Genomic DNA, 60,948 nt, shown 5'->3' with positions numbered 1-60,948 from the left:
ATGACGTATTATATTGGAGCAAATCTCAAATGTGGGTTAAATTACTATGGACGGTTGTCCATTCATTGTATATGGATGTCTGTCTGTATTAGATGAACGGACGTCAATCATTTTGGTTTTAAAATTTTTTGGACGGGTATTCATGTTCATAGTAAATAGACACCCGTCCATATAATATGGAGGGGAGTCCATTGATATTTTTGTGGACGCTCATCCATTCGTGATAAACGGTCATCCATAAAGTATAGACGGTTGTCCGTGATTGTTGGACGGCAGTCCATTCACGGGAGATGTGTTTTCTGTCTAACGTGTTCACGTCTGACTGGATGTCACGTCGTTCGGTAAAAAATTTCGATGCAAAAAATCAGTGTCCTTAGCGTTATTCTATAAATAGTGGTGTTAATTTAAAATTTTAAAAGTATACTCTCTAGATCTTGTTTCAAAGACACTTGGATAAAAGAATAAGCAGGTCCCCAGTGATTATATGTATAAATTCAGATTACAAACTATTTTAGAATGAGACAAATTGTTCTAAAGACAATAATTTGTCAATCCAAAGTATTATTATATTTCATATGTTGCTCTGTTTCTATGCCAAGCAATTAAACACTATTGGATTTTGATTCATTAAAAAAAAAAAAGTTTACCATGAAAGCAAAACATAACCATATAAATTACCGACGACATATCACAATCACTATGACACTATCACTATTAACAATCATGATGTTTTTTTTTTTTTTTTAATTAAATACATAAACGTTGGCTGGAACTAGAAGGTAAGCACGTGAAAAGCTAACAGGATTGAAACTTCTATGGAAGAATTAAATTCCTTCCACCAACCGATACATCAGCATGCACAAGCTCACTAAAAGTTTTTTTTCTATTTTTTTTCAAATTAATAATGATTCCGCAAAGGAATCTAGCTGCACTTGGTCATCTTCATCCTTCAATATCTGTAGATATTCTTCGTAAAGCTTCTCTAACGTGTTTTCACCGGTGAATACCTGAGATATTTGGTACTCAAAATCACTTCCGTTGACTATGTCGTCATCGTGATCGCCCACGAGAAATCCAGCTCCATGACCATTATCACTATCTTTGAAACTGCAACAAGGAACTTCTGTACTGAATTCTCCATGGCCATTTGAAACAGTACTGAATAAATTATTGAACTTAAAACTTTCATTTATTGGTAATACGAAAGAAGTAACTCTGATGGGCTTTGGGAGATGGACCTTGTGCTTTTGTGGCTCCACAGTTGGTTTGGTCTTATTTTTATAATTCTGGTTCTTTTTGTGGTTACTGTTCTTGCTATTTCTTCTCTTCCTTGCATCTTGAGTAACTGGGTCATCTGATAATTTCCTATGGGTGTTTGGGTCGGTTCCTTGGTTTCTAAGTCTTTTGCTGAGATGAGTGTTCCAATAATTCTTTATCTCGTTATCGGTTCGACCGGGAAGCCTTCCTGCAATGAGAGACCACCGATTTCCAAGTAGCGCATGCAATCTGATAATAAGATCTTCCTCATCAGGAGTTATGTTCCCTCTCTTGATGTCTGGTCTTAGATAGTTCATCCATCTTAATCTGCAACTCTTTCCACACCTAAGAAGCCCTGCACACCCGAGAAAGATCCATATATTAAATGGGTGTTTGTCTGAGCTTATGGAAATTAGCTTATAAGTAACAAGCACTTATAAACTAATTTTAGCTTATAAGCATTTGAAATTTTAAACAGTTACGTGTTTGGTTAAAGTACTTATAAGTGATTGATAAGTAGTTGAAGTGTTTGGTAAAATATGGCTTATAAGTACATTTTATTATAAAATGACTAAAAATGATACTATATTAAATAAGAGTGTACTATGAAATTTTAAAATTAAATAAGGATAATGTGATAATATACTTGGTCAAATTAGCTTATAAGCAGAGTGCTTATAAGCCAAAAAAAAAAAAAAGAGTACCTCCCTCTCAACTTATCTTTTTTGGCTTATAAGCTCAACTAATAAGCTCAAAAAAATTATAAATAAACAGTTCAGCTTAATTTTAGAACTTATAAACTAGTTTGACTAGCTTATAAGCTTAGACAAACACCCCTGATATAAGCCCCAACAGTGAAAAAATCAGCGAGAAAAAGGAATCTCCCACCCAAATGTGACTCAAATAATCAAGAAGGAATAGAAAATGAGTAGTAGTGATGAGATTACCAGCTTTTTTAGGCAAAGATCTCCAGTGGCCTTCACCATGTGCTTGGATGTATTTGGTAAGCAAAGTGTCTTCTCTTGGAGACCACGGACCTCTATGCAAGCCAACCTTAGAACAACAGGGAGCCCTTCCCATTTTTCTGATAGAATATCCCAGGAGAGAGAAAATGAAAGAATTGATTAGACGAGCAAAGAATAGGATCCAGTGACTGATGCTTCTATCAAGTACAAGAAATGACAATGGCGGCCGTCACCATATAATCGGACTTATAAGATTCTTTTCCTTGCAATATTTAGGGAGAGTTTCTAAATAACCGCCACGGTGACTTCATAATTAAGAAGGGCAAGTTTGCCTGCAAATCTCTAAAGGAAAGTGGGATATGATACGTATTCATAAAACATAAGCTATTTATATTATCAAATTGTATGGTTCTTCCCACCATTTTACTTTACTTTCATGAACTGCACACTTATCTCAACGACTCTTCTTGCTATCTGCCATTCCACTGCATGCAGATACCTTAATATATAGTGAACAATTAGTCTTTAATAAATTGAATAGTTTTAAATCTAAAAAATATGTCTAATAAAACAAACATATCTCTTTATTAATAAATTCCAAAATGATAGCCCACAACACACCACAAACAAGAATGGTAATGGTAGAGTTAATGAAAAGTAAATAATTTCTCCTACACTCAACCATGGTGCTTGGTGCATATAGTTCTGGAGTGGTAATTAATACGTGTCAGATCTGACATAATTCTACATCTCTATCAAGAGTCTACTCCTCCACAAGTACAAGTCTCTGAAGCCTATGATTATATTTAAGGTCTGTTTGAGAGTTTTATGGTAGCGGTTACGAGGGTAAACCATCGTAACGGTTTTGAGTTCGAGAGTAAACCATCGTAGTGGTTTCGAGGGGTTTTTAGTAGCGGTTTTTAAAACATCCAACCTATGCTTGGGAGTTTATTTTTATTTTAACAGTTTTTTTAAATAATAAATTTACATAAATACCCATAAAGTTAAAACACTCTCTCTTTTACTTAATTAACTTTGATAAATATAGATAATGCCTACATTATTTGTTTTACTCCAAGTCCTCCATGAAGCTCTTAATTTTGCTTAATCAACACTGCAAACACTCTCTCTTTTGCTTAATTAATTTTTTTCTTTACTTTTGACACGTATATTTGTAGCTGTGTTTCTAGTTGTTGTTGTGTCAGCTCTCAGCAACTGCAACTACAGACAAGAAACTCAATTTGATAAGCTATCAAAAATAAGTAAAAATATCAAAGTTGAAGTTATTAGAGACGCTCGCCAACAACGTGTCTCCATATTTGATCTCGTAGTTGGAGACATTGTGTCACTGAAGACTAGTGATCAGATTCCAACAGATGGCCTGTTTTTGGATGGATTTCCTTTGCGAGTAGACGAGTCGAGTATGATAGGGGAGAGGGATCATGTTGAAGTTGATTTTGAACATAATCCTTTCTTGTGAATTAGCGATTGCAAAGGGATTTGTGTGCAGCAGCAAGAGATTTGTGTGCAGCAGCAAGAGATTTATGTGTATCAAAAGGAGTGAAAAGAGGTTTTTTTAGATAAAATTTATAAACCAGTCAAAACACCTTGATTTGGGGTATTTTATAAACCCTTAAAAAATACACTACACTGATTTTGGAGGGTTTTTAAACCAGTCAAAACACAACCGGCCGTCAATATTACATTATACCTCTTTGGATATAGAGCCCTTTTCACTTAATGTGACTTGTGACTTATGAGTGCCTGGAACACAGCCACTGACATTATAATTTATAAACGTCTTATGTTCGTACACCTTCCTTCTACCTGTCTATTAAGGCAGAAGTCACTGAGGGAAAGGTGATAGTGAGGATGCCGAGCTTAGCATCAAGGCAAGGAACGGTGGTTTGGACTCGACAGTGAGTGTAGGATCTTAAATGTTATAACTTAGACGCTTCATAATAGCCTCTCTCTATATATAGCTCATTAATTCATTCACTTTAACTACTTACAGAGGGTAGTTTGTTATAACCCCGGACCATAAAATTAATCCAATACATAATTATATATATATATATAACATTTTCACTACTTAATTAATACATAGCATTCATATAAACACTACCCACCATTATAATTTACTCTAAGATTGAAACTCTCCTGCAAATTTGTAAAGTATGGTTTCCATTTGGTATAAAAAAGAAAAACAAAAGGCATCTATTGTTTGGGAAGTGACTGAAATATGTATACAGCTCACAATATTAATGTTCTTAATTATGCTCGTACATATGCCTTCCTTTTTCATCAATCCTTTCCGCAAATTAATTAATGTTGTGTGAATATGATCTCATTTATAAGAGTGAACTAATGGGCAAGCATTTATATGTTGCATCATTTGGTAAAAAACGTAATAGCTAGTAGATTGTCTACTCTCCTTTACTGTATTTGAATTTTCAGCCACTTTAACTTAATTTTTGAGTCTTGGACTTTCAAAGCCAACCTGTCCTTGAGAGAGAGATGGAGACCTACCACTGCAGCCTTTGTCGATATCTAATGCCCACCATAAAGGCCAAGGGGGAAGTATTCACTCACGTGTTCAAACTGTAGTAAAACTCATAATGACATATTTATAGATTGATCAATTATGAGTTATCACTTTAAGATTATAAGAAAAAATTTATAATATTAAATTATAAATAAAATATTATCCAAAATAATAATAACAAAGTCGCACTATTGTAACTCGTTAAACCCTTTATAACTCAATTATTAAATACAGCATTATTTTACGGAAATGTCTTTACATAAAATTTCTATATCTAATTCTTCAAAATCAAAAGAAGCTCATAGTCTACTAACCAACATCCCATCATGTCAATTAGTAGACCTAATCTTTGACCTTACCAATATCTCTGCACGGAAATCGAAATGAAAATAAATTAATGTATAAACTCATTTCAAATTTAAAAACCATACCCCCATTTTCTTTCCACATGCATAGTGATTGATCAAATGGAAGTTAATTAAATAACCAAGCAAGAATCCCAAAATTAAATAATTACTGATAGGTGAAGATTTAAAAACTTGGAAGACTTGATTCTATTACAGATATGGACATTTAGCGAGGGTCATTATTCATTAAGTCGTGCATAAGAAAACAAATGCCTTGACATTGACATTCCAACTAATTAAACTTTCAACGGCTTAGCCTCTTTGCAAAGTCCCTTTCGATTATCCCCACACAAAAGTAGAAGAATAAGAATAAAAATGGATGGCCAAAATTAATTAATTGTTTAGAATAAATTTTACATTATAATAAGTTATAATTTTTCTAATTTCTACATTAAAGAAAGTCGTCTCTATATAATAATAATTATATGTATATTACAAAAATAAAATAAAATTATATTACATTAAAGGTTTAAGATGAAATAAAATATTTATTTAAAGTTGTTTGGGACAATGATTTATACTTTATAGTTGTTATCACATATTTTAACTTGTGAGTAGGTAATAATTCGATAGCATGGATACATTCTTGTTAAAACCAAAATATTTTTAGCTTCTCAAACATGTTTAAAGTCTTATGGCATGAAACTTTTTGTATTTTCATACTATCATCCTTAGGGTTATTTCCTTTTTCTTCTTGTCTAATTGCAGCAATAGTTTCTTCTTCAGTTAAAATACACGATTTGTTGCTCATTTGAATGGTCGAGGAAGAAATTAATATCCATTTGATTTGTATAGTAAAGTTGCCGAATCTGATCACTCAATTCTGCAATGACTATTTTATTCTTCTCATCCACTTCATTTGTAACTTGCAATTCATCGACATCAGGTTCGGGGGTCTTAATTTTGCAGTGCTTAAAACCATTGATAATTGTCTGTGATTTCACATTAATTGACCAGACTTCAACTGTATTTACAGTTTTATCAATGACACTTATCTTTACTGGTTCTAAAACACGATCTTCTATCCATTTCAAAGTAGATAATTGAAGTGCTAAATTGAAATCCTAATAATACTAAAATATGAATTGAAATCCTAATACTATATTACTAAAACATGACTTATAAAATAAGAAATAAAAATAATAGTTTTTGTAACTACATCTCTATTAAGTTATAATATTTTTATAGTAATAAAATTAATTAATCCCACCATTATGGTTATAATGAGTTTTTACTGTAATTTGATCATCGCATGATGAGGCCTTGTAGCATTTCAAAAACTTTAACGTATGCCTGCATTTATGATATAGAACATATTTAATTTAATTGAAAAAGTAAATATATTATATATTACACATAGAATGATTAAATTATAATTCTAACTTCCAAATTAACTAATTACAATACTTTGTGACTACACCTGAACCGTCGACACAAATGACTCCAATAATATAAGAGCCCCAACAAATGGCCCAAAACTAGCCTGTGCACCACTAGACATCGAACATTCAACCACCCATGACCCAACTAACATATAATGAGGAAAACAACCCCACTACTACTTCCTTTCCTTCTCTCTCCTCATGCATTTTCGTTTTCTAATATATCATCCCCCAAAGCATCTCCATTTTTGAATCAATCCCCATCAAAAGTCAGATGGGACATGATCCTTTACTTCTGTTGAGACAGGCAGATGGGACTATTTCTACATAAACAAATCAAAGAATGGTATAATTACATTTAAACCACCCATATTATATCCACTTGTTAACACGAGCCTAACTACACCGCCAATGAACAACATTTTATTCTATTGTAACGCTCCTATAAGTGTCCATTAAACTCTTGCCGAAGAACCAGGATTGCCTTTAACATGGTATACATAAAGCTCATTCATATGTTTACCTATTCCATCCAGGACTTACTCTGGCTGGGGATTGCAGCTGAAATCCAGTTTACGAGTGAAAAAAGTAGTCGAAGTTAAGTCCTTTGGGCACCATTTCTGGATTGACAAGGCTGCATATTGTATGAGCTGATCCCACATTTCACCAAAAAAAATGTCAGCCTAGATAAGTCTACAGGCGAATTGGTAATCCATAATTCTGGAAGAATCTGATCCGTCCATCCCAACCAGCAGTTACAATAACCAGGCCCCATGCATGGGGAGAACCATGTGTGCTTTGTAAAGATGTATTGAGAAACTTGTACTGGGATTTAGGCATTGCAGACGATAAAACCATTGAGCTTGGAGGGAGAAGCTTCTCCTCAGGCCATGTCGCAGACCCCTTGGGCAAAGACTTCGAAAATATTCCATGGTTCAGTGGAAAATGTTCAGGAGAAGAGAATGGTAATTTGCATTGAGAACTCTCACCCAACTCAGATTGCTGTGACCTTCTCTCACTGCATCCCCAGAAGTTATCTGGAACTCCAAAGGATGTGGCTGCTCCTGATATGCTTGAAAAGATAGAGTTCCCACATGTCATCCCACACCAGGGAATGGCAACAGACACATTATTTGAGAAAAAACGTTCACATGACCAATTTTTCCTAGTTTGGGGCACAGGCCCATCATGACTAACATAATTCCACATGTAGACATTAGAGTCATCACTTGCTGAGACAACATGCCTCCCATCTGAGGTGAATGATGCTGATATCTGACTCCAGGAGTTATGCAGGCCTGAAAAAAAAAAAAAAAAAAAAAATGGGAGGAAAGAACTCTAAGAGGAGATGCAAGAGCTACCTAGGGATAAGAAGTTGAATAACACAATAATGGTCCAAAAACCAGAAAAATACATAGGTAACAAGGTCGTCTATTTTGCAATACGAATGCACATTGTATCAAATCATTGCAGCAAAAGAAGAAAGAAAAAAAACCCTCATACAACCAAGGTTTACCCCCCAAAAAAAATCATCGAAGCATTGCCACCCAAGGCTATGAACATTTTAAGCAGAGCCTGTAAGCTAACAAACAGACAACTTACTATATTTACACAATAGCTACTTAGTGAACAATACCTGACCAAGTGACATTCAAATAAGCAAACAATCACCAACCTCGAAATTTGTAGATTGTATCTACACCTTGAAGAATTCGGACTTGTGAATCAGCAAAAGTGACCATCATTTTAGTTGAGTCACCAGGAGAAAACTGCAGCGAGGATATCATCAATTTGTAAAATATTCAACACATAATATGAAAAGCTTGAGAACATGCACATCACATATGCCATAAGACGAAACAGACAAGAAAGATCACCTGCAAGCCAGTTATCCTCTTTAATGGAGATTTCTTCTTACTTTGTAAGCATACTTGAGCATACAGTTGTAGGCGATTATCTGATCCTTGCAAAACAGACCAGTTAGTGTTCACCAAAGCAACCCCCTGCATCATGATATGATATAACGTATCAACTTTCAAATATGCATCCATCATGAGTGACAATGGAATAAAGTTTGGATGAAAATAACTTCCAACTATATTACAACAAGGTTACAAAATCACAGCTCCAGGTATAAAACAATAAAAATCCAGCCAATCCACTAAGATTGAAATTCAAAAATGAATCAAAAGGTTCCATACAGCAGAAGCAGTTCCAAAGTCTATTCAGCACAAGTTGGATATAGGAATCACATGGATTATGAAGCCTTTATCCTCTTCTTTGAAAAGGCCCATATAACCGACAAACAACTTTGGCAAAGGCTGGAGGTTCCATAATCAGGTTTAAATATATTTTCACTTCACAAACACAATTAAATTACTCAAAATTAAGCACAAAATAGTTTTAGGAGAACAGGTCTGGTAATAATTAATAAACATTTACCTGACGCATCATAAAATCGACAATTCCCAGTCATGGAGCCAACAACTACACCCTGCATGAAAGGAGATTGTGTACTGAAAACCATTATAATCGAAAACATTAAGCTATCATTCTAAGAATATAATGAAGGAAAAAGTTCACCATACCTTTCCATCAGGACGAAAACAAAGAGCCGTGACTATTTCAGTGATGTCAATCCAGTCAACAACCTGGCAAACAGGAATTGCCCAGATACGTACCTTCCCATCTATGGAACTGCTAATGAAGTAATTATCATCCACAGGATTAAACTGAACACATGTGACTGTATCACACAGTAGCACAAAATTAAATCAAAAAAGGGATAAAAATAAAAAATGGCCCGAGCTATCAGTCAACAATAACTGATGTTTTTACACCAGATATACATTACAAAGAAACTCCAACAAGCAGAGAAGTACATACCATAATTATTGTGGGAAAAGACTTTGAGGCATTGGTCGCATCCCAATTGCCACAAAAGAACAGTTTTATCAACAGAGGATGACAAGAGATACTGCACAGAGTACAGGTAATTAGATACCCAAATATATTTCAAAGTGAATTACTTTTGAGCCTTCACTAACCTTATTCCTTGACCATGAGAGATCTAAGACCTCACCACAATGTCCAAGGAACTCATGGATTGGTCTTTCCAATATTTGAAAAACTTTCTGAGGAAAAATGACACAAGCTGAGTCTGATGTTTTCCGTACACCCTTCAATTTACCCTTATTCTCTTTATCCATGCAAACAGGAACAAGTTCAGAAGGGTTATTCGTGGTGAAGTACACACATGAAGGATCGCAATCAGCAGCTTCAAAATCCTCTGATCTCTCTGACTCCACCACTTGCCACACACGTACTATTCCATCTTCACCAGCACTCGCTAGGTATTGACCATTGGGACTAAATTTCATTGTTAAGATCGAACCCTCATGGGCCTGTACATCTTGTCCCATATAGAGAGCTGATAATTCCTTTGTTCCCTTTCTGTGAGATCGAACCCTAACTTTTTGAGTCCTTGCCCTGGTAATTGAGTAGGAATCATTGGCTATCATTCCACCATCCACAATGCAGGCTACAGAACCTAGTCTCCTCAACCACCGCTTCTTCACCTGCTTTCTTGCTGCTCCCAAAATGCCCCCATCTCCAGCATCTCTCTGCATCACTTGCTGAACCAAGGGGGTTAAACCAAGACTCCTCTCAAACTCCTCCACAGTAAGTAAACGGTTTGAACCCACTTCACGAAGTCTCCCCAGCATACCATCCTGCCCAAGTTCATCCACAATGAACTCAGTCCCATCATCCAAATTCCTAATTCGACATACACAATTCTCTTCTGTTGTCCCATCATACAATTCCCTCGCATCACTCGACCAGTGAGATAATGAAGACTGACTCGACGACAATCCATCATCAAAACTGGATGATCCTAGTACTGCCTCACTATTCTTAGTAAGTCTATCAATCTCCACTTCAACTTCGTCACAAGAAGTTATACCATTTCCAGGAGTGTCCCTCACAGTTTGATCTACACATAATGCCATCCATTTTAGAAATTTATCACGCCGTTCATGAATACTATTCGGATTCTTAATCCAAATTTCATATCCAAAACTACTGGGCAAGGTATTAACGACCCCGAAATCAGAATCCATATGTTCCGGACTATCGGAGCCCGAATCAGATACAGAGGACATGTCCTCACGGGTGTCAAAGTATTGATCATCTTCTTCACACAAGCTCCCCATTATTGACACTCACCGATTCCAAAACATTTCATATCTCAGTAAGCCTATTTCCTAAAAATATGAAACAGATAAATACTAATGCCTACAAATGCTCATGGTCACTCCACCGTAAAAAACGAACCAAAAACACAGACCCCAAACAAACGCACCAAAACATGATAATAAGAAAGAAATAGCAGTGTTAAAGTAAAACCCAAATCTAAAAACTAACAATACTCCATCCAGACAGATGAGTGCATATTAAACAGAGCATTGGCGGAGAAAATTTTATAAGACAATAATAAACAAGTAATAAGTAATAATTCCCCCTCAATAGAGAAAATATAAAATAGAAGCGAAACAAACAAGAAAGTGATTTTGAAGTGTGTAGTGTAGAGTTTGGGCACCTAAGGTTTTTGATAAGAACTCCGTCAAACAAAACAATCCTTCGTCATCTATTCATGGGGATTATTGGATTCACACCTCGGTCTTATTTTTTCATTTTATATTTCTTCCATATCTTGGACTTGTTGGCTCTTGTAGCTCTAGAGTCTAGACGTAGTTGGAAATTGGAAGGCCAGGGAGTTGAATAATCAATATGGACGGCTAGTGATAGGGCGGCTAAGGCCTGTGTTTTTGTACTTTGTACGGTTAGTTTATCAAAAAGGATTTATTTTATTAGGAACCATTTGTAATTTGAAATTAGGGTCATGGAGAATCTTAAACAATGGATGTGTATTCAGTATTGTATTGTGTTGGTGAGTGATGCTCTGAAGAAGCACGCGGTTATCCTTTGTCAACTCCTTATACTCACGTGCCACCTTGGTTGATTAATTAATGCTCTTATTAAGCTTTTTTCATTAGAATAATATATAGGTTAACCTAAATTACTGTGTTTTCGTTCACCTTGACCTTACCACAATGTTTAAAATTTGATCATTTCTAATGCATTCATCATACTGATAAAAAAGGAAAAAGGAAATGTTGGGCATGAAATAAATAGAGGATAGTAGGTAAAGATGGATAAGATAAGGCATTCTCTTATAACTTAATAATTAAGTACAATATATAATTAAAGAAGCACAAAATTTTGACTATAACATCTCAAATAAAGAACCAGAATTGCGTAATGTAGGAATATTTGCATGAATTGTCTGCTGTTGAAGCAACAACTCACCCGCAATTCGGGTTACATAAACAAGTGTTCAGAGACCGAACAAACCTTTACGTTGAAGGCATTATCAACTGCAAATATTACATGACCATCTATCAAAACATGAACACCGACTGATAACGTGTTCTTCACAATTACCACATTAGTTTCTCCTCGTGGCTGACTTGGTGTATTTATATTAATTATATCATGTTTTTGACACATTAATTCTGAAGATCGAGTATGATTGACGGTGATTGATGGATGACCAAACGATCAGGCAAACTTCAAAGCTCTTATATATTATTGTATTGTTTTTGATGAAGTATTAGCTGGATACTTAATTTGAGGAGATGAATCTACTCTAACTTTGCAAATTGCAATACAAATATCCCTTCTTCAAAACTAAACCTAGCTCTTGCAATGCATGACTGGCTGTGCATGTCGTCATTGATGACGGATTCATGGAAGAATATTCACTGATCCACTCATTTTTAATATAAAACAAGCCATGATTCTCTTCTCCCTTACTTTCAGGTCAAACCATAATCACAATATTTCGTAAATGGTCTTTTGGTGCTTTTAAGAGGGTGGATTCGTTCAGTTCATTGGTTATGCAAAATTTTGAATGCCCAATGGGCAATGGCAATGGTCACCAAGATATCCCTCTTTGTTTTTATCTTTAAATTAATAAGTTTATCTTTAGATGGTTTGTGGCCTACCTGTGCTTCGTTTCTGGGACATCATTAGGATTAGGATAATGAAGATGAAGATAAAAGAAATGTTTCATTTAATTTACACTCTTCGTGTCATCAACGCACGTTCACTACCAAAAAAAGTAGCTACACACTTTCAATATTTTTTGTTTGTGCTCCAATTATTTTATCTACAATTTGATCAAAGATGACATGATTGAAGAAGTCATGTAACTTAGACATGCCTGCCCAACAATATAACTAAGACAAGACTATATTTCCTTATAACTAAATTGGCAACTTGCACACGTCAAAATTACAAGTATTATTTAGACATTGACATTAATGTGCGTGGCGGTCCAATAAACCAAGATTTGGAAGCATACAAAGCATCAAGATTGTGATGAAGAAACGCCAAGGCATACCGGGCCACAGACCACTGCCTAGAGCCTATCACAATACATCGTCACGGCCACATTGGCTGCGTGGCAGCAGTTAAATTGACCGACTTTGACACTATACATTGGACGAAGCATTGATTTGATCGACACCAAACCATATATGAGAGAGAGGAGGAAGTTAAGCAAAACCCACATAATGATCTGTTTGCCATTGAGTGAGAAAGAAGAAAATATCAACACTTTTTGAGCTTTGTTCAGTGAACCTAAGCAAATTTATCTTAGCTCAGCCCCAATACTAAAAATTGGAATCCCAGTTGTTAATTGTCATGGCTTCAACTTATTTACTTAAAGATTTAAAAATGCTAATGCTGGGTACTGGACCATATATTGGATGGGTATCAGCCCATGGCCTTATGTAACTTTGTTGGGCTCTAAGTAGTTTGTACCTGGACCACTCTTATGATCGCAACTTCCTAGAGAGAGACTGAAAGCACTAATTTTCAACGAAGAAGATCATAAGAGACGGGGTGACCATTGTTTGTTTTGTCTTATGTATTTATTCAATTATTCTCACACATAACTGTTATATATTACAACCAAAAAAAAAGTAGAAAATGAAAACTAGTGACATGTACTGTTATAATAGGCTGATATCATCAAAAAGTTCACTGTTGTCAGTTTGTCATGAAGACGCAAGATATTGTATAAGGGATATTTTTTCTTACATACATGAAAGGGTTACTTTTGTTTTTTCTGTTATTTGGTTTATCTCATTCCTTAATTAATATGAACATCGATAAGAGCACCAAATATATATTCTTCTGATAATTATTGACCTCCAACATGTTAATGGGAGGGAAAGTAATTGTTAGAATAAGAGTGAAAAAGATGGAGAATATTATTCTATTTTGTGAAGGGAATTAATTTAATAATTTATGAATGAGTTTCATAATTGAAATCCAGTAGAATTTGATGGTGCTGGGATGAGATGTCGAGAACCCACCAAACCTTTCCTTAATTAGTGGTCAATTAGTTTAAATTGGGCCCTCGACAATGCATTATGGATAAAATTGCAGCAAATAGTTTTAAGGAATGGAGCCACGTACATCGAAGAGATCAGAGGAATGGAAGTTGCCAGGCAGGAACAAAAAGACATATGTGTATAAATTTGTAGGTGTAGAAGATGAAGATGGAGGGTGAGGTGTAGAGCACCAGAGAAAACTGGAATCTAGATCCATGTTATTCACGTTCAAATTAGCCAGCCCATCACTGTTAAAGAGAATAATTTTGCCCACGAAGCATTATCTATATGTGCTTTACCATAAGCCAATGATCATATCGTATTTTGATAGAAAGTGATTTGATGAGTGATGATTTGTTGGAAAGAATATGTTTTTCCAGGAGACAGGAAAAAGGTTGATTTTAAATCATGATTAAAGAATACTTTTAAAAGTAATTGAAGGAGTATAATGATTTTGTTTTCAGACAAGAAAACACAAGAGTTGGCCACGTACATTTTAGTTTTTGTAATGGTATTTATATTTAAGTGGTAAGAGAGCTGATTAAATTCAAAAGGAAAGGAAAGGAAAGGGAAGGGTTTGGTGTGGAGTGTCAACATCAAGAGAAAAAGCAGAATGAATTTTCTCTTCAATCCTACCGCGCATTAATTGGGTCCCACCATAAATTGCTTTTGTCGGCTCGGCTCTACACTCTCCGTGAACTTTCCTAATTGCGTCAAATTAAGTACACCCAACAACTCGTCACTTTTCTTTTTTAAAACCAAAATATTGCATTTTTGAATTCCCAAAACAGAAACAATATATACCAATACCATACCAGTTTTTACTTTACTCTTTATAATTATAGAATTACGTACAACAAGAACATATATTCCATTCCGTCCAGCAATCTACTTTGCTGGACGATGGAGGATTCCTTTAGGGGCAAGGAAGGGAAGGCACTTTGGTATTTGAGAAACATGAGCACAGAATATGGTAAGAGGAATAAAATCTTAATGTTCAGGATTGTCCAAAGTCCGAACAAATCCCAACTCCTGCCCATGTAGAGAGACACTGAAAAGGATAGTGATTAGTGACAAAAGATAAACAAGAATATAATTAAAGACTTTAATTAACACCATGCATTATCAGGTCAATAAAGAGAAACCCACCACAGTTACACTCATATCACACCCACAATCAATTTTTTTAATTATAATATTAAAAATATAATCAGACAAAAATTCTCTACAGAAAATAACACCAACATTAATAATAATATATTACGAGTAGTCAAAACAAACACCTCTTTCTCTCTTTTATAGTTCATAAAGTGTGCTAAAGCAATAGCATACCAACAATCTAAAACATTCTTTCTTGCACTACCAGCAGCTGCAGACAAAAGAGGTGAATTCTCTTTCTTTCTTTCTTTCTTTCTGAAGTCATCACTTCCTTTTTCATTCACTTTTCTTGATCTTCTGAATTTATGGATGCTGCTAAATGGCCGCAGGTGAGTAGATCTTGTTATCCTGATGATTTCATTTTTTTCATTCTTTCTTTTTTAGGTTTAGGATGAAGTTCTGTTAGCTATTTGAGGGAATTCATGCTCTATTAATTAATTTCTTCTTTAATTTTGTAGTTCGCTATAAAATAATTTCTTATTTATAGGTTGCAAATGAATCCCATTTCATCTGATGATGATCTTTTCTGAAAAATAAAATTTAATTTTAAACGTGAAAGCACAGCACTTTTTCTTTCTTCACCTTTTAATTTGTTTAAGCAACAAAGATAAAGGAATGGAAAAGCAACTGTTTTTTTTTTTTTTTTTGGTTGTTATATGTATTTTTTCTCCTTGTGTCTTTTCTTTTTCCATATAATTTTTAAGTCGGAAAAAGCCTTATGTGTTTTTATTTGTTTGTTTTCTCTTTCTTAATAATCTTATCCGCTGTAGCTTGATTTCTATTTTCTGATCATCTTTTTGTTTTGTTATTGAAAACTATGGTGTATCTTTTTGTCTGTCTAGAATTTTCCAGAGATCGGATTGGCAAAGCCCATGGAGGAGATAGTTTCTAAGCCTATGTTAGAGCGAAAGGCAAGACCTCAAGAGCAATTGAATTGTCCAAGATGTAACTCAACAAATACAAAGTTTTGTTACTACAACAATTACAGTCTCACTCAACCAAGATATTTCTGCAAGACTTGCAGAAGGTACTGGACTGAAGGAGGTTCTCTAAGAAATGTTCCTGTTGGAGGAGGTTCAAGAAAAAATAAGAGATCTATATCTTCCTCAACATCTTCTTCATCATCATCGGTTTCAAGCAAGCTCCCAGATCTAAACCCCCCAAACCTTTCTCACTTTTCTAATTCTCAAAACCCTAAGACTCATAAAGGTCAAGATCTTAATCTGGCTTTCCAAGTTATGCATGAGACTCATGATATGTCTCAATATGTTGAAGTACCCAAAACTGAAAACAACAACAACGCCAACAACACTCAGCAGCATAACTCGTCTTTATCTTCTTCCTACGGTACTTCGTCTTCTCTTTCAGCTCTAGACCTGCTCAGGACTGGAATTGCTTCAAGGGGTCTAGATTCTTTTATCCCAACACCCATGCCAGCCGATTCAAATACGCTATTTTCATCTGGGTTTGCTTTGCAAGATATCAAACCAACACTTAGTTTTTCTATTGATGGGCTTGGAAATAGGTACGGAAGTGTCCATGGGGTTCAAGAGAATAATGGTGGGAGGCTCAACTTCTTTCCTTTTGGTGAGTTGAAACAACTTTCGAGCACAACTGAAGTTGATCAGAATAAAGGACAAGGCGGTTCGACTGGATATTGGAACGGGATGTTAGGTGGAGGACAGTGGTAAAGAAATTAAGAAGACAAAGATATTGCCTTTCTTTTGATCTTCTTCTCCTTAATTTTCACATGGTATGGTTGTTTAAAGTTGTTCAGAAGCACTAACAGGAAGATACATATGGGATTTCTACTTTTATTTGTTTCATAGTCTTCTTTTTACCATTTGAACAATGAAGCTTATTTAGGGTTGGCTTCAATGGTGGTTTCTTTATGGATACTTAGTGTTGTGGAAAATGAAGATAGAAGAAGAGGTGAATATAACGCCTGGTTTTTCTGAGGGCAACATGGCCAGTATTCATTTATTCTTCTATCAAAAGTTTCTGAACTATAGGCAATCTTAAGTGTTGTATGGGTTTTCTTAGCTATGAAGTGAACAATTGATATGGGAGTCTGTAACAAAAAATATTTGCTTAATTAGTTACGTTACAGTTACAATCATAGCACAAAGTAATTACTAATTAATTTATTGTCAATATTCCATCTTTCTCTCTATCTCTCATATACACATAAAACTAGGTCTACTACAGTTTCAGTTCTGACAACTCATGCAACCATTTAATGATATTCTTCCAACCATGAAAACACTCCATGGATGAAACAAAGTAGAAGAAAAAGAACCAGTCAACAAGACATCATCTGGGCCGGATCTTTATGTGAACACATGATATAATTTGGGCCCAGTATTTGACAGAGTTCAAATGAAAACCGTTACCTATTCAGTCTAATTTGAAAACGAAGCAAATTGTGCTTAAAAAACTAGTTACCTGCCCCAACTAAAAAGCGCTGACCTGACCTGACAGCCGATCGTGTTTCTAGCAACCCTAATCCAATCCCATTTTTCATAATCATGACTTCATGTTATTTAAATTGCTTTTGTATGGAAAGATGAGAAAAACATGACTAATCCATCCATCTTTAGTCTTAGTAGGGACCTCTAAACATTCCCATGGGTAAGCGTGCCATAATTAATTTCTCTCACCAAGTCAATCCCCTTCATTACAATATTGCTATTTTATTTAACTTAAACAAGTTGCAAAGAAGCTTCACTTTCACCACCCTAGATGTCTCAATCTTCATCGTATTAGGCTGTATCATCCTAGGTATTAGGCTGACTCAATTTGTCGTCGTGTCCAACCATAACTGGACCTTTAAGATTTCTATAAAGATTTGCCATCCCTATTTCGGCAGCTCACTCAACTTGGAAGGTAGAAAAAGCGCTCCCTTTGCTGGCCATAAATAAAGTTGATGCCAAAGGAACCATCTCTGACAATCACTCTTCTTTTTCCACACCTCTCTCTCTCTGACTATCACCATATTTTAACCAACAAATACTTTAGTCTTTATATGTACAAGATCTATTTCCATTCCATTACTGAATAACACGGAAAGAGTGTCTAAAATTTAATAAAAATTACGTGTCACAGCTGGGCGGTCCTGACTTTGAATTTGTTTTCATCATTAGACAAAGACAGAAAGACGTTTGGTATGAGAACCACGAAATAACAGCACACTGAAAATATGTGATAAGCGGATAACAGCACTGTATTAAATGATAATCCACAAACAAAAATTATCTACTGTACAGGATTAACTCAGATACACTTATTATTCCTTCATTCATTGTCTAAAAGACAGCTTGTCATAGCACAAAAACATTACATAATCAAATATCATCATATCCCAGTTCTGCCTTCTATACAGTGATGTAACCTTTGTGCAGAACACAAGGATCAGTGGCTTTTAAGCAGGTAAACCTCTATCTTTATCGAGCTACCAGTACCAACTCACTTATCGGCATTGATTCCAAAAATCCGAACCTTGTGCATATTAGGGAACTTGGCAATAACAAGCACAATCACTGCAAGAGTGTTAAAAAAGAGCATTGGATGTTGGTAGTCAGTCGTGTGTGATGCTATCAAGTACCTGTTGAAGAAAAGATAAACGTNATATATATATATATAAACACTGTAATAAGCTTTGTCAATATAGACGACAGCCCTCTCAACTTAAATGTGTAGGGACTAAAAGTTATAATCTTATCCGAAATCAGTAAAGTAAAGTAATAAGTTAAACACGTTAATCTCATTTATTGTCATAATCATGTAATTAATTAGAAGTGTTATCAATTATCTGATGACTCACTTCTATAGAAAGATATTCGTGTTGGTAAAAAGGTATCAGCTAAATCAGTTCTAGATTTATTTTGTTGACTATAAGAAGTAGATTTCACATTTGGGATTTACATAATAAAAACTCTAGAAACAGTTTTATATTTCTGAAAATTAATTTTCGTAAGTCAGTCAATAAACAAATAATATTTGTTATTTCAAAGCCAAAAGGAGTAAATATTTCATTAAAATTGGGGACATTAACCCAAGAGTTGTCTATTTTAACTGGTGGAATTAATGCTCCTTACAATTTTATTTTTTTTATTTGTTCTTACCTGGGTAAATTTTAACTTCAAATATAATGAGAAAACACCAGCCAAAATAGAAATTGATGAATAGGTTAATTTTAGCCACCCAACTAGCGTCGGCATCAGATAAAAGTAACTGATATATAATCTGAGGTAAAGTTACCTGGATTCATTAGCGGATTTTACGGTAATTAGACATCAAAGGTTTATTTATTTATACAGTAAATTAAAACTTATTGTAGAGTTGATCTAGATTTATTAACTGCTTTTATGGTAATTAATGGCAAAATCAAAGGTTTATTTATAACCATTGTTATGTCTGAAAAGGTAGGACTAACGTGGAGTCTTGTCAGCATGGAGTGGTCAGAACATGGGAAGGTTCTCCGACCGTTCAGACATAGCCACGTCGCATAATGACGTAAGTGGCACGCCCTTGTCAGTACAGTGGGTGAGTGCTAGGTTAGCAAATTGTTGAAAATCGTCCACATGTCGAAACCCTACATAAGTCGAGGAAATCGCTCGGGTAGGTGAGCAACGAGATGCAGAGAAGGATTGTCACGGTACCCACCCACTTGCAGATTTAGTAATCATTACCTTGGTTCAGTCCACTATAAATATAGGCATTCCCTCTCATTTGCGGGATTGGCTAATTTTACGCTAAAATAGTTTTCTCTCTCTCTCTCTCTCTCTCTCTCTCTCTCTCTCTCTCTCTCTCTCTCTTATATTCTCTTTAAGTTGTAACTCAGGTCGCTTAATGCGACCTGACCTTACTCTCATTAATACAATATCAGTGGACATAGGATTCGCTTTTGAGCATCCGAACCACTTTAAACATTACCTTTCACCCTTTATTTAACTAAACATTCACATATCGCGTGTGACTTCTAAGTCCGCTTAGCATATCTCACGTGTGAATAGTTGGTGTCAAAATCAAACATGAACAGTTTGGCGCTAGAAGAAGGGCCTGATTTAGTACCTACTCTTCATCAAAGAAATCTCTGACGAATCGGTCCCACAACAGCAAATGGCTCGCGGTTTCAAATCTAAGCGAACCAATCATGGAAATGAAGAAATCCCCCAGATCCAAGAGGACACTTCCCCCAAAATGTTGCCAGTCCAACAAAATATCTCGGGGGATATTCCTTCAAGCTCGCGGCTCGACCCAACCGTCATGAGTTACCTAGAGAGGTTCAATAATACTCTTTCAACAGTCTGCCAAAGGCTAGACTGATTGGATCGGGTCGTGCCACCTGAATCCAATGAGGCGGTGCCACTACCAAAAACGCCTGTAGGTCGCGTGAAAGTGCAAAAAATGGCAAAAGCTCATACCATGCGCACTGCAGTGCGTCAGAGAAAGGGAAAGCAAGTGGCGCACAGCGAAGCCAAAGGCTCTGAGGGACTAGTGAACACCGACCGTGCCCTGGGTAGAATACCCATGGCATTGCGACTCGGCGACATGTTGCAGCATGAGCCATCCCGTACCACGTCGTACTCCCACTCCCACAAAAGTGCAAGCGGGGAGATTCCCAATATCGCCAAAAGGACGACTTCAATCGTCATTGTGCAGGGGATTCCCATCGTCCGTGGGTCAGTTCGTACCACCACGGAGGTCAGGAATACTACCCGAATCACTCGATGCAATCACACGACTCTAGCCAGTGTGTGCCGAGATTAGCCGGAGCTTCCGGCTGAGGTGAGGAAGAGTTTAATTTGTAGTCTTTCCTTAATCGCAACCGTAAGGGTCGAACCCACGTTGCTGAAAGTAGGTAGCTCCGCTGCCTCAAATTGAGGAGTTATAGCGAGCTCTAGATCAGCTTAAGGCTCAGCGGCATGAGCAAGGGTAGGTCGTAGAGGCGTCTCCCTTTTCTCCGGTAGTATTAGCTGCCCCTTTCCCATCAAGATTTAGAATGTCCGACATGCGAGCATTCGATGGAAATTCTGATCCACAGGATCATTTATACGAGTTCAACGACCTCATGGAACTCACAAAGTCTCTGACTTGGCGAAATGCCGCTGTTTGGTAGTAACCTTAACTACCCAAGCCAAGCAATGGTTTAGGTCGCTCCTAATAGGATCATTCAGCTCATGGCCTCAAATGAGCTCGACATTTCTAAGGCACTTCTAGGTAAACATGAAGTTTTCAATGCCGCTGAGCTACCTGAGCAATATACGGCAAGAAATGGATGAATCTCTCCAATCTTATATAGATAGGTTCCACAAGGAGCTCCACAAAGTGGCTCATACTCCCGAAGAGTCTGTTCAGACTCTCATCATTGCAGGAGTTCGTCCGCAGACAGACTTATGGAAGGAATTGCAATCTAAGGATGATGTTTCCCTCAATCGCTTCTACAACCTTACTAAAAAGTACCTCCGTATTGAAAACTTCGTGGCTGCACTCAACCGCCACGACCTTGGTCCTTCGGGCAGTGCTCCCAACCAGGGGGAGAACAGGAGGACTGATCGCAGAAGGGCTAATGATGATCAGCAAAAAGGAAAGAAACAACAGTATGAGCCCAAGAAATCTTATGCACCAGTTCCCCATCGCGATCGCGACAAGAGTCAATACACCCCCATGAATACCTCGATATCGGCTATTCTGGATAAATCAGAAGAGGCCGGTTTGCTCAGAGAGCCTGAGCCTATGAAGAATCCCACGTTGGCCATAAACAATAAAAAGTATTGTCGTTATCATCGGGATAATGGACACCACACCGATGAGTGTCGGGCCCTCAAGCAAGCAATTGAGAACCTCATTAAACAGGGGCACTTCAAAGAGTATGTTGATGACTCAGCTCCCGTTCGGGAGAAAAATCAAGAGAAACCAGGGAAGAGGCGTCGTGGTCGCAAAGGTCTCTACTGTGTAGGGATCATCTTTGGAGGGCCACACATCGCCGGAAATTCTCGAGGTGCCCAGAAAAGGTATGCTCACACAGCTCGTCATGACCCCATAAATGTGATGAGCACTACGCCGCAACCCACCAAGGTTCGAAGGGATGAGGAAATAACCTTCTCCGAAAAGGACGTAGTGCGATTGCATCATCCCCACGACGATGCTCTCATCATCGTGCCTGAAATAGGTCAGTGCGAGGTCCACAGAATGTTGGTAGACAATGGAAGCGCCGTGAACATCTTGTTCCAACGAGCCTTCGAGAAGATGAAAGTAGACGAGGCAGATCTGAAACCTGCCTCTATCCCTCTATATGGTTTCACCGAGGATCATTTGATTCCTAAAGGGACGATCTCGCTCCAATTCACGTTAGGAGAGACCAACGAGATGACCAAAATGACTGAGTTCTTAGTAGTGGACTGTCCATCCACTTTTAATGACATCTTGGGACGACCTCTACTACGAAGCTTCAAAGCAGTCACTTCAATCTACCATCTAAAGATGAAGTTCCCCACCCTAATGGGGATAGGGGTAGTAAGTGGATCTCAACGCGCATCTCGCGACTGCTACGTAAGGGCAGTGCAAATGGTGTGCAAGGGAAAAGGAACTCCAATCGGTATCCCTGAGCAGGCAATGACAATCAGTAGGATTGAGCCACAGCCTGGCCCGGTTAAGGATAACCTGGATCCTTGTATCTAGGAATGCCCTGGCAGTGGGTCGATCAAGGACCTATCTGAAGTGTCGGTCGATCAAAGCAAGCCAAGCCGGGTGTTGAGAATCAGAAGTAATCTCAACCTTCAACTCGCCAACGACTTGACAAGTTTCCTCAGGGAAAATATCGACTTATTCTCATGGACTCACGCCAACATGGTCGGGATCAGCCTATATATTATATACCATGTCCTGAATATTGATAGTGCGGTCAGGCCGGTTCGCCAGAAGAGAATAGCAATGGACCTCGAGCGATATGCTGCCTTGAAAGTTGAGGTAGATAATCTCCTTTTAAACGGATCCATCCAAAAGGCACTTTAACCGAGTTGGGTTGTCAACCCGGTCTTAGTAAAGAAGCCTAACGACAAATGGCGGACCTGCGTTGACCGACCTGAACAAAGCATGTCCGAAGGATAGCTTTCTCTTGTGCAGGATCGACCAGCTCGTCGATGCCACCTCTAGGCACGAGCTGCTGAGTTTCATGGATGCATACTCGGGATATAATCAGCTTCTGATGTACGCACTGAACGAAGAACATACCTCCTTTGTTATAGATCGGGGGTTGTATTGCTATAAGGTTATGCCCTTTGACCTAAAGAACGTTGGGGCGACTTACCAGCGACTAGTTAACCGAATGTTTTCCGAACAAATAAGAAAATCGATAGAAGTCTATGTTGATGACATGCTAGTCAAATCACATGTCGGTTCAGATCTCGCTAAGATATTTGGTATACTCCGAAGGTACAGAATGAAGCTCAATCCTCTCAAGTGTTCGTTCGGAGTATCCACAGGAAAATTCCTAGGATATATGGTTAACTAGAGGGGAATAGAAATCAACCTTGAAAAGATTCAAGCCCTCCTCGATATGAGAAGCTCGACCAACCAAAAACAGGTTCAGAGTCTCAACGGGAGAATAGCAGCTCTCAGTCGCTTCATATTAAGGGCAATAGATCGCTACTTGTCATTTTTCAATATACTCAAGGCCAACAAAAAGTTCGAGTGGACTCCGGACTGCGAACAGGCTTTCCAGCGCATTAAAGAGCACCTCGGAAAGCCACATCTCCTATCCAAGCCTTTCCCTCGGGAGATTCTTCTTATGTATCTGTCCATCTCTCAGCATGCGGTTAGTCTAGCCTTAATTCGAGAAGAAGACAGAGTCTAATGGCTGGTACATTATGCGAGCAGGCAACTGTTGGACGCTGAGATACAGTATCTAGAGATGAAGCGATTAGCTTATGTCTTGCTAATCGCCTTCAGGAAGTTGCGACCTTATTTCCACACCCACAATCCACGTATTGACCAATTATCCGCTCAAGAAAGTCCTTTAGAAGCTAGAAGCTTCAGGTAAGTTGCTCTAGTGGACGATGGAACTAAGTCAGTTCAATCTACAATACAGATCAAAAGTAACCATTAAAGGGCAAGCTGTTATCGATTTCATCTCGGAGTTTACATACCAACCGACTCAAGAATTCGAGCAACAGGCCAGTGAAGTCACCTAGAAAACTGTCCAGAATCTAGCTACCTAGAGCCTCTATGTTAACGGTTCCTCAAATAGGAGGAGGGCCGGGGCAGTCCTTCTTCTCCTTAGTCCCAAAGGGACTCGCATCCACGGTATTCTTCAGTTTGGGTTCAAAGCGACCAACAACGAAGCCGAGTATGAAGCATTACTCACTGATCTGTAGTTGGCCAAAGAAATAGGGTTGACCACGATCAGTATTCACAGCGACTCTATGCTGGTTGTTAACCAGATCTTGTGGGAATATTAGGCCAGGGAAGAAAACATCATCAGTTATCTGAAGAAAGCTAAGGCCGCACTCGAGTCTTTTAAGCACTTCACAATCTCGCAGATTCCTAGAGACAGTAATTCTGTAGCGGATGCCTTGGCAAAAACATCTTTGTCGCTGGACTCAGATGCACCAGAGTATATTCCTGTTCGATACATAGAGATCCCTAATATCAATTCGCCCGAACAGGCAGTGGCTGTAACAGAATCAATTTCCTAGATGACCCTAATTATTCAGTATCTTTAAGATGGGACCTTGCCCAACGACAAGATCGAGGTAAGAACCCTGCGAACTAGAGCTTCTTGTTACATACTTATAAGGGATCAATTGTACAAGCGAGGGTTCAGCACCCCTCTCCTCCGATGTGTCACCAATGAGGAAGCAGACTATATCATGAGAAAGATGCATGAAGGGATCTGCAGTAACCACACTGCCGCGCAATCCCTCACTAACAAAGTTGTTCGTCAAGGGTACTACTGGCCCCTACTTCAAAAGGATACCTTCAACTTTGTAAAAAAATGTGACAAATGCCAATGGTTTGCGAACATACCGCAAGCTCCTTCCCACCAACCAATAAGCATGATAAGCCCTTGGCCATTCTCCATGTAGGGGATTGATCTTATTAGACCAATGCCAGCCGAAAAGGGAGGGGACAAGTATGCAATGGTCGCGGTGGATTACTTCACCAAGTGGGCCGAAGCTGAATCATTGGCCGCGATCACTACCAAAAAGCTCAAGGATTTCGTCTTCAAAAACATAGTATGCCACTACGGAATTCCTCATACACTCATCTCTGACAATGGGAAGCAGTTCGACAACGAGGAATTTAAGCAATTTTGTGATGAGCTGGAGATACATAAAAAATTCGCCTTAGTTGCAAGACCGCAAGCCAATGGTCAGGTTGAAGCTGTCAACAAAACCATCAAACATACTCTAAAAGCTAAGCTTGGCGCTGCCAAGGGTAATTGGGTCGACGACCTCCTAAAAGTCCTATCGGCATACAGGACAACTCTGAGAACCTCTACTTTAGAAACATCTTTCTCACTAATGTAAGGCTGCGAGGCAATGATCCCAATGGAAGTAGGAACTGGTTCACTTCGAAGAGACCTGTTCAGTGAAGCAGACAATGAAGCACTTATACGTGCAACTCTAGATTTAGTTGAAGAACATTGCGGCAAGGCTTAGCTAAGGATAGTAGCCTACCAGCAACGCGCAAAAAGATTCTTCGACTCTAAAGTTAGGAGAAGAGACTTCCAAGTCAACAACCTAGTTTTGAAAGAAGTTCTTCTCGGTACAAGAGAACCAAGTGCAGGAGTATTGGAGCCAAACTGGGAAGGCCCATACCGCGTCACTAAGGTGATACTACCGGGGACTTATCACCTCAAAAGGCTCAACGGTTCTGAAGTATTGCGAGCTTGGAATGTTGAACATCTTCGCCCCTATTATTAGTAATTCCGAACTCCTTGTTTTTATTTTCTTGTAAAGAGTTACTCTTATTAAGCTTTATAAATAAGGCCACTCTTATGTAATATTGTTCCTCGCATATGTACCTTTCTGTTCGCATATATAATATTTGTACAAGTGCTATCACAAATAGTTAGAGAGCGACCTTATGTCCACATGTGTAATGTTTGCGAGGCACGAAAGATTATAAGTACTCACAAATGATTAAAGAAATAGTCTCTTTATTGATTAAAGGTAAATGCAAGTACAAATGTGCGAGCACATGCACGGTTGTGAAAAAGAATAGTAGAAACAATCACTAGCCTTCGTTCCCAGGCCCTGAAGGTGTGACCTCGGTGTCTCCAGGTTGGTTGTCGACCGCCTGGTCAACTGTCGGTTCCTCCAAGACATATTCCTTCAGATGCTCATCTTCTGGATAAGGCCCTTGACCTTCTTCCTCATCGTCAGCCTACGACATGGAAGCGAGGATCCTCTGGTAGTCATCCGGGAGATCGGTGAGGTCCATGTTTGGATTCTTTGGTCATAGGGCATAAATGGACTGAATTGACCAGTCAGCGACTCTCCTCTCAATTTCCAGTTCTTGTCGGTTCATCTCTTTGGTCAACGAAGCGACACGCCCCTGGGACAATTCGAGTTCCACCTCAAGTGCCCACCTCTGCTTCTTAGTGGTTTCCCACAACCGCGCTCTTTCTTCTTCTGCTCGCAAGGCCCAATCGGAGTTCGCTTGTAGTTCCAGCTCTTTCTCACCAACCTCCTTGGTAAGCCTGGCCACTGTCCTTTGGAGCTCTTTGACCTCCTCTCCCCTCTTTTCCAGCTCGGCCTTCTGGAAATCTACCATGCAGAGCACAGCATTCCTCTCTTCCCCTGAACGATGGACAGATTTATCTCCTTCTACACAGCATCTAAGTCTCATTTCAGTTGTGCGTTCTCCTCTTTCAGCTCGACGAGCCCCCTAGCGGCTTACAGTTGGGTCTTCTGCTAGGTCAAGTGCATAGCGAGCAAAGACTGCATAGTGAAGGAAACAAGGGGTTAAGTTCTATTTCATTGAAAAAAAACAAGTATAAGAAAGTCCTCGATGAGGACGAACCCTCTTACCTGGCTTTGCAGCTAGAATGCAATGGTCATCATGTCCATAGGGTTAGAAGCCACGAACTGTTCAAAGGCCTCAATGAGCTGGCACTCTAGGAGGGTGAACATAACCTGTTGCAAGTGTTTCGGGAATTGCCCCATAGAGTCCAACATAGGCGTGCCAGCTCCCGCAGTAGGTGGCGTTTCACCCACCATTTCTTTACCCGCTCTCCTCCTAAGAGCCGCAGTCTCCCCTTACCCCCTACATGAACCCTCAGGGGCAATTGTAATGCCGGTCGCACGCTTGGAGGGCTTTCCCAAGCGAAAGGCCTGGTAAGGCTGCGACCTCCCAAGCTACATGCCCAAGCCCTTCGGCTTGGACTCTAATTCCTCGAGCTGCAGCTGCTTCATTTTCTTGGATTTTTGGGCCACAATCTTTTACTTAGGACCAGCAGCCACAGGCTAAGGAGCGTCAGTTGGCTGTTCGGTGGGAGTTGGTGCCCCCGCCGGTGTTCCTTTGACAGGGGTACCGTTGGGCCCGCCTCGGCTGGTCTCGTGGCACCGACCCGAGGAAAGGCGAACCCCCTAGCTCTTAGCGATCTAGGCACTTTGGGTGGCATGGTCGCTGCATGCAAGTATCGTTACTGAAAGAGTTCGCTGCATGCAAAAAAAAAAAAAAATAATAATAATAATAATAATAATAATAAAGATTGGCTAAGGCTGCAGACACTTACGAAGAACGGGTTCCAAGGTCGCTTTGGAATTAAAAAAGTCATACTTCCTTGAGTTAGCGGTCGTCACGAGCAGTCTCGCGTCGTGACTTTGATCGGGTAGGTGACCAAAAGCTGTTATTCGATTAAAGTCAGTAAGAGCCATCAACCTAGTCGTCTTGTTCACTATAGAGAAACGGAAAAGTTCGTTAGCAAAGATTTAAAGAAAAGAAAAATTCACCAAGTAAAGAAGGGAAGACCTACTTGGCTCCCTAAAATGGCAAATGCCATCGTAATTGAAAAAGAAAAACTTCGTTTCATATGCCCCGACATTACTGGGGTAATTGAATATGCCTCCCTTGATCGTGGATCACTTCGAGAGGTAATAAGAGTCCTTGTCCTTACTCTTTTTCAAATAATACGAGCAAGCGAGCTCTAGCGTAGTCAACTCGTCAAGATCGTTCTCGCCACACGCGATATACATAGCCACGACTATCATATACACATTTGGCGTCAGCTATAAAGGTGCGACCCTGAAGTGATCGAGGATCGACCTTATAAAGGGATGGAAGGAAATTAGCGCTTCGCATTTGAATATATTCTCAGAGATCATAGCCATTCCCTCTGGCGGATTCTAAGCTGAATGCTACCTGTACTGGTAGACATCTACGCTAAGTGCATATTGGTCTACTGTCTTCTGAATTTCCTCTTGAGTGGCCACCAACAGAATTTCTTGTGAGGGACCCGCTGGGGCATCCTGCACCGGCGAGCTCGCCCCCTCATCTATTCTAGTCACTGAAGGGTCCATCTCTTCCACTGTCTGAAAAAGAGCAACATGCAGGGATTACTCAATCTTCATACAAAGTTTTGTACGATGACGTGGAAGAACAGAAAACCACAATGTGTCTTCCTTACACCCTAGAAAAACCTTAAGAATCCTTGGGGACTGCCCCCAAAGATTCATGCCCTAAAAGAAAACCCATTCTCCGTTCGACCGCCCACAAACACCCACCATTATCGCTTGGTTATCTACAAAGCAAAAAAGGGAAAGTAATGGAAGGATCTTCCTTACCTCTTGGGTGTGGGGATTGAACTTCCTACTACGAACGTCAAATGCACACCAACTAGAAGGATGGAAAATCTAGTCTCGCGAGAGCTTCTTGTTTTTTCTGAAAGAGTGAGTGTTGTGACATTACTTAAGACGAGCCTGGGATTTTATAGTGGAGAAAATGGCGATTGGTCTTCTCGAAGCCAAGCGATGTTTGGGCGAAAATCATGTCTCACCGTTGATCGCAATCACGTTTCGTCAATCGACGAGAAGGAGTAACTGCCACGCTTTGAGAAATTCAATCGTCACTTCTCTCCATTGAAATAATCGAGCAACGGCTCGATTCCCTCTTCCACATTAAATGTGCTCTCATCCATATTTAATGCCCTGATAAAGAATGTCGTTTCAGCATGGCTGGTACTTATTGCGCACAAGACACGTTTTTCAGAATAAAGGATACTTCATTAATGGATCAGCTGTCAAGCACAACAGATAACATTTGAAGAGGTCGTTGGAATAGAACACTCTTCGTCACATGTCAATTGCGAAGCAATATGATTCCTTGCCTTCAGTAGAAATATGTTAAGTATAACCAAGTCGCAGGCCTCGGTTAAGATAAGAGGCGCATCGATACGGCGCTGAATAGGGTCTGATCCAAGTCGTCAACCTTGCGGAAGGAGACCATCTCAGGTCGCTCGTATGAAAATGTTTTGCGTCCTCCTTGTTGCTAGGTCGAATCGACCAGGCGTCATTCGGGACATATCAAATCAAGACATAATTGTGAAGTTCTCAAGGTTCAATCCTCAAATCTTAAAAACTAAGGGACTTTTGTTATGCTTGAAAAGGTAGGGCTAACGTGGAGTCTTGTTAGCATGGGGTGGTCAGAACTTAGGAAGGTTCTACGACCATTCAGACACAGCCACGTCGCATAATGATGTAAGTGGCATGCCCCTGTCAGTGCAGTGGGTGAGTGCCAGGTTAGCAGATGGTTGGAAATCATCCACGTGTCCAAACCAAGCATAGGTCTATGAAATCGCTCTGGTAGGTGAGCAATGGGAGGTAGAGAAGGATTTGCATGGTACCCACCTACTTATAGTTTTAGTAATCATTAACTTGGTTCAGTCCACTATAAATATAGGCATTCCCTCTCATTTGCGGGATTGGCTAATTTTACGCTAAAATAGTTTACTCTCTCTCTCTCGCTCTCTTATATTCTCTTTAAGCTGTAACTCAGCTCTCTTAACGTGACTTGACCTTACTCTCATTAATACAATATCAGTGGACGTATGATTCGCTTTTGAGCATTTGAACCACTTTAAACATTGCCTTTCACCCATTATTTAACTAAGCATTCACATATCGCGTGTGACTTCTAAGTCCGCTTAGTATTTCTCACGTGCGAGTAGTTAGTGTCAAAATCAAACATCAACAACCATAATGATTCAGTAAATTAATTTGTTATCGTCAATTTACATGAACGGATTGTAACACATTATGTTACAATTTTTTTTTTTAATTTTTTTTTTCACGTTCTTTTAACAATGATCATAAGTTTGCAGAGTAGTTTTAGAATTAACATTTATATGATAGATTTTTAATGAATGAGATGTTAAGACATACTTCAAATTTGAATTTTGATTGGATTTTTTAGTTCAATAATAATTTTAATTGTTATAATATTAACGAAATCCATTTCACTTTATTATCTTATTTTGAGTTAACCTAACTATAGTTTTTGAATTGATGTAATTTTCTCAAATTTTAAATTTTAAATGACGTTGATTTGCTCAAAAGAATCTCAAAATGCATATATAAATTCTTAAAAAGCATTTATCTTTTTTTAAATTTTATCTTTTATTACACATAAAATTTGTTCGTAAAAGCTCTCCTATATAAACTGATCTATCACTACTTTATATTACAATCACATTATCGGCAGCATGGCTAGCCAAATCCAACTGGTCGTGCACCATTTCAGTGACTGTTGGCTACGGCTGGCAATGATGGTCGCAGCAATCGTCTTGGGTGGTTGGGTGTTATGTAAATAGTTTTCAATATAAGAGTATTATTGTCCAAAAAATTTATTACTTAGGGGTAAAATTATAACAAAATTAAGATTAATTTTATGTTAAATTAGGGGTATTTTTGTCCCAAAAATAAGTTATTAGGTTATAGAAGTAATTTCAATCAGTTGATCTATTTGTTATTTGGTTGACATGTGAGGGCATTTATGTCTAAAATTTTTAATAATTAAGGGTAAACTGGGAACAAAATTATGATTACCCGGTAATAAAAAAATAACACCATTTCCATCGATAATTGAATTACCCCCAAGTTTACTTACAGTAACCACTATGAGTGCATTTGATTCAGGGAATGTTGAATTACTAGGAATGTTAGATTACTGGAATCTTATATTACCTTGAAGGGGCGTTTGGTTGGCGGTAATGTCAGATTATTGAGATAATGTCATCTTATATTACTTGATTACCACGTTTGGTTGTCAAGTAATATAAGATTCCGGTAATCTTTAAATAACAATAGTAGTTACTATTGGTAATATTAGAGGTAATCTGATTATCTCCATTTTCTTAAGTATTATAAGATTACCAGGGTTATCTTTGTTTGTTACAATTTTATCCCTTATTAATGAAAATTTTGGACAATAATGCCCTCATTTTAAAATAAATTTACATTAATATCCTATTTCAATTTTACCCTTGTTTAACTAAAATTTTGGACAATAATGTCCTTGTATTTAAAACAATCTACAGACCACTGCCACTCAGCCACCACCACCACCACCATTGCCACTCAGCCACCACCACCACTGCCACCCAGCCACCACCGCCGACAGCGGCCAACCACCATGGACCGCCGTTGAAAACTCGTCGGAGTCCCTAAAAAAGAACGAGTTTCGGTGGGAGGCTCCGGGAGGCATCGATATGGCCGTTTCCAGCCATATTGATGGCCGAAAACGGCCATATCAGGCCGGAAATGGCCAGATCTATTTTTTCCATTTTCGGCCAGATCTAGCCAATAATGACTAGGGATCTGGCCATTAACGGCCAGATCTGGCCTAATATGGCCGTTTTCAGCCATCAATATGGCCGGAAACCGCCATAGCGAAGCCTCTTGGTCACGGTGAGTTGCTAATGGGGACTTTCAGAGACTTCCGGCAGTGGTCTGCGGTGGCGGCAGGCGGCGGCGGCAGGAGGTGGGGGTAATTTCGTAATAAATTAAAGTTTTATATAAGCAGGGGTGTTTTAACTAAATCTGAAATATTGGGGGTTAAAAGAAATTATTTAGAAATTAATAATAAAAATAATATTATATTAATATTTGTAAAGGGGACAATTTAGTAATTTAAATAACATACCCACCAATTTATTCCCCATAACCAACTATATTAATATAACATACCCACCAACTAACCAAACACATTTTCTTAAAGATTCTTAGTAATCTTCCAAGGTAATCTATCTTTCCAGTAATCCAACATTCCCAGTAATCTAATATTCCTGAACCAAACGCCCCCTGAAGATTATTGGGAATCTTTAGAAAAATGTGTATGGTTAGTTGGTGGGTGTGTTATATTAATATGTTTGGTTAGGGGGAATAAATTGGTGGGTATGTTATTTAAATTACTAAATTGCCCTCTTTTTAAATATTAATATAATATTATTTTATTATTAATTTTTGAATAATTTTTTTTAACCCCCAATATTTCAGATTTAGCTAAAACATCCCCGCTTATGTAAAACTTTAATATATGACAAAATCACCCCCACCCCCTGTAGCCACCACCGCAAACCACTGCCAAAAGTCATCGAAAGTCACCGTGAATAACTCACTGTGACCAGAAGGCTCTGATATGGCCGTTTCTGGCCATATTGATGGCTGAAAATGGCCATATCAAGCCAAATCTGGCCGAAAATGGCCAGATCTATTCTGGCCATTTCACACCAAATCTTGGCCATTATTGGCTAGATCTAGGTGAGATCTGGTTGTTAACGGCCAAATCTATTCCGGGCATAATAGATCTGGCCTGATATGGCCGTTTTCGGCCATCAATATGGCCAGAAACGGCCATATTGAAGCCTCTCAGAGCCTCCCAGCGACTCTCGGTCCTTTATAGGGACTCCGGAGACTTCCCAGCGGTGATCTGTGGTGGTTGGCCGGCTGTCAGCAATGGTGGCTAGGTGGCGGTGGTGGTCTGTAATTTGTTTTAAATATAAGGACATTATTGTCTAAAAACTTAATTAAATAACAGTAAAATTGAAATGATATATTAATGTGAATTGATTTTAAAACAAGGGCATTATTGTTCAAAATTCTTATTAATAAGAGATAGAATTGTAACAAAAATAAGATTACTTTAGTAATCTTACAATACCTAAGAAAATAGAGGTAATCAGATTATCTCCAATATTACCAACAGTAAAAACTATTGGTAATGCAAGATTACTAGAATCTTATATTACTTGACAACCAAATATGGTAATCAAGAAATATAAGATGACATAACCCCAGTAATCTCATATTACCTCCAACCAAACGCCCCCTATTGGTATTTGAAGATTACGAGAATATTTTTTTACTTTACAACCAAAGATGATAATTCTCAGATTAAAAGATAGATTACCAAAGTAATCTTTTATATAAATGTCTTGTCATACGAATTAAAAAAAAAAAAATTGGGATGATGAATAAGAAAAAGTAATGATTTTTTTTTTTTAATCAAAAGAAAATCGATTACATAATATTTTTAAGGATTGATGTACAAATTCTTTGCAATTGTCTTGCAACGTAAGAATTATGAATTCTTGTCTGAGATGTAATAACAAAGAAAGAATAATTATTTTAAAGAAAAAAATATGTATATAAAATAAAATAACGATTATCTATCATTCTTTTTGACAAGAAAAATCTTTAGTTAGCCCTTATGAAATATAACTAATTTTATAAAACCAAAAAAACAAATTAACAACCCAATGTTGTTTGTAGTCTTTTGGATGTGGGAGACGACTGTCCAATAAGTTTTGAAAGACATGTTTGAAAAATAATTAGCACAGTATGATGTAGGACACATTCCTATTTTGCTTAGGAGTCTAATTTTAGGGAATTAGGTATCACAAATCCTTTTGATAGTTAAATTCCCTATTTTACTTCACCATATCTTATTAGGTCTTCTTAGTTTTTTCAATTTATTGTCTTTAATTTTCCTATTTTACTTTCCTTATGTAAAAGTAATCTAATTATTAGTAGGAAAGTCTAACCTAATAAAATCAGTGTTCTTAATGTTATCCAGTCATAAGAATTAGTAAAAATAAGAGCTTTTGCTAGCCCAAGATCAGTCATTCAATTATTTTCATTCATATTATTAATAAACTTGAGAGTTTAATTTTTTTTAAGAAAGCTAGGTGTTAGCTTTTCTTTCATCCTTTTTGCGTTTCCTCTTCGTCAAGTGGTATCAAAGCAAGGTATAATTCTGTCAAGGTGATGGCACCTAATGATCAGGATAGCAAGAAACAACCATCCTAGTGACGAAGAGTAGAGGATAAGGGCCATAGCAACATAAGTTGTTAGGGACACCATTCAAAATCTATTGCAACCAATCATTCAGAGATTGGTGGCATCAGGACTTGAGATCAAGGATATAGAAAGACAAATGAGACCCAAACTCATGGTCCAACGTCTTTGAGAAGAAATCCTGAAAGTAATCAAACGATTTGAAAAGAACATTCAAATGAAATGAGGAATCAAGGGAGATAGGATTTGTTCAACAAGAGAGACGAAGCTACAATGACTATAAAGTAAATAATGATCTCCCTATCTTTAAAGGAAACTTACATGTAGAAGACTTTCTTACAATGTGGAGATTACATGGAGGATTGAAAAGCAAAGATTAATAAGGCAATACTTACCACCAAATTACTAGCAGCAGTTGTATTGACAACTACAAAATTGCAAGTAGGGAGGTAGGTTCGTTGCTAAATATGAAGAATCTGAAGGAGACTGAAGATTGCTAGATTTATTAATGGATTACGACAAGAAATTCAAGATCGTGTATCTCTTCACACATTCTATGATTTGGCATCAACAACCAACATGGCAAAAAAAGTAGAACCAATTATGCCAATTATAAGTGTTTCTGTTATATGATGCCTAGGCACCATTCTAACAAATGCCCCAAAAAAAACCGAAGATATGCCAGTTATGTTGCAATAGATGATGAAGACTATAATCAGATTGAGGAAAACGAGGTAGTCGAGTCGACATTGAGAAATGAAATAAATTGTTTTCTACAAAAAAAAAAAAAAAAAACAAAAATTTGTTAGCCCTTAAGAGAGAAGAGGAAACTCAATGACACAATTTTTTTTAGTATATGTGGAACAATTAAAAACAATGTTTGTATCGTGATAATTGACAATGGTAGTAGCAAAAATATCGTATCTAAGGCTCTAGTTAAAGCTCTGGGGCCACCAAGGTCTTGTTAGAACCTATTTATCCCTTTATAGGTTAAGCTAGGTATCTTAGCTTACTCTAAATTAAAAATTTTAAACTAAACCCTAAAAGATTAAATGTAACTTAGAGATTGAAATTACCTAAAATTGAAGCTTTTCAATCTTTATAGATAAACCCACTCAAATAAAACAGAACTAAAATTCTTAATTGATTTGTAAAGTAAGAATAATTGTGGGGTAGAAACTAGTAATGTGTTAAGAACAAAGAGGAAACCAAGAGAAGTGCAGGACGAGGAAGACAAAGAACATCTTTTCAAAAAAAAAAAAAAAGTTGAAAACACTTCCTTTGGTTCATTATTCTAGCTTTTTAGAATAATGTTTTGAAAAAAAGTAAAATTGAATTGAGTTTGGTTATTTTTACGAGAAATGTAATTATTAATGTTTTGAATTGAATAAAGTATGACTGGATTTTGTGAATATTGAAACAAATACATTTTTAGATTTTTAGGATAGAATAGTGAAACAGATTATTGTCGATTGCGAAGGCATGGTATGCACCATCCTAGGAGTATTTCCAAATTTGCTAGAACATCATTTGTAGCAAATTTACTTGCAACGATTCTAAGCCATAAATTATGTAAAAACTTGGCTTCGGACTGCTTTCTTTTTTCCAAACTTTTTAACTTTGATGTAGAGTTTGTTTCTTGAATAAAACTATTATACATAGTATTAACTTAAATTGCTATCTGGCCATGTGCAGGCCTTGTTTCATGCTGCTTAGTCCCATCACCAATACTTTTAGTAGCCCAACGTCGCTAATTGTTATGTTTGTCGATCACCGATTTTACATTTAGGGGACGTTTGGTTCAAGGAATGTTGAATTACTAGGAATGTTAGATTACTGGAAATCTTTAGGAAAATGTGTTTGGTTAATTGGTGGGTATGTTATAGTAATATGTTTGGCTGGAAGGAATAAATTGGTGGGCATGTTATTTAAATTATTGAATTGTCCTCTAATTAAATATTATTATTATATTATTTTTTAATATTGATTATTATTTGAATTATCGTAACCCCCCTGCATTTAAAAACTTAGCAAAAACAACCCCATAATAAAAGTTTGGAAAATCAACAAAGTACCCCACCAACCCAGCCACTTTCGGCCGCCGGAAACCACTGTATGACGCCGGCAGCCGACAACCTAATGGCACACGGAAGGTAGGAAATGGCCTCCGTGCGTTGTATGGCCATTTTCGGCCAGAGATCTCTGGCCAAAAATGGCCAGACGTGACAGATCTGGCCGTCGACAGCCAAATCGATGGCTGATAACGACCAGATCTATCATCGATCTGGCCATCAAAGGTCAAATCCGTCACGAAGCTGGCTGTCAATGACTAGATTTGGCACAATTTGGTCATTTTCGGCTAGATATCTGGTCGAAAATTGTCATATCAACGCGTGACAACCATTTGCGGCGTTCCATGAGTCATTCTGGCTATGGCAGCGGCTGGTCGCGGCGGTGTTGCCGGCGGCGGCAGGTGGGTGAGGGTGGTGGCTTGGGTGGGCTGCAATTTGTTTTGAATTCAAGGGTAATTTTGTCCAAAAAATTAATTAATTGGGGTGAAATAGTTAAAGCAACATTCATGTAAATAAATTTAAAAATAAGGGCATCATTGCCCTAAAATTTTATTAATAAGGGATATAATTGTAACAAAAAAGATTACCCTAGTAATTTTACAATACCTAGAAAAATTGAGGTAATCAGATTACCTCCAATATTACCAACAGTAACTACTATTGGTATTTAAAGATTTACCGTAATCTTATATTACTTGATAATCAAACATGATAATCAAGTAATATAAGTTGACATAACCTCAGTAATCTTACATTACCCCCAACCAAACGCTCTCTTAGAGTTTTCTAAAGGTTTAAGGTTTACAGTTTGAAAAGAAAAGAAAAATTGTGGGGAATTAAAAAAAAAAAAAAAAAAAGAATGACACAAATATATATATATAACAAAAAATATAGTTGTATTTTTATAGTAAAAGACAATGTTACTGTATTTGTACTTTAGGGTATTTTTAATTGATATTTTGATCATTTTATTATTATTATTTTTTTCTAATTTTAAGGTTGGTGAATTTGAAAAAACTAATAACAATGAAATAAAAACTAGTGTCATTTAATGATTTACATAGTTGTGGAGGATGTAAAAACGACACCGTTCTAGTCAAAAGACAAAGTTTTGAATTAGAAACGAAATCATTTCATGGCTGAGATATTAACATGCTTAATATCATTTTGACCCTCTATAGTTTGCAGTATTGTAAATAAACACTATAAGACTTCTTATTAGTTTAAATTTCTCATAGCTTAGCCTTCATATCCGACTTTTTTAATTAGATTATTCATATACTCTTTTACAATTGGGTTAGTTGGTCGTACATAGTCTCTTACAAAATGTAAGAAATTAAAATATGAAACTTTAAACTACAACACTATGGAATATTTGGAGAGTTTATAAAATACAAAATCATGGAAAATCATAATTTGGTAAAATTCAAGTATGCACTTGACACAATTTTGTCAAGCCCCTAAAGAATGTTTTTCAAAGAATTTAGATGTTACAACTTTTCAAGGGTAAAGTCGTTCTTTTGCCACCTGAGATCAAAAAGAAATAATGCATTTTCACTAAAATAAATTTGAGAGTCTTTGTGAAACTGGGCATATTTGTTAAAGCCCCACTAAACTCTTTGTAAGCCCCAAAATTGATTAAAAAATAAAGGCTCCGGTTAGTTAGTTTTTTAGAATAGCAATTTTTTTGAAAATATGATAGGATTTTGAGAAGTTTTTGGTATATTTTTGGAAAATTTTTAGATTATTTTTAACCCCTTAGGTTTGTTAATTTAACTAAACATCTCCCATAACAGAAGTTTATAAATTGGCAAAAACACTCCCACCCACCCACATATTGCCAGCAGCCGGTCACCACCACTAGAAGGTGATCGAAATCTGTCAAAATGGTATATAACTGACTGAATCTGACCGATCGTATGCCGATCGTATGCCGATCTGACCTTTTCTTGCTAGATCCATCATGGATCTAGTTGAAAACAGCCAGATCTACAGCCATAGATCTAGTCATCGTTGACGACCAAGATACCTAGCCGTCAACGACGGCCATATCTTGGCTGTCGTTTGATTGTCAGCGATGGCCAAGATATAACCGTCGTCAACTACCAAATTTGGCCGTCAACGGCCATATCTTTGGTTATAGATTTGGCTTTTTCCGACTAGATCCACATTATATCTGACCTGAAAAGACCAGATCGGCCCACGACCGGCTAGATCCAACCGGCTGTGCATCGTTGGTGGCTACTGGCGGGTGATAGTAGCTTGGGTGAGTGTGAGTGTTTTTGTTAATTTTAAAACTTTTATTGAGAAAAGAATTGTTAATGTTTTGAGTTGAATATAATATGATTGGATTTTGAAGAAAATTTTGAATATTAAAACATATATGCATTTCGATATGTTTGGATAGGATAGTGGGAAAATAGGAAAACAAACAGAAGGAAATATATTTTAATTTATTCCAAAATTATTCTTTTCCTAATAGTTTCAACTTCTCTTCTCGCTTCTCTTAATCTCTCATTATGAATGAGAAGCAACCAAATAAACAACTAAACCCATTAAAAAAAAAAAAAAATTATGATAATTTTACTTCCTTTTTTTTTTTTTTTTTTTTTTTTTTTTTTTTTTTTNGAGAGTTTATAAAATACAAAATCATGGAAAATCATAATTTGGTTAAATTCAAGTATGCACTTGACACAATTTTTTCAAGCCCCTAAAGAATGTTTTTCAAAAAATTTAGATGTTACAACTTTTCAAGGGTAAAGTCGTTCTTTTGCTACCTGAGATCAATAAGAAATAATGCATTTTCACTAAAACAAATTTGAGAGTCTTTATGAAAATGGGCATGCTTGTTAAAGCCCCACTCAAACTCTTTGTAAGCCCCAAAATTGATTAAAAAATAAAGGCTCGTTCAGTTGGTTTTTTTGAAAATATGATAGGATTCTGATAAGTTTTTGGTATATTTTTAGAAAATATTTTTCTGAAAATATTTAGATTATTTTTAACCCCCTTAGATTTGTTAATTTAACTAAATATCTCATACAATAAAAGTTTATAAATTGATAAAAACACCTCACCACCCACCCACCTACATATTGCCGGCAGCTGGCCACCACCGCTGGAAGGTGATCGGAATCTGTCGAAATGGTGCACGACCAACTAAATCTGGCCGATCGTACGCCAATCTAGCATTTTCCCGTCAAATCCATCGTGGATCTAGTTGAAAACGCCCAGATCTACAGTCATAGATCTGGTCATCGTTGACGACCAAGATATCTGGCCATCAACGACGACCATATCTTGGTTATCGTTTGGCCGTCAACTATGGCCAAGATATGGCCATCGTCAATTGCCAGATTTGGCCATCAACGACCATATCTTTGGTCGTAGATCTAGTTGTTTTCTACTAGATCCACGGTAGAACTGACCTGAAAAGGCCAGATTGACGCATGACCGGCCAAATCCAGCCGGTCGTGCATCGTTATGGCGTCGACGGTGGGTGACAGCGACGGTGGCTACTGGCGGGTGATGGTGACTTAGGTGAGTAGGGGTGTTTTTGTTAATTTTAAAACTTTTATTGAGAAAAGAATTGTTAATGTTTTGAGTTGAATAGAATATGATTGGATTTTGAAGAAAATTTTGAATATTAAAACAAATATGCATTTTGATAGGTTTGAATAAGATAGTGGGAAAATAGGGAAACAAACGAAGGGAAGTATATTTAAATTTATTCCAAAATTATCGTTTTCCTAATATTTTCAACTTACTTCTCTTCTCGCTTCTCTTAATCTTTTATTATGAATGAGAACCAACGAAATAAACAACTAAACCCATTCAAAAAAAATTATGATACTTCTACGTTCTTTTTCTTTTTTTTTTTTTTTTTTTTTTTTTTTTTTTTTTTTTTTTTTTTTTTTTTTTTTACCTTTTCATTTATTACTTAATGAAAAGTGATGAAACTTTACTTTAAAAAAAAAATGTGTTTAGAAGCAATTATGAAAAATCATAAGTTTGAAAACAAAGCAAAGCCAGAAAGAATATATGTTGTTGTGAATTGTGATGTTGCAAACGATATAAAAAGTAACAATCGAGTGTTTTAAACCAAATTAATATAAATATCCATAATTTAATGAAATAATAAAACAAGTTCAAATAGATTAATTAAGCAAAAACATGTAAAAAGAGGAAGATGAAATAGAGTTTTAGTTTCTTAAAAATCAAAGAGTTTCTTAAAATTCATTGAATTTACACAAGATTCTTAATTAAAATTCAATGAGCTTTACACGAATGATTTATTAATTAAATCAAGAAAAAAAATTATTAAATTAAATAGTTCGCTCTATTTAAAAATTTTAAGAACTAGGAAAACTTATCAAATCCACCCACATTGGATACTTGTTATGGTTGATCAAGTTTGATAGATTTCCTTGAAACACGGTTTGTCTTGGGGGGGATAATATCAACCACTTCACGTCGTATGCTTGGCTATGGTATTTTACCCCCTTTTTCTTTTTGTATGATTTTCTTACTATACCTGCTGACATTATAAAATGTATTGTTACTTTTGGTCCGCTGGGATAAATCTACCCCTTCCCTGTTACCATTTACGTATATTGGATTTTAAGAAGTGAAATCTTTATTAGTCGCAGGGTCCAGGAAAGAATAGAAAAAATAATTTCACTATATTTCTTTCCAGCATTGGCCCTATCCAATAAATTTTTATGGAAGTAGTTTGAAAAGACAAATGGCCTTCTTTTTATCTCATGAAATAGATGGGGGTGGGGTCTAATTCAAAACCCTCTGCTAAAATAAGAACGCCCCTACATTCAAGCCCCCAAAGGTTAAGGGTTTATTATAGCAGTCCCTTTTGGTATTTTGTATTTACAATATATTTTTTTATTTAAAAAACTAATAATAAGGCTTAAAAGAGTTTAAGGGTATTAAAATACACTGCTCCTTAAGAAATGATGGATATTTCGTGGCCAAGTATCAAACTATTTTGGGTTTATGCAAGGGAAGTGATTTTTAAACCACGATCTGATTGATCTGTAGCCTCCAATCTCCATTATTAAATATCCTATTTCGTATTAAAAACATCTTTTTTATAGCCCATTTTATACCAAAATACTTTAACTTAATTAGGTTTTCTTGCACCATTTCCCCAATTTCAATTTGATCAAAACTTGACTCTTAAGTTATGCGAAATCTGATAATTCTATTTGAAATGGCAGTGGATTTTTGGGTGTTTTAGAATATATTTCATTGAAAAACAAATTTATGTTTATATAATTAGATTTAGGGTTTATGCAAGAATTAAATGTTTAACTAAGCGTGATGTAGTAGAAATCATATATTTTTTTTGTAACTGTGTTAAGGTTAAAATGTAAAATACAAAACTTTAAAAAGAGGGGCTATTGATCAATTTGATGGAGGCCAAAAAAATCATTCTCAAGTTCAAATTTTGAGGTATAGAATGAACTTTCTAAAGTTGTAATTTCAGCTACAAACTGTGCCTCGTAGTTTGTTTGGGTTTGGGTCATAATTCATCCTAATCTATTATTAGACTCACAATGTAAGAGTGCAATTCTACGAGATAACTTTTTGTAAAATTTCTATTTTACTAAGTGAATTGCTAAATAATAATTTTGAGAACTTATTTCAAATGAGGAAAATTCACATTTAAATAAATAAAAAAAACTACTAATTTCTATTAAGAGTAAATTAAATTTATTATTAATCCAATAATTTAAGAGAAAACTTAAAGTGTATTTATTAACTTGATTTTATAATTATATTCTATCACATTAATTTATATAAAAAATGTATAATTTTTTGTTTTATTATATAATTATACATTAGTATAATACATGTATTTAATTAAACAAAGAACAAAGTTAGATGCTTGACGTAAGATTTCTCGTCATTTTACACGAGCCTAAGCCAATTGTCTGCCAAACTCAAAGTTGGAGCCAATACCAGCCATTCACAGCACCTCAACGCCATTCACCAAAATTCGCTCCTGCTCGCAACCCATCAACGTTTCACTTCAAAGATTAAACCCTATAACAATCCATGCACCTTCACACCCCATCACGCCCATCACCGTCTAACAAACCGTAAATTCAACTAATATGCTTCCGTTCTCGAGTCCTGTAAATGCCCAAATTTAGGAAAACAAGTACACGCTCATCATCAAAACTGGGTTTCGCGGCCATGAGTTTGTAGAAACCAAGTTGCTGCAGATGTAGGTCGGTGTGGTCGTTTAGGGGATGCAAATTTAGTGTTTGAAAAACGCCGCTTAAAAACTTATATCTTATGCAGCCATTCTAACTTGTATGAAGATGTGGATTTTATGGAAGCTGTTTCGCTTTTCAAGAATTGCAAATTGAAGACATTGATTTGGAATTTCGTGTTTAATAATCTTGAAGATTTGCAGTGGTCTGCTATGGTAGAATGAGGAGACCATACATGGGATGGTAATAAAATATCAGTTTGTTTCTAATATTTATGTGGGTAATGCTCTATTGATATGTATGGTAAATGTGGAAGCTTAGATGATGCGAAGAAATTTTTGAGTGTGATGACAGAAAAGGATCGGTGTCATGGAATTCTATTGTCACAGCTTGTGCGCCAATGGAATGGTTTATGAGGCGTTGGAGTTCTTGAGATAATGTCTTCTTTGGATAAATAACGCCCAATCTTGTATCTTGGGTGCAGTTATTGGAGGTTTTGCGCAGAATGGTTATGATGAGGAAGCCATAGGGATGTGTTTAGGATGCAGGCAGAAGGGCTGCAACCAAATGCACGGACTCTAGCAAGTGTTCTCCTGCTTGTGCTAGATTACAAAAGCTACACTTGGAAAAGAATTTCATGGGTATATCACACGGCATGCATTATGTCTAACCCTTTTGTTGTAAATGGATTAGTAGATGTGTATAGGAGGTGTGGCTATGGGAAGTGCTTTCAAGTTATTTTCGAAGTTCTCAGTGAAAAATGATGTATCTGTAACACAATGATTGTTGGCTACTGTGAGAATGGTAACATTTCTGAAGCCAGGGAGCTATGATCAGAGGAGCAAAGGGTATCAAGAAAGATACAATTTCGTGGAACTCGATGATTTCGGATATGTAGACAACTTTTTGTTTGATGAAGCGTTGAGCATGTTCAGGGAGTGTGTGGAAGATGGTATTGAACCTGACACTTTTACCTTTGGCAGTGCTCTTACTGCTTGTGCTGATAGTGCTTTCTGAGACTAGGGAAGGTGATACATGCCCTGTGTTAGCGTGGGTCTGCAATCTAATAACTGTTGGTGGAGCTTTGGTAGAAAGTTAGTAATGTCAGGAATAGTGGCTGCTCAAATGGCTTTTGATGAAGTAGTTGAAACAGATACGCAACATGGAATGCTCTGATCTCTGGTTATGCCCACTGCAATCGATGAAAGCATTCAAAATCTTCTTCAAAGGATGAAAGAAGGTGGTTTGAGCCAAATTCTTATACTTGGAATGGTATATGCAGGTCATGTGGAAAATGGCCACCATGATACAGCCATGCAGCGTTCTCTAGAAGCATGCTTCAAATCTGACTCCTGATATTATACCGTTGGAATTATTATCTGCTTGCTCAAATTTGGACAATGGAGCGGGGAAGCAGGTTCATGCTCATTCAATTAGATGTGGGTACGATTCAGAGTCTATATAGGAGCAGCCCTTGTGGACATGTATGCAAAATGTGGTAGTTTGATGCATGCACAGTGGCTTATAAGAGGATACTGAGACCTGATTGGTTTCCCAGAATGCCATGCTTACAGCATATGCCATGCATGGACAAGGAGAGGAGGGAATTGCTCATTTTCAAAGAATGCTAGCCAAAGGTTTTAGACCAGACGATGTGAGTTTCCTGTCGGTTCTTTCCTCATGTGTCCATGCGGTTCCATTGAGATAGGTCACAAATTCTTTGATCTGATGGAGTTTTATAACTGGACCTTCGGTAAAACACTACACATGTATGGTTGATCTCTTAAGTCGTGCCGGACAGCTTCATGAGCTTATGATATTATTAAGAAAACTCCTGTGACACCTGATTCAGTGATTTGGAGTGCTTTGCTTGGAGGTTGTGTTATTCATGGCAATGTTGAGTTAGGGCAAATTGCTGCAGAGAAGCTCATAGAGCTGGAAACAATAATACCGGAAACTATGTTTGCTTGCAAATTATATGCTTATGCTGGAGATGGTCTATTAGTAAGAAAAAGACAAAAATGAAGAATAAAGGAATGCAGAAGAACCCAGGCTGCAGTTGGATTGAAGACAGAGATGAAATACATACTTTTCTTGTAGTGATAGGTCTCATGAGAGAACAGAAGAGATTTACAACACCCTGAAAACTCTCACTCTTAATATAAAAACACAATTTGAAACCGCTCTGTAAGCACAATGCTGGCGAGGCAAAATATGCAACTAGACCTTTCTAAACTCTCTCCCCGAATAATTAGCATCACTAATACAGATAATATGACACATAATACATGCATCTTTTATTCTCTGGATCATGAAACTTTTCAATGAGATTACGTATTCAGTATTAGAATAGTACAGGTCCAGAGATTCTAAAACCCTGCGAGCTTGAATGTGTAAAGCTGTCAGTCTCTCCTCTGGATTAAGGGTAAGCCAAATTGATTGCTGCCCATATCAATGAAGCAGATTTTTCACCAAGAAGTCGCCTTCTGTCGTGTATGGTGGCCATGGGAGACCTTTCCCTCCCATTAGTGCCCAATGAGTAATAGCAAGAATTCTCCACATTTCACCTGGTCAAAGTACTTTCTTGAAGTGTGAATGGGTAAAACAGAACTGATATATCTCTAACACAATTCACTTGGCATAGTTACTTTATACTAGGTTACCTGTTCAGCCTATTAATAACAGAAAAGGGCATAGAAAATATGGAGTGTTTTTTTTTTTTTTTCAACATCTCTTTAAATTAAGAGAGGAACAAATTCTTCAACTATAATTATTGTCATCTTCTTACAAAAAGGGGTAATCTTTTAGGTTTAAATACAGAAAAAAATAAGGAGGGCTAAAACCATGTGGCTGCCATGGAAAGCTGATTGAAACTATTGTTCGAAGTTTTAAGCTACTCCAACAAAATCATTCACCCTTAACAGGTAACTTTTTATTTATATTTTGATGAACAAAAGAAAAACTTCAAACTTTTCACAACCAACAAATATAAATGTCTGCATTCAAATGTGGATAAACAGTGTGCTAAGCAGAAGAACTAAATCAAACAATAGATTGCATTTTTAAAATTTATCCAATATCAAGGATGAGCATTGAAAGGAATATCGTGTAGGAGAAAAAGGGATGAGTAAATATATGAAAAATAAGAGAAACCTGAGATTTTCATCCACTTGCTTGTCTCTTATGAGAACTGCAACTTCCTCAATCCATTGTATGCCTCAAAATCCTGTAAACAAGTAGCCATACATGCATATATTACAAAGATTAATCCTCAAAAATTAAATAAAAAAATAAAAAAAACTTTCAATGGCTGAAAAATTAGGACAATGGGTGCCAAGCTGAAAGGATATAAGGATTCCCTATAATTAGGAAAATGAACCATCTGGGTTTAATCATATCCAGCTTTTTTATGACTTTCATGTCTCCTCAAATTCCTTGTACAATTGCAACAAGCACAATCCTAATCCAACAGGAGCAAGATTCTAGTATGGATTTGATTATAGGCAAAAAAAAACTTCTACAATAATAATGGTGGGAGAACTTGGGCAAGCTTTGAAAGCCATGAAATTCCTTGGATTTTAAGTACAGCTAAGCATGCTAGAATAATTCTTTTCGATTTCAATCTTTTAGTCTCCAGTGCTCAGCATCCAAAATACTATTCTAACATATTTTGTTGATACTGAGCAAACCGTAACTCCTAATGTATATGACTAAGTACCAACCTCGCAACTAACTGCCTTCAACTTTTTTTTTTTTTTTTGGCTACATAGGGATAAAATATTCCATCATGTTCTGTAATTCGCAACAAAATCCAAGGAACTATAACATTGTTGGCCAACAAAATTATGCTAGGAAACCAAAAAATAGAAGAAAATAAGTGATGAAATACCATTTGATTGGCAGAAGAATCCAGCATTATTGAAATTAGAGCATCCAAGCATGCTCCTTGCTCGAGTTCTCCTCGAGATGACATAATATTCATTAAAACCTGCATTAACCATAAATCTTAAGTTATTATGAGTTTCTAATGTATTCTAAAATCAATTTCAAAAATTAAAATAAATAAATAGAAAAATCAAAAACGAAAACCTGAATGGCCTTATGCTGATGGGCTAAATCAGTGCTCTCTGTGTGAAGCAAACAACAACCTTCCAAAACCCGAAGCGCAAGAGCAACTTCAGCGTCCGTTGAAGGACTCGTTATCTTCATTGGGTCCACACTGAATATATGATCCAAACTCGTTACTCTATCCTCCATCGACTCTTCTTTAAACGAATGTTGAAACAAAACAGGTACAACTAAAGAACCACAAAATTAAGAAAAAAAATAACTGAATTGAATTGAATTAAATAAAATTAGGGTTAATTAATGAATCAATTAATTAAAAATGAAACCTTGAAGATCGGGGAGGGATTGGGAGTGGCAAAAGAGGTTAATAGTGGAGTCAGATTGGGCGACGGAGCGGAGAATTTTGAGGAGAGAACGGAGGCCACGGAGGCGGAGGAAGGAGAAGTCGGCACGCGCGTCACGGAGGCCGTTACGGAGAGCAAGAGTGATTTCGCGGTAGAGACGTTGTTTGGTAAGGGAGTTGATGAGCTCTGAAACGGCAGTCGGTTCAGATTCCGTTGAGGAGGAGGTCTGTTTCGACGTCGTTTCGCTCCATAGTGGCTTCTTCAGGTACATTTTTTTTCTCTCTACGCACTCAGGTTCTCTCGCTTAGTGTCTACAACTGGTAGTTTCCTTTTTTCTGTTCTTCTAGGCAACGATACTCTTCATCTGATTCGGATTATCGTTGACTCGTTGTATTCAGATGAATTGATTTTTCTTACCGGGGAGGTAGAAAACCCGGGTATTGAAAATCAGGCCGGGAAATACCAGGTCTGGGTCCGGGCTTTAATTTTAAAAATTACGGATAATTTTTTAAAATTGCGTACAAGCCTCTAAAAATTACATCCAGATCTTTTCATAAAATAAAATTACAAAATAATACCCTAAAAAGGTATTCCGTTAACCCTACATCAGGTAAATTTTGGAAAAACCCTTCGTTTTTAATCCAATTCTGGTTCTAAAGTCTGGGTTGGCCTGGCATGGGTATCAAAACCCCAGACTTTTCACGGACTCGAGCTTGTACTTTTTAAATGCATTCCAGTGTCATTACCCTAGAAGAATCGTGCATCTTTAGTGCACAAATAGGAGATCAGACACAACGAGCATCTCCAATAGTGTTCTTTATTTTAAAAAGCATCTTCCGTATAAATAAAGAGTATTTTAATTGATTTTTAAATATAAAGAACAAAATTTTTATTCAAATCCAATAGACTCTTTAAATTTTAAGAGAGAGAATATGTTTTTTCAAGAAAAAAACTTAATATGAGAGATAAATCATAAATAAAATGCATAGAAACTTGTAATTTCTTATTTAAAATTAGGATAGAGAATGAAATTTGATTCTCTAAATGTGGAGAGCCAAATTCACTCTTTAATTTATATTTAAAGAATAAAGAGTCTGTTGGACTCTTGTTTCTATGGATAAACTCTTTATAATAAAGAGTTTGAATCATTTAAAGAGTCATTTGGAGATACTTTAAGTAAGTCTAAATAACCCACAAACTCTCAAAGAAAAATAAGAACACAAAGAATAGAAATAGAGAGAAAAACTTTATTGTATTGCCCTCAATGAAATACAATGCTTGAAATATGAAAATAACCTAAGACTGACTAGCTTTATATAGGAGTTTACAAGTAGATCTGACAGTCTAGATCCATACACATTCATTAAGATTAATAGCTAGAATTAATTTTACAAGCAACAGAATCCTAATCATATTCTACTGCATTTTTTTTTTTTTTTTGTGAAAGAACATTCTAGAAGCTTCTAGAAAGATTTTTAAGCATATTCTTTGATGCTTTTGGGTCAAGTCTGAGTCAAGCTTCTTGAACTGAATCTTGGGCCTCGTATGGACTTGGGCTTGGGTTGAATGTGACATTCTCCCCTACCTAACAGCATGATGACCTGCTTTGGAAGATGGTATTGAACCTGACACTTTCACCTTTGGCAGTGCTCTTACTGCTTGTGCTGATATGGCTTCTCTGAGACTAGGAAGGTGATACATGCCCTGCTGTTAGCGGGGGTCTGCAATCTAATACCTTTGTTGGTGGAGCTTTGGTAGAATGTACTGTAAATGTCAGGACCTAGTGGCTGCTCAAATGGCTTTTGATGAAGTGTTGAAACAGATACAGCAACATGGAATGCTCTGATCTCTGGTTATGCCCACGCAATCGCTTGAAAGCATTCAAAATCTTCTTCAAAGGATGAAAGAAGGTGGCTTTGAGCCAAATTCTTATACTTGGAATGGTATTATTGCAGGTCATGGGAAAATGGCCACCATGATACAGCCATGCAGCTGTTCTCTAGAATGCATGCTTCAAATCTGACTCCTGATATTTATACGTTGGAATTATTCTATCTGCTTGCTCAATTTGGCCACAATGGAGCGCGGGAAGCAGGTTCATGCTCATTCAATTAGATGTGGGTACGATTCAGATGTCTATATAGGAGCAGCCCTTGTGGACATGTATGCAAAATGTGGTAGTTTGATGCATGCACAGTTGGCTTATAAGAGGATACTGAGACCTGATTTGTTTCCCAGATGCCATGCTTACAGCATTGCCATGCATGGACAAGGAGAGGAGGGAATTGCTCTTTTCAAAGAATGCTAGCCAAAGGTTTTAGACCAGACGATGTGAGTTTCCTGTCGGTTCTTTCCTCATGTGTCCATGCAGGTTCCATTGAGATAGGTCACAAATTCTTTGATCTGATGGAGTTCTATAACCTGCGACCTTCGGTAAAACACTACACATGTATGGTTGATCTCTTAAGTCGTGCCGGACAGCTTCATGAAGCTTATGATATTATTAAGAAAACTCGTGACACCTGATTCAGTGATGGAGTGCTTTGCTTGGAGGTTGTGTTATTCATGGCAATGTTGAGTTAGGGCAAATTGCTGCAGAGAGCTCATAGAGCTGGAACCAATAATACCGAAACTATGTTTTGCTTGCAAATTTATATGCTTATGCTGCGAGATGGTCTATCTAGTAAGAACAAGACAGAATGAAATAAAGGAATGCAGAAGAACCCAGGCTGCAGTTGGATTGAAGACAGAGATGAAATACATACTTTTCTTGCTAGTGATAGGTCTCATGAGAGAACAGAAGAGATTTACACACCTGAAAACTCTCACTCTTAATATAAAAACACAATTTGAAACTGCTCTGTAAGCACAATGCTGGCGAGGCAAAATTGCAACTAGACCTTTCTAAACTTCTCTGCCCGAATAATTAGCATCACTAATACGATAATATGACACATATATACATGCATCTTTTTATTCTCTGGTCATCATGAAACTTTTCAATGAGATTACGTATTCAGTATTAGAATTAGTACAGGTCCAGAGATTCTAAAACCCTGCGAGCTTGAATGTGTAAGCTGTCAGTCTCTCATCTGGATTAAGGGTAGAGCCATTGACTTGCTGCCCTATCAATGAAGCAGATTTTTCACCAAGAGTCGCCTTATGTCTTCGTGTATGGTGGCCATGGGAGACCTTTCCCTCCCATTTAGATGCCCAATGAGTAATAGCAAGAATTCTCCACATTTCAACCTGGTCAAAGTACGTTTCTTGGAATGGGGTAAAACAGAACTGATATCTCTCTAACACAATTCACTTGGCATTAGTTACTTATACTAGGTTACCTGTTCAGCCCTATTATAACAAAGGGCATAGAAACATATGGAGTTTTTTTTTTTTTTTTTTCCCTCAACATCTCTTTAAATTAGAGAGGAACAAATTCTTCAACTATAATTTTGCATCTTCTTACAAAAGGGGTAACTTTTAGGTTTTAAATACAGAAAAAAATGGGAGGGCTAAAACCATGTGGCTGCCACTGGAAGCTGATTGAAATCCTATTGTTCGACAGTTTTAAGCTTACTCCAACAAAATCATTCACCCTTACAGGTAACTTTTTATTTATTTATTTTGATTGAACAAGAAAAACTTCAAACTTTTCACAACCAACAACATATAACATGTCTGCATTCAAATGTGGATAAACAGTGTCCTAAGCAGAAGAACAATCAAACAATAGATTGCATTTTTAAAACTTTAATCCAATATCAAGGATGAGCATTGAAAGGAATATCGTGTAGGAGAAAAAGGATGAGTAAATCAAATGAAAAATAAGAGAAACCTGAGATTTTCATCCACTTGCTTGTCTCTTATGGATCTGCAACTTCCTCAATACCATTGTATGCCTCAAAATCCTGTAAACAATAGCCATACATGCATATATTACAAGATTAATCATCAAAAATTAAATAAATTAAAATAAAAAAAAATAATAATAACTTTCAATGGCTGAAAAGTCTAGGACAATGGGTGCCAAGCTGAAAGGATATAAGGATTCCCTATAATTAGGAAATGAACCGTCTGGGTTTAATCATATCCAACTTTTTTATGACTTTCATGTCTCCTCAATTCCGGTACATTGCACAACAACCATCCTAATCCAACAGGACTAGATTCTAGTAGGGATTTGATTATAGGCAAAAATAACTTCTACTTTTGTATTTACAATATAATTTTTTTTATTTAAAAAACTAATAATAAGGCTTAAAAAGAGTTTAAGGGTACTTAAATAACACTGCTCCTTAAGAAATGATGGATATTTTTCGTGGCCCAAGTATCAAACTATTTTGGGTTTTATGCAAGGGAAGTGATTTTTAAACCGCGATCTGATTGATCTGTAGCCTCCAATCTCCATTATTAAATACTCCTATTTCGTATTTAAAAACATCTTTTTTATAGCCCATTTAATACCCAAAAATACCCTTTTAATCTTAATTAGGTTTTTCTTTTGCACCCATTTCCCCAATTTCAATTTTAGAATCAAAACTTGACTCTTAAGTTATGCGAAATCTGATAATTCTATGTTGAAATGGCAGTTGGATTTTTGGGTGTAGGATATCTAGCAGTTTTTGAAATATATTTTCATTGGTTTATAATAATGTAGATTTAGGGTTTATGCAAAGAATTAAATGTTTAACAGCGTAGATGTAAGTAGAAATCATAGTATATTTTTTTGTAACTGTGTTTAAGATTAAAAATGTAAAATACTAAAAACTTTTAAAAAGAGGAGCTATTGATCAATTTGATGGAGGCCAAAAAAATCAATTCTCAAGTGTCAAATTTTGAGGTATAGAATGAACTTTCTAAAAGTTGTAATTTCAGCTACAAACCTTCGTTGTGCCTCGTAGTTTTGTTTTGGGTTTGGGTCTCATTCACAAATCTAATTTAGATGGCACATGTCATAATTCATCCTAATCTATTATTAGACTCACAATGTAAGAGTGCAATTACTACGAGATAACTTTTTGTAAAATTTTCTATTTTTACTATGTGAATTTGCTAAATAATATATTTTGAGAACTTTATTTCAAATGAGTATAAATTCACATTTAAATAAATAAAAAAAAAACTACTAATTTCTATTAAGAATAAATTAAATATTTATTTTTATTAATCCAATAATTTTAAGAGAAAACTTAAAAGTGTATTTATTAACTTGATTTTTTATAATTATATTCTATCACATTAATTTATATAAAAAAACTGTATAAATTTTTTGTAAATATAATACTCTATTATTTATTCTATATTTAATACCAAATTAGTATTACATACGATGTATTTAATTAAACAAAGAACAAAGTTAGATGCTTGACGTAAGATTTCTCGTCATTTTACACGAGCCTAAGCCAAATTGTCTGCTCAAACTCAAATGTTGGAGCCAATAACTCAGCCATTCACAGCACCGTCAACGCCACTTCACCAAAATTCTGCTCCTGCTCGCAACCCCATCAACGTTTCACTTCAAAGATTAAACCCTACTCAACAATCCATGCACCTTCACTCACCCCCGGATCACGCCCATCACTCCTTCCTTAACAAACCTGTAAATTCAACTACATATGCTTCCGTTCTCGAGTCCTGTAAATGCCCAAATTTAGGAAAACAAGTACACGCTCATACCATCAAAACTGGGTTTCGCGGCCATGAGTTTGTAGAAACCAAGTTGCTGCAGATGTATGGTCGGTGTGGTCGTTTAGGGGATGCAAATTTAGTGTTTGATAAAACGCCGCTTAAAAACTTATATTCTTATGCAGCCATTCTTAACTTGTATGAAGATGTTGGATTTTTTATGGAAGCTGTTTCGCTTTTTCAAGAATTGCAAATTGAAGACATTGATTTGGAATTTTTCGTGTTTCCAATAATCTTGAAGATTTGCAGTGGTCTTGCTATGGTAGAACTAGGGAGACAATTACATGGGATGGTAATAAAATATCAGTTTGTTTCTAATATTTATGTGGGTAATGCTCTTATTGATATGTATGGTAAATGTGGAAGCTTAGATGATGCGAAGAAATTTTTGAGTGTGATGACAGAAAGGGATCGTGTGTCATGGAATTCTATTGTCACAGCTTGTGCTGCCAATGGAATGGTTTATGAGGCGTTGGAGTTTCTTGAGATAATGTCTTCTTTGGATAACATAACGCCCAATCTTGTATCTTGGAGTGCAGTTATTGGAGGTTTTGCGCAGAATGGTTATGATGAGGAAGCCATAGGGATGTTGTTTAGGATGCAGGCAGAAGGGCTGCAACCAAATGCACGGACTCTAGCAAGTGTTCTTCCTGCTTGTGCTAGATTACAAAAGCTACAACTTGGAAAAGAATTTCATGGGTATATCACACGGCATGCATTTATGTCTAACCCTTTTGTTGTAAATGGATTAGTAGATGTGTATAGGAGGTGTGCTGATATGGGAAGTGCTTTCAAGTTATTTTCGAAGTTCTCAGTGAAAAATGATGTATCTTGTAACACAATGATTGTTGGCTACTGTGAGAATGGTAACATTTCTGAAGCCAGGGAGCTATTTGATCAGATGGAGCAAATGGGTATCAAGAAAGATACAATTTCGTGGAACTCGATGATTTCTGGATATGTAGACAACTTTTTGTTTGATGAAGCGTTGAGCATGTTCAGGGAGTTGCTTATGGAAGATGGTATTGAACCTGACACTTTCACCTTTGGCAGTGCTCTTACTGCTTGTGCTGATATGGCTTCTCTGAGACTAGGGAAGGTGATACATGCCCATGCTGTTAGCGTGGGTCTGCAATCTAATACCTTTGTTGGTGGAGCTTTGGTAGAAATGTACTGTAAATGTCAGGACCTAGTGGCTGCTCAAATGGCTTTTGATGAAGTAGTTGAAACAGATACAGCAACATGGAATGCTCTGATCTCTGGTTATGCCCACTGCAATCGCATTGAAAGCATTCAAAATCTTCTTCAAAGGATGAAAGAAGGTGGCTTTGAGCCAAATTCTTATACTTGGAATGGTATTATTGCAGGTCATGTGGAAAATGGCCACCATGATACAGCCATGCAGCTGTTCTCTAGAATGCATGCTTCAAATCTGACTCCTGATATTTATACGGTTGGAATTATTCTATCTGCTTGCTCAAATTTGGCCACAATGGAGCGCGGGAAGCAGGTTCATGCTCATTCAATTAGATGTGGGTACGATTCAGATGTCTATATAGGAGCAGCCCTTGTGGACATGTATGCAAAATGTGGTAGTTTGATGCATGCACAGTTGGCTTATAAGAGGATACTGAGACCTGATTTGGTTTCCCAGAATGCCATGCTTACAGCATATGCCATGCATGGACAAGGAGAGGAGGGAATTGCTCATTTTCAAAGAATGCTAGCCAAAGGTTTTAGACCAGACGATGTGAGTTTCCTGTCGGTTCTTTCCTCATGTGTCCATGCAGGTTCCATTGAGATAGGTCACAAATTCTTTGATCTGATGGAGTTCTATAACCTGCGACCTTCGGTAAAACACTACACATGTATGGTTGATCTCTTAAGTCGTGCCGGACAGCTTCATGAAGCTTATGATATTATTAAGAAAACTCCTGTGACACCTGATTCAGTGATTTGGAGTGCTTTGCTTGGAGGTTGTGTTATTCATGGCAATGTTGAGTTAGGGCAAATTGCTGCAGAGAAGCTCATAGAGCTGGAACCAAATAATACCGGAAACTATGTTTTGCTTGCAAATTTATATGCTTATGCTGCGAGATGGTCTGATCTAGTAAGAACAAGACAAAAAATGAAGAATAAAGGAATGCAGAAGAACCCAGGCTGCAGTTGGATTGAAGACAGAGATGAAATACATACTTTTCTTGCTAGTGATAGGTCTCATGAGAGAACAGAAGAGATTTACAACACCTTGAAAACTCTCACTCTTAATATAAAAACACAATTTGAAACCGCTCTGTAAGCACAATGCTGGCGAGGCAAAATATGCAACTAGACCTTTCTAAACTTCTCTACCCGAATAATTAGCATCACTAATACAGATAATATGACACATACATACATGCATCTTTTTATTCTCTGGTCATCGATGAAACTTTTCAATGAGATTACGTATTCAGTATTAGAATTAGTACAGGTCCAGAGATTCTAAAACCCTGCGAGCTTGAATGTGTAAAGCTGTCAGTCTCTCATCTGGATTAAGGGTAGAGCCAAATTGACTTGCTGCCCATATCAATGAAGCAGATTTTTCACCAAGAAGTCGCCTTATGTCTTCATGTATGGTGGCCATGGGAGACCTTTCCCTCCCATTTAGATGCCCAATGAGTAATAGCAAGAATTCTCCACATTTCAACCTGGTCAAAGTACATTTCTTATATGAGAAATGCTACAAGTAGAATGGGTAAAACAGAACTGATATCATCTCTAACACAATTCACTTGGCATTAGTTACTTTATACTAGGTTACCTGTTCAGCCGTATTAATAACAGAAAAGGGCATAGAAAAATATGGAGTTTTTTTTTTTTTTTTACTCAACATCTCTTTAAATTAGGAGAGGAACAAATTCTTCAACTATAATTATTGTCATCTTCTTACAAAAAGGGGTAATCTTTTAGGTTTTAAATACAGAAAAAACATAAGGAGGGCTAAAACCATGTGGCTGCCACTGGAAAGCTGATTGAAACCCTATTGTTCGAAAGTTTTAAGCTTACTCCAACAAAATCATTCACCCTTAACAGGTAACTTTTTATTTATTTATTTTGATTGAACAAAAGAAAATACTTCAAACTTTTCACAACCAACAACATATAACATGTCTGCATTCAAATGTGGATAAACAGTGTGCTAAGCAGAAGAACTAAATCAAACAATAGATTGCATTTTTAAAACTTTAATCCAATATCAAGGATGAGCATTGAAAGGAATATCGTGTAGGAGAAAAAGGGATGAGTAAATCATATGAAAAATAAGAGAAACCTGAGATTTTCATCCACTTGCTTGTCTCTTATGAGATCTGCAACTTCCTCAATGCCATTGTATGCCTCAAAATCCTGTAAACAAGTAGCCATACATGCATATATTACAAAGATTAATCATCAAAAATTAAATAAAAAAATAAAAAAAAACTTTCAATGGCTGAAAAATCTAGGACAATGGGTGCCAAGCTGAAAGGATATAAGGATTCCCTATAATTAGGAAAATGAACCTTCTGGGTTTAATCATATCCAGCTTTTTTATGACTTTCATGTCTCCTCAAATTCCTTGTACAATTGCAACAAGCACAATCCTAATCCAACAGGAGCTAGATTCTAGTATGGATTTGATTATAGGCAAAAAAAAACTTCTACAATAATAATGGTGGGAGAACTTGGGCAAGCTTTGAAAGCCATGAAATTCCTTGGATTTTAAGTACAGCTAAGCATGCTAGAATAATTCTTTTCGATTTCAATCTTTTAGTCTCCAGTGCTCAGCATCCAAAATACTATTCTAACATATTTTGTTGATACTGAGCAAACCGTAACTCCTAATGTATATGACTAAGTACCAACCTCGCAACTAACTGCCTTCAACTTTTTTTTTTTTTTTTGGCTACATAGGGATAAAATATTCCATCATGTTCTGTAATTCGCAACAAAATCCAAGGAACTATAACATTGTTGGCCAACAAAATTATGCTAGGAAACCAAAAAATAGAAGAAAATAAGTGATGAAATACCATTTGATTGGCAGAAGAATCCAGCATTATTGAAATTAGAGCATCCAAGCATGCTCCTTGCTCGAGTTCTCCTCGAGATGACATAATATTCATTAAAACCTGCATTAACCATAAATCTTAAGTTATTATGAGTTTCTAATGTATTCTAAAATCAATTTCAAAAATTAAAATAAATAAATAGAAAAATCAAAAACGAAAACCTGAATGGCCTTGTGCTGATGGGCTAAATCAGTGCTCTCTGTGTGAAGCAAACAACAACCTTCCAAAACCCGAAGCGCAAGAGCAACTTCAGCGTCCGTTGAAGGACTCGTTATCTTCATTGGGTCCACACTGAATATATGATCCAAACTCGTTACTCTATCCTCCACCGACTCTTCTTTAAACGAATGTTGAAACAAAACAGGTACAACTAAAGAACCACAAAATTAAGAAAAAAATAACTGAATTGAATTGAATTAAATTAAATTAGGGTTAATTACTGAATCAATTAATTAAAAATTAAACCTTGAAGATCGGGGAGGGATTGGGAGTGGCAAAAGAGGTTAATAGTGGAGTCAGATTGGGCAACGGAGCGGAGAATTTTGAGAAGAGAACGGAGGCCACGGAGGCGGAGGAAGGAGAAGTCGGCACGCGCGTCACGGAGGCCGTTACGGAGAGCGAGAGTGATTTCACGGTAGAGACGTTGTTTGGTAAGGGAGTTGATGAGCTCTGAAACGGCAGTCGGTTCAGATTCCGTTGAGGAGGAGGTCTGTTTCGACGTCGTTTCGCTCCATAGTGGCTTCTTCAGGTACATTTTTTTTCTCTCTATGCACTCAGGTTCTCTCGCTTAGTGTCTACAACTGGTAGTTTCCTTTTTTCTGTTCTTCTAGGCAACGATACTCTTCATCTGATTCGGATTATCGTTGACTCGTTGTATTCAGATGAATTGATTTTTCTTACCGGGGAGGTAGAAAACCCGGGTATTGAAAATCAGGCCGGGAAATACCAGGTCTGGGTCCGGGCTTTAATTTTAAAAATTACGGATAATTTTTTAAAATTGCGTACAAGCCTCTAAAAATTACATCCAGATCTTTTCATAAAATAAAATTACAAAATAATACCCTAAAAAGGTATTCCGTTAACCCTACATCAGGTAAATTTTGGAAAAACCCTTCGTTTTTAATCCAATTCTGGTTCTAAAGTCTGGGTTGGCCTGGCATGGGTATCAAAACCCCAGACTTTTCACGGACTCGAGCTTGTACTTTTTAAAGGCATTATAGTGTCATTACCCTAGAAGAATTGTGCATCTTTAGTGCACAAGTAGGAGATCAGACACTAAGAACATCTTTAATGGTGTTCTTTATTTTAAAAAATATCTTTCATATAAATAATGAGCATCTTCATTGATTTTTAAATATAAAGAACAAAATTTTTATTCAAATCCAATAAACTCTTTAAATTTTAAGAGAGATAATATGTTTTTTCAAGAAAAAAATATAATAGGAGAGATAAATTATAAATAAAATGTATAGAAACTTGTAATTTATTATTTAAAATTAGGATAGAGAGTAAAATTTGACTCTCTAAATGTGGAGAGTCAAATTCACTCTTTAATTTATATTTAAAGAATAAAGAGTCTGTTGGACTCTTGTTTCTATGGATAAATTCTTTATAATAAAGAGTTTGAGTCATTTAAAGAGTCATTTGGAAATGCTGTAAGTAAGTCTAAGTAACCCACAAACTCTCAAAGAAAAATAAGAACACAAAGAATAAAAATAGAGATAAAAACTTTATTGTATTGCCCTCAATGAAATACAATATTTGAAATATGAAAATAACCTACGACTAGCTAGCTTTATATAGGACTTTACAAGTAGATCTGACGGTGTAGATCCATACACATTCATTAAGATTAATAGCTAGAATTAATTTTACAAGCAATAGAATCCTAATCATATTCTACTGCATTTTTTTTTTTTTTTTGTGAAAGAACATTCTAGAAGCTTCTAGAAAGATTTTTAAGCATATTCTTTGATGCTTTTGGGTCAAGTCTGAGTCAAGCTTCTTGAACTGAATCTTGGGCCTCGTATGGACTTGGGCTTGGGTTGGATGTGACATTCTCCCCTACCTAACATCACGATGACCTTATTGCGAAGCCATATCATGAAACTCCGAATCTTGCTTTCAAACTGCCAAAGTTCAACTCATATCATAATTATACTTGCAAACCACCATTTTTTTCTAGAATGGCCTTGATGTCCTTGTTGTAGACGGTAGTGGCGCCAAATGGTATTCTCTTGGGCTCGTTTCTATCAAGATCTTCCATGTCTGCATGATAAGGTTTCAAACAACTCACATTGAAGAGTAGGTGAAACTTAAGTATCGAGGGTAGGCCTAACTGATAAGCGATGTTTTTTAAGCTCTTTTAACAATGGGAAATGTGCCATCATACTTCTGCAGCAGTCCCTTATGAAGTAACTGTGTTAATTTGGGTTGACTAGCCAAAATCTTCACAAACACCATGTCCCTATAGGGAACTCAACATGTCTCCATTTATTGTTCGCCCATTTCTTCATCTTCTTAGTTGCCTTACTCAAATACAACCGTGAAATATCTGTTTGCTTGTGCCAAGTCTTAGCAACTTTGAATGTCGAAAGACTCTTACCATTGTAAGTCTTCTCAGTAGTGTACGATGTAAGAGGTTGTCCCATAATCATCTCAAATAGACTATGATTGATAGCTTCGTTGTGTTTCAAGTTGTAAGAAAATTGCGCAATACCCAACAACTTCACCCAATCTCACTGATTAACGCTCACAAAATACCTCAACTACAACTCTAGGAGTGCATTCACCCTCTCGGTTTGCTCATCTGTCTTCGAATGAAAGCTGGTGGAGAAATACAATGCAGAGCCCATGAGCTTGAAAAACTTTGTCCAAAACTTCCTAGTGAATCGTGAGCCTCGATCATTGACGATGGATTGTAGTAGTCCCTAGTACTTCACTACATGCTTGAAAAATAATTGAGCAGTGTCTTTGGTTGTGCATAGTTTTAGTGCCACCATAAAGGTTTCATACTTAGAATATCAGTCCACCACCACAGTAATCAAATCACACCCCTTAGAAATTGATGTTGTGGTGATGAAATCCATGCTAATACTCACCTAAGGTCTCCCGGGTGTTGACAGTGGCTCGAACAATCCTTACAGGTGTTTATTCTCTGTCTTGTCTTGTTAGCAAACTAGACAAGTCATCATAAACTGTTCCATCTCATCTCACATATGTGGCCAATAGTAGGTTGACTTTAGCAAAGCTCTCGTGCATCTCTGCCCCACATGTACTGCCCACTTTGTTATAGCATTGCTTGATCAAGTTCTTCAACATGTTTTCATATCTCAAAACATAAACTCGCTTGCCCTTGGTATAAAGAAAATCATCTTTCATCCAAAACTACTTGATCTTGCCTTCGATCTCTGGCAAGAGAAGTTGCCTGACTAAAAGGTCATGCTTTATCCCAACTTTGATAGTGCCACGCCCACGGCCCCACACAGGAGTTCCTCGCGGTGCTGCCTGATAGTACTCACCATGCTTCCCAATTGACTATAGCCCCTTGGTCTTGGGTTCGAGTGGTGGGAGAGACGAAAGAAATCCCTTAAGGGGGGGCAGTACCTAGTGAGTCACGTACCTATGTGGGCACCGCGAGGAACTCTTGTGTGGGGTCGCGGGCGTGATAGATAGCTTCAATAATCCCCTCGTGCAACTTGTTCATGGTTCCTTGCTTAACCTTTCTAGTCAAAGTGTTTGCCACTACATTTGATTTTCTCAGATTGTATTGCAAGATATAGTCAAACTCAACCAAGAAATCTTGTCATCTTGCAAGCAATATATTATAGTGGTCATCTCCTTTTCTTGAACGGTATAACATCTCTCCATTTCATTGACATTTTTACTCTCAAAAGCTAAAGGATGTTTTCCTTGCATTAAGACACCTCCAATGGTAAAGTCAGAACTATCAGTGTATACCTCAAGGGTAAGGAATAATC

The 60,948-nt window shown here is 36.9% G+C and overlaps 5 protein-coding genes and 2 pseudogenes across 6 annotated transcripts; 3 read left to right on the top strand and 4 right to left on the bottom strand.

The window, feature by feature from the left end:
• Positions 1 to 767: 767 nt before the first annotated feature.
• Positions 768 to 2,568, bottom strand: LOC116144221 (transcription factor MYB8-like). The gene is made up of 2 exons (XM_031429670.1): positions 2,205 to 2,568; positions 768 to 1,612 (listed from the first exon to the last, which is right to left on the bottom strand). Exons 1-2 carry the CDS (start codon positions 2,335 to 2,337, stop codon positions 894 to 896), a joined length of 852 nt encoding a protein of 283 aa, XP_031285530.1. The 5' UTR covers positions 2,338 to 2,568; the 3' UTR covers positions 768 to 893.
• A 4,201-nt stretch (positions 2,569 to 6,769) lies between these two features.
• LOC116144173 lies at positions 6,770 to 10,770 on the bottom strand. The gene is made up of 7 exons (XM_031429630.1): positions 9,604 to 10,770; positions 9,443 to 9,533; positions 9,145 to 9,302; positions 8,999 to 9,050; positions 8,434 to 8,513; positions 8,232 to 8,325; positions 6,770 to 7,854 (listed from the first exon to the last, which is right to left on the bottom strand). Exons 1-7 carry the CDS (start codon positions 10,768 to 10,770, stop codon positions 7,250 to 7,252), a joined length of 2,247 nt encoding a protein of 748 aa, XP_031285490.1. The 3' UTR covers positions 6,770 to 7,249.
• Positions 10,771 to 15,301: 4,531 nt separating this feature from the next.
• LOC116144288 (dof zinc finger protein DOF2.5-like) lies at positions 15,302 to 17,306 on the top strand. Of its 2 annotated transcripts, none has more exons than XM_031429760.1 (2): positions 15,302 to 15,403; positions 16,020 to 17,306. In XM_031429760.1, the coding sequence occupies exon 2, from the start codon at positions 16,050 to 16,052 to the stop codon at positions 16,866 to 16,868; it is 819 nt and encodes a 272-aa protein (XP_031285620.1). In that variant the 5' UTR covers positions 15,302 to 15,403; positions 16,020 to 16,049; the 3' UTR covers positions 16,869 to 17,306. The 2 variants fall into 2 exon arrangements, with proteins under 2 accessions (XP_031285620.1, XP_031285619.1); XM_031429759.1 differs by having other exon boundaries at positions 15,348 to 15,506.
• A 25,371-nt stretch (positions 17,307 to 42,677) lies between these two features.
• LOC116144172 lies at positions 42,678 to 44,971 on the top strand (annotated as a pseudogene).
• Positions 44,972 to 45,000: 29 nt separating this feature from the next.
• On the bottom strand, positions 45,001 to 47,676 carry LOC116144171 (annotated as a pseudogene).
• A 1,593-nt stretch (positions 47,677 to 49,269) lies between these two features.
• On the top strand, positions 49,270 to 55,198 carry LOC116144170 (pentatricopeptide repeat-containing protein At2g13600-like). Its single transcript, XM_031429629.1, has 2 exons — positions 49,270 to 49,495; positions 52,595 to 55,198. The coding sequence occupies exons 1-2, from the start codon at positions 49,270 to 49,272 to the stop codon at positions 55,174 to 55,176; spliced, it is 2,808 nt and encodes a 935-aa protein (XP_031285489.1). The 3' UTR covers positions 55,177 to 55,198.
• A 129-nt stretch (positions 55,199 to 55,327) lies between these two features.
• On the bottom strand, positions 55,328 to 57,939 carry LOC116144265. Its single transcript, XM_031429731.1, has 5 exons — positions 57,434 to 57,939; positions 57,130 to 57,338; positions 56,930 to 57,028; positions 56,191 to 56,264; positions 55,328 to 55,567 (listed from the first exon to the last, which is right to left on the bottom strand). Exons 1-5 carry the CDS (start codon positions 57,720 to 57,722, stop codon positions 55,342 to 55,344), a joined length of 897 nt encoding a protein of 298 aa, XP_031285591.1. The 5' UTR covers positions 57,723 to 57,939; the 3' UTR covers positions 55,328 to 55,341.
• Positions 57,940 to 60,948: the final 3,009 nt, after the last annotated feature.

Source organism: Pistacia vera, unplaced genomic scaffold, assembly GCF_008641045.1.
Source record: "Pistacia vera cultivar Batoury unplaced genomic scaffold, PisVer_v2 Contig44, whole genome shotgun sequence".
Lineage (NCBI taxonomy): Eukaryota > Viridiplantae > Streptophyta > Magnoliopsida > Sapindales > Anacardiaceae > Pistacia > Pistacia vera.
The sequence above is the reverse complement of the archived record's forward strand: the minus strand, read 5'-3'. Positions and strand labels throughout refer to the sequence as shown.

What these genes read in the sequence shown, in the direction of transcription:
- LOC116144221 (XM_031429670.1), bottom strand. Translation starts at nt 2,337, where the DNA reads ATGGGAAGGGCTCCCTGTTGTTCTAAGGTTGGCTTGCATAGAGGTCCG. An exon ending in ATCTTTGCCTAAAAAAGCTG is followed by an intron (nt 1,613 to 2,204) that starts GTAATCTCATCA and finishes TCGGGTGTGCAG; the next exon opens with GGCTTCTTAGGTGTGGAAAG.
- LOC116144173 (XM_031429630.1), bottom strand. Translation starts at nt 10,770, where the DNA reads ATGGGGAGCTTGTGTGAAGAAGATGATCAATACTTTGACACCCGTGAG. An exon ending in CTTTTCCCACAATAATTATG is followed by an intron (nt 9,303 to 9,442) that starts GTATGTACTTCT and finishes TGTGTGATACAG; the next exon opens with TCACATGTGTTCAGTTTAAT. An exon ending in TCGATTTTATGATGCGTCAG is followed by an intron (nt 8,514 to 8,998) that starts GTAAATGTTTAT and finishes TGCAAGGATCAG; the next exon opens with ATAATCGCCTACAACTGTAT.
- LOC116144288 (XM_031429759.1), top strand. Translation starts at nt 15,483, where the DNA reads ATGGATGCTGCTAAATGGCCGCAG. An exon ending in ATGCTGCTAAATGGCCGCAG is followed by an intron (nt 15,507 to 16,019) that starts GTGAGTAGATCT and finishes TTGTCTGTCTAG; the next exon opens with AATTTTCCAGAGATCGGATT.
- LOC116144170 (XM_031429629.1), top strand. Translation starts at nt 49,270, where the DNA reads ATGGAGCGCGGGAAGCAGGTTCATGCTCATTCAATTAGATGTGGGTAC. An exon ending in AATTGCTCTTTTCAAAGAAT is followed by an intron (nt 49,496 to 52,594) that starts GCTAGCCAAAGG and finishes CACGAGCCTAAG; the next exon opens with CCAAATTGTCTGCTCAAACT.
- LOC116144265 (XM_031429731.1), bottom strand. Translation starts at nt 57,722, where the DNA reads ATGTACCTGAAGAAGCCACTATGGAGCGAAACGACGTCGAAACAGACC. An exon ending in ATCCCTCCCCGATCTTCAAG is followed by an intron (nt 57,339 to 57,433) that starts GTTTAATTTTTA and finishes GTGGTTCTTTAG; the next exon opens with TTGTACCTGTTTTGTTTCAA. An exon ending in CAAGTGGATGAAAATCTCAG is followed by an intron (nt 55,568 to 56,190) that starts GTTTCTCTTATT and finishes TACTTTGACCAG; the next exon opens with GTTGAAATGTGGAGAATTCT.